This window comes from Dipodomys spectabilis, unplaced genomic scaffold, assembly GCF_019054845.1.
Source record: "Dipodomys spectabilis isolate Male_0828 unplaced genomic scaffold, ASM1905484v1 ptg000771l, whole genome shotgun sequence".
NCBI classification, from domain to species: domain Eukaryota; kingdom Metazoa; phylum Chordata; class Mammalia; order Rodentia; family Heteromyidae; genus Dipodomys; species Dipodomys spectabilis.
The window spans coordinates 53,622-124,123 of NW_024871448.1; the positions used below are offsets into that span (position 1 = coordinate 53,622).

At 45.8% G+C, this 70,502-nt stretch overlaps 2 protein-coding genes across 11 annotated transcripts; one reads left to right on the top strand and one right to left on the bottom strand.

Moving 5' to 3' along the window:
- Positions 1-7,939: 7,939 nt before the first annotated feature.
- On the bottom strand, positions 7,940-19,668 carry LOC122102203 (zinc finger protein 717-like). 5 transcript variants are annotated; one of them, XM_042672783.1, is made up of 6 exons: positions 19,610-19,668; positions 16,744-16,802; positions 13,293-13,419; positions 12,787-12,876; positions 11,248-11,337; positions 7,940-9,938 (listed from the first exon to the last, which is right to left on the bottom strand). In XM_042672783.1, exons 2-6 carry the CDS (start codon positions 16,798-16,800, stop codon positions 8,518-8,520), a joined length of 1,785 nt encoding a protein of 594 aa, XP_042528717.1. In that variant the 5' UTR covers positions 16,801-16,802; positions 19,610-19,668; the 3' UTR covers positions 7,940-8,517. The 5 variants fall into 5 exon arrangements, with proteins under 5 accessions (XP_042528717.1, XP_042528714.1, XP_042528715.1 ...); XM_042672780.1 differs by having other exon boundaries at positions 12,787-12,879; XM_042672781.1 differs by lacking the exon at positions 19,610-19,668 and adding an exon at positions 17,956-17,974 and having other exon boundaries at positions 12,787-12,879.
- A 3,807-nt stretch (positions 19,669-23,475) lies between these two features.
- On the top strand, positions 23,476-60,326 carry Pigg (phosphatidylinositol glycan anchor biosynthesis class G). 6 transcript variants are annotated; one of them, XM_042672768.1, is made up of 13 exons: positions 23,476-23,656; positions 24,507-24,712; positions 26,183-26,392; positions 27,496-27,684; positions 28,424-28,565; positions 42,960-43,172; positions 46,088-46,305; positions 47,025-47,306; positions 49,637-50,091; positions 50,542-50,733; positions 54,818-55,127; positions 57,984-58,147; positions 59,798-60,326. In XM_042672768.1, the coding sequence occupies exons 1-13, from the start codon at positions 23,506-23,508 to the stop codon at positions 60,036-60,038; spliced, it is 2,973 nt and encodes a 990-aa protein (XP_042528702.1). In that variant the 5' UTR covers positions 23,476-23,505; the 3' UTR covers positions 60,039-60,326. The 6 variants fall into 6 exon arrangements, with proteins under 6 accessions (XP_042528702.1, XP_042528703.1, XP_042528704.1 ...); XM_042672769.1 differs by having other exon boundaries at positions 24,573-24,712; XM_042672770.1 differs by lacking the exon at positions 47,025-47,306.
- The last annotated feature ends 10,176 nt before the right edge of the window (positions 60,327-70,502 follow it).

The following is a 70,502-nucleotide window of genomic DNA, read 5'->3' on the forward strand; positions in this document are numbered from 1 at the left end:
ACACTAACTGAAACTCCAGCCCTAAGTAATACCCTAATACATGCCCTAACCATAACACATACCCTACCCATGTACCCTAACACATCATCTAAACCTATATCCTAATTAGTTCCCTAGAACATACTCAAAACCATGCAGGTACCCTTACAAGCACTCTAACCCCAAATGTAATCTAATATATTCCCTAACACATGTGTTAACATTAACAAAACCATAAACCTTATACCCTAAAACACGTCCTAAACCTAACACATACCCATCACATATCTTAACATGAACCATTAACATTAGCACATATCTTGATATGTAGCCTAACTATGAACACATACTCTAAATGATACATGTGCCTAACATGTACTCCAAATGTAAGGCATAATGGTAGCCTAGAACTTGCCATGACCATAACATGTATCCTGACATGTTCTCTAACATATATACATACCCTATCTCTGACCCATACTAACCCCCTAATTTGTAACCTAACCATAACCCATACCTTGACATGTTCCATAACTAACACATATCTTAACATGTACCTTAAAATGTGCTCTAACCTTAAAATATAATTTCAACATTAACATGTATCCTAACAAGCACCCTAACAGTACTCAAAAACACCTTACATGTACCCCCAAATGCACCCTAACAAATACTCTAACATGCTTTAACCCTAACAGGTACCTTAACGCTATCATTTCCTACACTACCATGTACTCTAAATCATAGCAATACCCTTACATGCCCTGTAACATGTACCCCAAACCTACCCCAATGCATGCCCTAACATGTATGCCAAAACCTAACACCCTAACATGCACCTTAAACCCAAACACTATCTTAATGTGTTCCCTAACATGTACCCCACCATATACCCTAACTCTGACCCACACTCACATCCTAGCATGTGCCCTAACCCAACTCATACCCTAATATGTACCCCAAGCTACTCACCAATCTTATGTCTCACTCTAAACCATCTACAAACCCCAATCCATACATAACTGCACACCTAACACTTTCTGCAATCCTACCCTAACAAGTTCCCTAATCCTCACCTGTTCCATAATCAACTTTGAAGACTACTCCATATCCATACCATATCCATAACCCCAACCCATCCCACAGAGTTCTTCCTCACACATTCCCTAACCCGAAACCTTTCCTGGACCCTTATTCTAACATTTCCTCAAGTGCATCCCCAACATCACCCTTTGTCTACCATATTCCCTACACCCTTTCCTGACCTTAAGCCTGATCTATTCCCATAATCCAAATGCTAGCCCTAACCTCACCAGATCAATAACCTTAACCTATAATCCTAACACTGACAATGACCCTGACTCTGACCCTAACCCACAACCCTAACCCATACCCTAGCACATGCTCCAACATGTACCCTATCAGTTATCCTACTACATACCTTTACTCTAAAACCCTAAACTGTAACACATACCCTAATAAGTACCCTAACAAATATAGTAAACAGTGTCACATTCTATCAAGTACCCTAACAAGTACTGTAAACCATACAGGTACATTTACATACACCCTATCATCTACCTCGAATTCACCTTACCACATACCCTAACACTTGCCCTTAACCATGGAGGACACTGGGTGCAATGAGGGCTGCTTCTCACCAGAGGGCGCTCTAGGTATGCACACTGTCCTCCTCACACCCAGGGGGTGCAGTGACCACTGCTTCCCACCAGAGGGCGCTCTAGGTGTGTGCACTATCCTCCTCAGGACCCCGGGGCCTCCCACAAGCTCCACCCCTGGCCCGCTCACTTCTCCTTTGGCACACCCCTCTAGGCTTGCATACTGTCCTCCTCCTCTCAAGACCTGGGGTACATTAAGGGCTGATTCCCACCAGAGGGTGCACTAGGCAGGTGAGCTCTTGCTGCTCTCCTCAGGACCCAAGGTGCAGTGAGAGCTGATTCCCACCAGAGGCTGCTCTAGGTGTGTGTATTGTCCTCTTCTCAGGACCAGGGGTGCAATGAGGGCTGTTTCCCACCAGAGGGTGCTCTAGGCATGCTCACCGTCATCCTTTCCTCAAGACCAAGGGGTGCAGTGAGTGCTGATTCCCACCAGATAGTGCTCTAGGGGTGTGTGTGCGCTGTCCTCTTCTTCTCAGGTCCAGGAGTTGCAGTGACCACTTATTCCCACCAGATGGTGTTCTAGCTGTGTACACGATCCTCCTCTTCTCAGGTCCAGGGGATGCAGTGACCAATGCTTCCCACCAGATGGTGCTCTAGCTGTGTACATGATCCTCCTCATCTCCGGACCAGAGGGGGTGCATTGACCACTGCTTGCCACCAGATGGTGCTCTAGGTATGCACACTGTCCTCAGGACCCTTGGCGTCCCACAAGCCCCACCCCTGGACCACTCTCTTCCTGCTCCTGCCCCACCCCTGCAGAGCTCCACTCCTCCTAGCCTGTAGCTGCAGCTACCTCTGCCCAGGACACTGTAAAACTTGAAGCCCTGATGAAGTGTCCCAAAGCCTCAGTGCCAAAGACAGACTAGCCTCTGTTTGGTCCTGCTGCAAACTGTAGTGTCCGAACCCCAGAGCAGTCTTGATCCAGTGTTATGGGGAAAAGAGCCCACCGCTCAGCCTCACGTAAAAAAAATGGCTTTATTGAGGAAGTGGAGAGCTAACCGGCCAGGGACACAGCACAGACTCAGGAGCTGAAACTGCAACCCCGAACAACCACAAGCTAGGGTTTTTGAAGGCAACATCCATGTGGTCCAGCCTGGCCATGCACAGGTGGCCAACGGGATTGTAACACTACATAAGGGTTGCATGTTTATGTCCGTGGCCAGTGGGTTACAGTCCCACTTCTAAGAACTTTTGGAACTAACCTATCCTTCTGGCTTGAATTTGCGGGCAAATTTGGGGTCCCCACACAAAGCAGGTGAATATTCTTACTCTCGGGGTTTGTATATTCTGGAAACATGATGTCATATGCCACTGCATCCTTGAAGCTGGGGGCTGTTACAAAGACAGCTACAGGAGCTTTATTACAGAGATAGCTGCAGGAGGATACACAATGTGCACACCGAGGCATCGGCTCCCTTGAAGCAGGAGGCAATCGATCACGGGGTGGGATGCACAACGTTGCACGGCAGGCACTGCTCTAATTGGGAAGGCTATGACATAGGGCGTAAGTCCGTGTGAAATATGTTTTAAGGTCTCCCTTCATGGCCTCTCTTTGTTTTTAGTAAAGGGTCAACTTCTCTGCTTAGTTTTCCTCACTCAGTCTGGGACCTTAACAGTCTAGGAGACCCTTCGCCCTACACCAGCTCTCACTGAATTCTCAGTGTCAGCTCAAGCCAGCAGTCAGGGCCAGCAGTGATCTGCTGGGTGCCCAGGAAGGAGATGGGCCCCAGAGGAGCCACGGGTCAACAGGGAGTAGAGGCTGCCAGCAGAGGCAGGAACATTGTAATGGATTGTGTTCCCAAAGTTCATAGATGGACGCTCTCATCACCCACTACCTATGATTGTGACCTTATATGGAAATGGGCTCTTGGCAGGTGATCAACTTCAGTTCTTGTTAGGGTCATCCCTAACCCACTATTATTGTGCCCCTAAAAGGGAGAAATTGGGTCCCAGAAATGCACACAGGGATGATACTCTGTAGAGACTTCACTCTGCTCTCACAGCTTTAGAAACTGAGAGAAGACCATGCCTTGTACCTCCTGGGGGGAATGTGGCCCAGAAGACACTGATTCCATGCCACTGGACTTCAAAACCACCCAGTCTGTAATGGTGTGTCAGAGCAAACCTAGGGAAATAACACAAATATTCTGCTCTTTCCACATTATTTTTTGTTGGTTGTGGGGCCTGAACTCTGGGTCTGAGTGCTGAGCTCTTCGGCTCAAGGCTAGCATTCTACCACTTAAGCCACAGTGCTACTTCCAGCCTTTTCTGCTTATGTGGTGCTGAGAAATGGAACCCAGAACCTCATGCATGCATGAGCCACCTTCCCAGCCCTCCATACTCTTTTCTCCTCCTCTCCCCTGGAGATCCCCCTGGAGGTATCTAGGGATATGTTTGCTTGCTTCCCTCGGGAGCTAGTGACACTCAAACGGCCATATTACCCAGCAGTTCTGGGTACAGGCAGCCCTGAAATCTGTTCCTGGATTGGTTTACCATTTCAGGATAGGAGGAGTCTGTGTGGAGGGCCCTCCTCAGCTCTGGACCCCAGTTAACAATGAGCTACACTATAAGGCCACACAAAGGGCAGCCATCCTCCAGAGCTTTACCCTATCGTGGATGAGTCCTATGAGCTCTGGCAGAGAGTAGGCAGCCAGGGGACCTGACGTGGATGTATGTGCCCCAAGGTGCTTGGTTCTTTTTTTTTTTGTCAGTCATGGGGCTTGAACTCTGGGCTTGGGCGCTGTCCCTCAGCTCTTCAACTCTAGGCTGGCACTCTACTGCTTGAGCTACAGCGCCACTTCTGGTTTTCTGGTGGTTTACTGGAGACAAGAGCCTCACGGTCTTTCTTGCCCGGGCTGGCTTTGAACCACGATCCTCAGATCTCAGCCTCCTGAGTAGCTAGAATTACAGGCGTGAGCCACCAGTGCCCGGGTTAGGTGCTTGGTTCTTACAGGGACTCTTACCTGATGAGAACAGGATAGGGTCCTGCCAGGTAGTGACTTCCTTAAGGAAGGATGATGGAGGGACTGCACCCAGTCAGAAGCCCCTGGCGTTATTTGTCCAGGTTGTACAAAGCCATCAGTCATGAATGGTTCTCAACCAGGGAGGTTTGCTCCCCAGTTGATACTGGCAATTTAGGTAGACATGGCTGCTCTTCAGGCCTGGCCAGGCATTGCTGACACCTAGCGGTCAGAGTTGGGAATGCAGGTAAACATCCTGCCTCCACCAGCACAATCTAGGACAGCACATAATGGCCTCATAAACCGTGTGAATTTTGTAACCACCAATGTGTGATAAACTGAGTTAAATCTACATATTGTGGTGTGTCACTTCTACTAGCTATCTTAACTTTCCAGTCTCATATCTCTCTACTATTCTCAGTCTACTTTAATAATCTTGAACACATTTTACTATCTCTTGCATTGCAATTATTATTCTTACATTGACAGCCTGTGAAGCTGCTGTGGGTTTGGCATTATTACTATTATTGTTGCTGTTGTTATTGTTATTATTATTATTGTTGCCGGTCCTGGGGCTTGAACTCAGGGTCTGGACTCTGTCCCTGAGCCTCTCTGTGCTCAAGGCTAGAGCTCTATCACTTGAACCTCAGTGCCACTTCCAGCTTTTTCTGTTTATATATACTGAGGACCCAAATGCAGGGCTTCATGCATGCTACACAAGCACTCTACCATTAAGGCACATTCCCAGCCCTGGCAATATATATATATATGATTAAGTGATTACATAAATTTTACAACTTTCACTTAAAGTCACAAACACATTTTAACCTTCACAAGGCAAATTGTCATTATCATGGTCTATAAAGTTTGTGAATTCTATAAGCTTTGACAATACAACTATTTCTTCCACATCGGGTAATATGTACCTTTCCTTTTGCTTAGTGTAAGCTGTTCCCTCTTTCCCTCTCATTCCCTCCCTCCCACCACTGCCCTTGAGTTGCTTAGTTCATTTTCATTAGTGTCCAGTGCAGCTGATGGGCCCCTCTGTTGTATATTTTCCCGTTTCCCTCTGATTCTATGTCCCTCCTAGCTTCCCTCAGATGTACACACACACACACACACACACACATCTATCTATCTATATCTATCTATCTAGAAATAGATATAGATATACCATATATGAAGTCAAGAACATGGAGTCATTTAGAAATGATATGACAAATTAAGTAGAGGTCCTTTGTTTCTTGAGTTCTGTTTACTTTGTCATATCTCCTTGCATTTTGAATTTAATTTGCACATATCAGGGAGACCATGTGCCATTTGTCATTCTGATCTTGGCTTACCTCACTCAAAATGATTTGTTCTAGAGCTGGGAAAGTGGCTCAGTGGTAGAGTGCTTGCCTTGCATGCATGAGGGCCTGGGTTCGATCCCTCAGCACCACATAAGAAAAAAGAAAAAAGCCGGAAGTGGCGCTGTGGCTCAAGTGGTAGAGAGCTGGCCTTGAGCTGAAGAGCTGAGGGACAGCACCCAGGCCCAGAGTTCAGGCCTCACGACCGGGTCCTGAGGAGGACAGTGTGCACACCGAGCACGGCCTCTGAGAGGAGTCAGTGCTCAAGGAACCCTCAGACCCCACCCAGCTTCCCAGCTGCACCCTGGTCCCACAGAGGCCCGCAGGCCCCGCCCCACCCCACATGCCCCACCATGTGCCGAGGGGCGACCCAGCAGCGCAGGCAGCCCAGCAACCTGTGTGCAGGGGCGAGGGGAGGGGTACTAGAGTCAGGAGGAGGGGTCAGGTGGAGGGGTCGGGTGGGGGGTTCAAGAGGGGTCAGGTAGCCAAGCGCCGGTGGCTCACGTCTATAATCCTAGCTACTCAGGAGGCTGAGATCTGAGGATCACAGTTCAAAGCCAGCCGGGGCAGGAAAGACTGTGAGACTCTTATCAATAAACCACTCAGAAAACTGGAAGTGGCGCTGGGGCTCAAGTGGTAGAGTGCCAGCCTTGAGCTGAAGAGCTGAGGGACAGTGCCCAGGCCAAGTTCAAGCCCCACGACTGGCAAAAAAAAAAAAATAGAGGGCTCGGGTGGAGGAGGTCAAGTGGAAGGACAAGGTGGAGGAGGAATCAGGGGGAGGAGGGTTCAGATGGAGGGGTCAGATGGAGGAGAGATCAGGTGGAGGAGGTTAGGTGGAGGATGTCAGGTGGAGGAATCAGGTGGAGGAGGGGTCAGATGGAGGAGGGGTCAGGTGGAGGAGAGATCAGGTGGACGAGGTTAGGTAGAGGAGGGTTCAGGTGGAGGAGGTCAGGTAGAGGGGGTCAGGTGGAAGGGTCAGGTAGAGGAGAGTTCAGGTAGAGGGGGTCAGGTGGAGAGGTCAGGAGATGGGGGTCAGATGGACAGGGGATGGTAGAAGGGGGCAGGGTCCCCTCCTCTGAGCCCAGGGGTGTTTAGGGACAGGGACGAGTGGCCGTGGTACGATCAGAACTTGAGGGCAAGGGACCGGGCAGGGGCCGAGATCAAAGGCAGCGGCAGAGATGCCTCCTAGACCGAGGGGACAGGGTCTCCTAAACCTGGGGTCAGGGTCTCCTGGGGGACAGGGTCTGTCCCCTGGTTAGTATAACCCAAACTGTCCCCAGAACACCAAATGCAGCCTGGAATACAAAATCACCAACAGAAACACACTATTGTTGCCAACTGCTTTACATGCACAGTAACATTTAACCCTTCTATTTGTCTATATTATCAATTTTGATTGTTTACTGTTCATCATACATTCGGTATATAACGTAAGTTCTACTGATACCTATAAAAATATACTTTACTCTCAATGTTTGATGAGCTGTCCTTCCTGACGAAAGCATCCCCAAACGTGTTTTTCCTAAGGTGGTCTGTTATTGTTACATAAAAAGGTGATGACACAAATTCCACTCCTCTGTATGTTCTCTACTAACCAAGAAATGATAACATTCCTCCGACCACCCACATTCAAAAACTAACCTGGCCAGACACTGGTGGCTCACATCTGTAATCTCAGCTTCTCAGGAGGCTAAGATCTGAGGATTGCAGTTCAAAGCCAGCCTGGACAAGAAAGTCTATAATACACTCTTATCTCCAATTAACCCCAAAAAGCCAAAAGCAGAGCTGTGGCTTGAGTGGTAGTGTGCTACCCTTGAACAAAAATGCTACGGACAGCACCCAGGCCCTGACTTCAAGCCCAAGGACCAGTACCCACATGGACACACGTGTGCACGAGTGCACACACACACACACACAAGCTGGCAACAGTAGGCTATTTTGATTATAGTACACAGATCACACATACAATGACTTAATAGAAGTAACTTTATTTCTCATTAAAGTGCAAAGGGAGATTTTAGGATGGCACTGGTGAAATCTATGCTCTCATTCCCTTGATTCAAATCCTGACAGTCTTCTCCCATATGTAGTTCCCAAAACCACCTTGGGGATTATCTGACTCCAGTCCCTAAGGGTTAGAGCCATTATTTCTGAGAAAGGTTTACAAAATAAACTATTGACTACAATTATAAAGGACAGACATCCACAACTTCACTCTCCTAACCAGAGAATCAGGTGGTCATCTATTGTCAGGCCTGGAAGTAATGTCTATTACTTGTGTCCAAATCCTTTAGATAATGTTCAGTTATATATTGTCCCATTTGAGATAATGAGACTGAGAAATGTGGATTTCAGTGTGTGGCCAAGAGAAGAGAATGGTTTTAGAGAACACACAGCTCATCTCTTCCATGCAGGATTTCCCTGTATAAACTGGGTTTGATGAGAAGAAATTTTCTAAGTTTTCCTACAGAGGGTTTTTCTCCTGTGTGATTCCCCTGATGCTTGCTAAAATTTGACTTATGGTTGAAAGACTTCCTACATTATTTATATTTACAGGGTTTCTGCTTTATGTTGCGTTCTCTGATGCCTGCTGAGGTGTGACTTCTGGCAAAAGGTTTTCCTACATTTATCACATTCATAGGGTTTCTCTCCTGTGTGTGTTCTCTGATGCACAGTAAGGACTGACTTCTGGTAGAAAGATTTCCTACATTTGTTACATTCATAAGGTTTCTCTCCTGTGTGTGTTCTCTGATGTACAGTAAGGTCTGATTTCTGGTAGAAAGACTTCCCACATTCATTACACTCATAGGGTTTTTCTCCTGTATGTGTTCTCTGATGTACAGTAAGTTTTGATTTCTGATAAAAAGTTTTTCTACACTCATTACATTCATAGGGTTTCTCTCCTGTGTGTGTTCTCTGATGCACAGTGAGGTCTGACTTCTTATAGAAGGATTTCCTACAATCATTACATTCATGTGGTTTCTCTCCTGTGTGAGTTCTCTGATGTAAAATAAGATCTGACTTCTGGTTGAAAGACTTTGCACATTTGTTACATTCATAAGGTTTCTCTCCTGTGTGAGTTCGCTGATGCCTGCTGAGATTTGACTTCTGGTTGAAAGATTTTCTACATTCATTACATTCATAGGGTTTCTCTCCTGTGTGAGTTCTCTGATGCACAGTTAGATCTGATTTGCGATAAAAAGATTTGCTACATTCGTTACATTCATGAGGTTTTTCACCTTTGAGAGTTTGAGGTTGTACAGTGAGATTTGACTTATGACAGAGAGATTGTACACACTTGTTACACTTGTAGGGCTTCTCCTGTAGATGCTTTCTCTGATGTTTTCTAAAGTATGGTTTCTTAAAGGATTTCTCGCATTCATTCTCTTCGGTGTGGATGTTCTGATATGTTTTTAGTGTAGGTTTTATGTAGAATCTTTTCCCACATGCAGCACATTCTAATGTTTTCCTCCCTACATGAGTTATTTCTTGGACAATGAGAGCAGGCTTGTCATAGTCTTCCCTATATTCATTGTACTTATAGTATGGCTCTCCCAAACAAACCCTCTTCTGTATAAAGAATATGGTCTCTGAGTTTAATACCTTACGTTCTCCACCATATTCAAGATCCTGCTGACCATTTGGACTCTCATGAGGCTGACTAAGATGCTTAGACTGTCTAAGGCATTGTTCGACTACACGAGAGGCGCCAGGCTTCTCTCCAGCATGCATCTCATCAGGCTCACTATGGAGAAGCACGTTCTGATGAACAATAAACTCCTCAGTCCTCATCCCTAAGTAGTTCCCATTATTCATTATCAATTCTGACTTAGGGTTTGAGCTCAAATTAAAAGTTCTTCCTAATCTAACTCTTTCCTCCACTGTGTTGCTGCTGGTGATTACAACTTGCCACAGATGTCTGTCTGGACTGCCCTGGCACATCTCAATCTGGTCATCTACTTGCTGGACATCTGAAATGATTAACAAAAAGGAAAAAAAAAACATAAATGATATCCAAGCATTTTTTAAGGAATAATCATGTAAACGTAAAGACATTTCCTCCCATCCTACTTGCTAAAAATTTTAAAATAGCAATACTAGGGATTGATTTATTAAAACTATATGTGTTTCTCCCTAATGAGTTAATTAACAAGGTAATATTTTACATGTAAAATCGTTTTTCCTCTGCCTCAAGATTTTTTTTTCCTCTTTTAGTGTCAAGGGAAATATTCAGTCAAAATACTCATTTACTAACTATAGCTTTAAGCTAAGTACTTACCATCTGCTATTTGTTTTCCTTGAGTTGTTTTAATTTGTTTTGTTTTCTGAACAATTATGAATAATTTATGCTGCTTGTCTTCTCAACCTATAGCTTGGAAAATATGAATATTTTCTAGGATCTAAGACCATAAGGGTATATAATAAGGTCCTTTGCCTGTTAAGTAAACAGTAAGAATTTATAATATTTGTTTATATGTTTATATATTTGTTCAGTTCTCATTTCTCCCTCAGAACGACTATAAGGCATCCATGGGTATTTTCTTTTTTTTTTGGTCAGTCATGGGACTTAACTCTGGGCCTGGGCACTGTCCCTCAGCTCTTCAGCTCAAGGCTAGAATTCTACTACTTGAGCCACAGCACCACTTCTGGCTTGCTCTGCTCATGTGGTGCTGAGGAATCGAACCCAGGGCCTCATGCATGCAAGGCAAGCACTCTACCACTGAGCCACCTTCCCAGCACTCTATGGGTATTTTCAAGTTGCTACTTTTACATTGTAGACAGAATATCTTTCAAATTACTATTCTAACACTTCTACCTCTCAGAACCACAGCAAACAAAGGAGACACCAGCCCACCACCCTGAGTGGCCATCCTCTCTTGTCTAAAAGCTTTGGTTCTGAATGCCAGGCTTTGTGGCAGCTACTTTTGAGAAGCCTTTTTTCTGGATTATCTGGGCCCAACATCCCTCCTCAGTTCCCAGTACATGCATGTTCCTAGGTTCCACAGAAAATAAGGCCTCCTGAACATTTCTCATTTTTTTATTTTAGAATGATTTCCACAAAGAGAAAAGGAAAAATGCCAACTTTAACTCTACTCCCACACAGAATTCAAAATGCCTCCATATGAATTCTTGGTTCACTTGGCCTTGAGACCAAGGACATCTTAGTCCTGCTACTCTCAGGAATTGGAGGAATGAGACATTGCTAAGAATAGCTCAACATGGCCATACTAGCAGGGATCTGCTCTTTTCAACATCCCTGTCCAGGATGCACTGACTCACCTGGGAAATTCTGGTCTGGGGCTTCTCCCACTTGTGGCTCTGCCACATGCTCCAGTTTGACAATCATTTCAGGTTTATGAACACAGTATCCTGTTAATGGGAACAGTGCAGAAGTTTTACCTGTGCTGGATTCTCTGTGGTGTGAGGATCTCAGACATTCTGGTATACACGGCTGCTCCTAAACCTATTTTCTCATTTCTCATCAGCTCATGGAAGACCTTCTCTATAAATACCAGCTTTTGATTTTAAATACCAGCTTTAAACTACTGTTTTCCAAAGTCATATATCCAATTGTAATGTATTGTATATATCCACCTATATATTGTATGTCAAATTTGGAAAAGCATCACCTTAAAATTAAGCTATCCTTAGGTAAATAATAATCTCCCTAAAACTTATTGCCCTTATTACCACTCTAGTGTAACACCAGATTTTTTCTCTGTCTCATCCAGGAAAAATGGATCTTATCTCACAAATAGACATATTTGGTTTTCTTTCTCAAAATAATGTAACTTCTTTAAAAGAAAATACATTCACTTGACTTATGTTGTTATCCACACAGCCACAAAAGCACCATCACCTGTGCACTACCCAACTAACAAGCTCTGAAAGAATTCATGAAATTTTAATAAATACCTGGTCTTTAAGAATGGAAGGAAAAGGGCTGGGAAGGTGGCTCAGTGGTAGAGCGCTTGCCTTGCATGCCTGAGGCCCTGGGTTCGATTCCTCAGCACCACATAAGCAAAAAAAGAAAAAAGCTGGAAGTGGCGCTGTGGCCCAAGTGGTAGAGCACTAGCCTTGAGCTGAAGAGCTGAGGGACAGCGCCCAGACCCAGAGTTCAGGCCCCACGACCGGACCCAAAAAAAAAAGAATGGAAGGAAACAGGCAACTGGCACTGGTGGCTCATACCTGTAATCCTAGCTACTCAGGAAGCTTACATCTGAGAATAACAGCTCAAAGCCAACCAGGTGGGAAAGTATTCAAGATTCTTATCTCAAATTAACAACCCTTCCCCTCTCCAAAAACAAAAACAAAAACAGAAGTGCAGCTGTGATTCGAGTAGTAAAGCACTAGTCTTGAACATAAAAGTTCAGGGACCAGGGCTAGGAATGTGGCTTAGTGGTAAGATGCTTTTCTAACATGTCTGAAGCCCTGGGTTTGATTCCTCAGTACCACATAAACTGAAAAGGCTGGAAGTGGCCCTGTGGCTCATGGTAGAGTGCCAGCCTTGAGCACAGAGAGGCTAAGCGACAGTGCCCAGGCCCCGAGTTCAAGCTCCAGGACTGGCACAAAAAAAAAAAAAAAAAGAAGAAGAAGAAAGTCTAAGAGTCAGAAAGTAATTGGAGTCTTAGTCTTTAAGAAAAATGGGGAAGGTAGATTTACCCAAGAGCAACCATGGAGACTGAATACTGCAGATGTCCAATGCATGAGAGCAGCTGTCCCAAGCTGCAGAAGCTGGGAACACTGCCAAAAACAGCTCAACATACGCACACAGGCTCCGTTCTTCCAAATCTCCCTACTTAGAATGGACTGACTCACCGGCAAAGCTCTGGCCTAAGGGTTCTCCTACCCATGGCTCTGCTCCTTGCTCCAGCTTAAGAATCGCCTCAGGTTTGGGAACACAGTGCCCTGCTAATGAGAAATAGTATAGCATTTTGGCCAAACTACTGACTTGACTCCTTGAAGAAGGATATCAGGATGTTTTCAAGAGTTGTGAAACCAGCCATGCAATGGTGAATCACGCCTGTAATCCTAGCTACTCAGGAGGCTGAGATCTGAGGATTGTGGTTCAAAGCCAGCCCAGGCAGGAAAGTCTGTGAGACTCTCGTCTCTAATAAACCACCAGAATACCACTGGTAGAACACTAACCTTGAGCTAAAGAGATGTAGAATAGCACCCAGGCCCAAAGTTCAAGTCCCATGACCAACAACAAAAAAAGGGAGTTTTGCAACCATTTAAACTTTTTGTTATATTCCATGGGCTGGAATCTTATATCTAAATATTATTGAACCTGACAAGTGTGAGTTAATGTGACTTTTGCTCACCCAAGGACACCAGGCTGCTGTAGGTCTCCAGCATCACATCCCTGTAAAGGGTCCTTTGAGCATCGTCCAGGTCCTGCCATTCCTCCCAGCTGAAGTCAACAGCCACATCCTCAAATGACACCAATCTCTGCAAAGGGATATTTCAAACATTAGCCCTCAGTCAAGAGAACACCAGGGCTGGGAAAGTGGCTCAGTGGTAACAGCACTCACCTTGAGCTGAAGAGCTGAGGGACAGTACCCAAGCCCAGAGTTCAGGCCCCGCAACCGACAAAATAAAAAAATAAAAGAGAACACCAAGTCTGGGATTTCATTTTTCTGTATGTGTGCTTAGGTCTTACATAAGATGGTTGGAGCTTGCTCTCTTATCTATACAATGGAAGAAATAAAAATCAAGGTAGAAAGATCTGCCTCTGTAGTAATTTGTCAATTACTAAAGTTTCCCTTATAGATCAGTAAATGTCTTTGATGCTAGCAACAGGGACATGAGAAAAATTCATTTCTAAGCTGGGTGCTGGTGCTGTGATCCTAGATAGGCAGGAGGCTGAGTTCTGGGAATCACAGGTTGAAGCCAGCTCAGGAAAGAAAATCCATGAAACTCTTATCTCCAATCTACCATGTAAAGCTAGAAGAGGAGGTGTGGACCAAGTGGTAGAGATCCAGCCTTGAGTGAAAAAGCCAAGCAAGAGCATGGGGCCAGAGTAAAAGCTCCAATTCTGGCAGTAAAATTTTTTTTTAAAATTTAAGTTATCTTCTAAGGAGCTAAGGATACGGCATAACATTAACTACAAATTGGCGTCTGGAAATAGCATATTGGACTTGTTTAGATATAAGTTCACTAAGAATCAGGGAAACGGGGCTGGGAAGGTGGCTTAGTAAGAGTGCTTGCCTAGCACACATGAAAGGTGGGTTCAATTCCTCAGCACCACATCAACAGAAAAGGCCAGAAGTGGCACAGTGACTCAAGTGGTAGAGCTAGCCCTAAGCACAGAGAGGCACAGGGACAGAGTCTAGACCCTGAGTTCAAGCCCCGGGACTGGCAAAAACAAAAAAACAACTGAAAAGCCCATTTAAATCTTCTACATAAAAGTGTTCTCATGAACAGCAAGCCCACTCAGGAAATCACAAAGATTACATGTTACAAGAGATCTAGTGCTGGATGAGAACTGTGCATTGCCCTCATTTTCTCCTTGATTGGGACACCAGGGCTGGTGGTAAGAGCCTATAAGGATGTCATACGTTTGACATGCATAGTGGCAAGAAGCATTAACCACACCTCCTATGCCACGGCACGGGTAAATCAAGAACAACAGGAACGAGGTAGGCTATCCTTGACAATCGCGCTCCCACCTATTACTCTTCCTCCACCATCAAGGGTGCTGCTTTAACTGAACTGATAACAGCTACGAAAGTAAGGAACAAATCATGCATCTCAAAGAACTTGCAAAAAAAATATCCAACAAAATAAAGGACCTATCCAGGTGGCTTACTCCCTGGCACATGCCTATCTTGGGTTCCTTAACTGCAATTTTTGCTCATACTAATTGTGCCTTGCCTGCTCAGGTGCATGCAGAACATCGTCATGGCGAAGATGAAACCTATCACCAATCAGTCTGTCAATCAGATGCTCCTAGGAGGGCACCTGGTCCAGTGTTCCTGGCTGGCTACTTTGGCCCCTCTCAGCAGGAAACAGCTCTGGTACCTTCTCCCATACGCCCAACCTGTTGCCCCCACTCAATCATTAAACCAAACAGTTGGGAATGTTAGTCCAATAAGCTTCCTTCCCATAGCTTAGCACATTCCCCCCTCCACAGCTTGTCATGCTCCCTTCCTAGGCAGCACTAGGCCCATTTAGTAAAGGCAGTAAATAATCAGCCTCCAACCCCCTTTACCTTGGGATGGCACTTCTCTGGGGCAGCTACCACCGTAGAAGGCAACAAGAGCCTCTTAAAGTGACCTTCAGATCTGGGCAGTTGCACAGGACCCTTATCTACTACTTGGGCAGCAGCCATGAATCCTAGTCTGCATGATGAAGCCCCTGGTCCTCACACCCACACCAGAGTCTCTGCCTCCCAGCCCCTTCTAGCCTCAGTAAGTTATAGAGGTCACCTCAGACAATAGCCAGCAGATCTTCTCACTCTTCTCTTGCTGGCCCCTTTACTAGCAATAAACCTTTTCTTTATTCTTTGTACCTGGATGTCTGTGTAGTTTTCTGGCAAAGTCTAAAATACTCCAACTCTACATGCCACATTAGCAGAGCAACAAAAGCACAATCCAGGTGAGTGATAAGGAATGATCTGGCACATATCAGACTTAACTTAGTTCCCACAATAAAAATGTGATGTGTTCATTGTTGTAAGTTCCTAAAGATTAAAATATGTTTGTAGGCCCCCTAATACTTCCTCCAAAAATAATAAAGAACTTCTAGCATTACCCACCTCCTACAATATAGCACATAGACAAGAGGGGAATAATCTACTTCTTGACTAGATTTGCATTCATGGAATGATATAAGGGAAATGGAGAGAGGCTTAAGAGACAGTCAGAGACAAGAAAAGCAATGTGAAATATGGTCACTGACAGCAGGATACAGAAAAGTAAGAATAAGAAACAGCTAAGTAATTCCAAAAAACAAGGAAGACGATAAAAGAAGTTGGAACAAAGTTTGGTACTAATCTGTTATGCAGAGGGCACAGAGGAGTTTTTGAGCTCACTACAAATGAAGAATGGCCACCCACCCCTCCATCCCCCTGCCTGACAGTACCAGAAAGGCTGACTCCCCATTACACAAAGAGGAAATGTATGTAGTGACAAAAGAAAACAACCTTCAATTCAGTTCTCTGTCAGAGAAAGTAGTCTACAAATTCAGACTGAAGATACTTTAAGATAAAGGTAATTCATTAATGGGGGCTGGGAAGGTGGCTTAGTGGTAGAGTGCTTGCCTAGCATGCATGAAGCCCTGGGTTCAATTCCTCAGTACCACATAAACAGAAAAAGCTGGAAGTGGTGCTGTGGTTCAAGTGGTAGAGTGCTAGCCTTGAGCACATTCCCAGACCACAAACTATCTTTTATTTATTTATTCATTTACTCATTTTGGTCAGTTGTAGGGCTTGAACTCTGGGCCTGGCACTGTCCCTGAGCTCTTCAGCTCAAGGTGAGCGCTCTACCACTTTGAGCCACAGCACCACTTCAGATTTTCTGGTGGTTAATTGGAGATAAGAGTCTCACAGACTTTGCTGTTGGTGCTGGCTTTCAACCGGGATCCTCAGATTTCAGCCTCCTGAGTAGCAAGGATTACAGGTGTGAGCCACCAGTGTCTGGCTCATCTTTATTTTATTTATAAACATTTCCTTAAGGCTGAATCTTAATTTTCAATTTTTCCATTTTAATTCTTAGTTCCACTAAAATTCATAAAATACAATGTAGAACAAACAACAATAATAACACAACTCACCAGAGATCCATTTGATTTTTGTTGTTGTTGGCAATGTATAGACAATTCTGGAAGCATATCTGGGAAAGAAGGCAAATGAAGTACAGTCAGGAAAGAACAAGTGTGGGTTTGTCACAGATTTTCCGGCTCAAAACACTACATATGAACTGGAAAAAAACAAAAGACTTCCTATGGGAGAAGAACCTTTTATGTCTTAAGTAGAGGCACAGTCCCTATGAGAGATGTATCAACAGTCCATCTGTTTGGATTACTATTACCTACAAGAACTGAAAAAACTGAGTAATTTAAATAATATTATGTCTTCATGAAAATTAGCATTACAGAAATACACTTAGGAGTTTATAAATTAATTTCCTATTAATGCAAGAATATTACATGGGATTCTATTGAGTTTTTCCAATACCTCTTTGCCCTGAGTTCAAGCTCTGGGACCCACATCAGAAACAGAGGAGGGGGAGGGGGAGAAAAAGAAGAGGGGGAGGGGAAAAGAGGAAAAGGCAATGTGGACAGGTTAATTTTAATTTTTTCTGTATCACAATAAGTTTTTTTTTTTAGTTTACAAAAACAAAATTAATTTATTATAGGCTGTGTCCCAATGCTTGAGATCAGAAATGTGGCAGATGGGAGGGGGGATTGGAATATTTTCACAGACACCACCAGCTAATATCTCCAAAAAAATTTAAATTTCTTTTTTTTGTTTTTTATTGTAAAAATACTGTACAGAGGGGTTATAGTTACATGAGTAAGGTAATGAGTACATTTCCTTCCAAGCACTATTATTTCCTCCTTTTTTCCCCCCAATTTCTATAAGTTTCAGATTTCAGAAGTTACTAGAAATAAAATCTCTGTATGTATAAGAGAGCATGTACTATATTTTATTAAGAATGAAACAAGTATATACAACCTTTCAGACTTCAAGAAATGTAAAATAGACTCATTGTACCACAGAATGTCATTTTTCAAGAGCTGGTTAATAAAGTGGCACACATCCATGTTAATAATATTTTGAAGTCACAAGGAAGTGCTGAGGATAAAACAACGACCTGCCTGTTTCATGTAAGGTATTTTAAAGCAATGTTTGTGCTACATTGGCTGCTATTTCCAAAATGAAATCCGTAAGTGAAAAAAAAAAAAAAAGCTTCTTTGAGTAGATAGTGGCAAAATGGCTAACACTAGCTAACAGGTCTGCGAATCATGCGGCCTGACCCAGACCTCTTCAGCGGGTTTGTGCTGCTGTTGCCAGTTTCAGGAGGAACCTCCAGGCTGGAAGGGCACCAGTGTCTCTCCGTGCCGCGTTTGAGCACCCGCATCCTGGAAATGATACCGGGCAGAGAAGGGGGCGGGAAGGGGGTGGGCTGGGACGTGGCCCTGACGGCCACCCCTGCACCCAACCCCAGCTTCCCGCTGAGGCTGGTCCAGTGCTCGGGAGTCTGGAGGACGCAGGGCCCCGTGAGCCTTGTGCTCTGAAACGTGGGGTCGCTATCAGCGTAAGGCAAGGGAGGCTGACTGGCTCTTTCCCTTCCTGAGTCCCTAAGGAAGGAGATCCCCGGTCCACGCCGCCCTCCTTCAAACTCTGCCATGCTTCCTGAACTCCAAAGCGGGGAGGGCCAGCATCCGGAGTCACAAGGCCCCGTGGAGCTATCGACGCAGGTGCAGAAGGGCCCAGAAACGAGCCCAGGAGGGACGACGCGCGGGGCCCTCCAGCACAGCTGCCCGGAGCCCAGCCCCGGCCAGGAGCCCAGCCCGGGCCAGCGCGCGCACCTGCCCGCGGGAGGGGGGGGGGGAGGATCACGCACCTGCTCGCGGGGGGGTGCACCTGCCTGAGGGGGGGAACACGTACCTGCCCACGGGGGGGGGGGGTGGGGGGGGGGTGCACCTGCCCGCAGGAGGGGAAGACGCGCGCACCTGCCTGCGGGGTGGGGGGGGGGAAACACGAACCTGCTTGTGGGGAGCGCACCTGCCCGCGGGAGGGGGGATGCGCGCACCTGCGGGGGGGGGGGAGCACCTGTCCGCGGAGGGGGGAGGGACGCACCTGCTTGCTGGGAGGGCAGCGCACCTGCCCACGGGGTGGAGGGGAACACGCACCTGCCCGCGGGGTGGAGGGGAACACGCACCTGCCCGCGGGGTGGAGGGGAACACGCACCTGCCCGCGGGGTGGAGGGGAGCACGCACCTGCCCGCGGGGTGGGGGGGTGGGAGCACGCACCTGCCCGCGGGGTGGGGGGGGTGGGAGCACGCACCTGCCCGCGGGGAGGGGGAGCACGCACCTGCCCGCGGGGGGGGGGGGGGTTCTGCGTGCACTTGCCCGCGGAGGGGGGGGGGGGCGCTCACCTGCCCGCGGGGGGGGGGGGTTCCGCGTGCACTTGCCCGCGGGGGGGGGGGCGCACACCTGCCCGCGGGGGGTGGGGTTCCGCGTGCACTTGCCCGCGGGGGGGGGGGGCGCACACCTGCCCGCGGGGGGTGGGGTTCAGCGTGCACTTGCCCGCGGGGGGGGGGGGGGCGCACACCTGCCCGCGGGGGGGTGGGGTTCCGCGTGCACTTGCCCGCGGTGCGCGCTCACCTGCCCTGCCCGCCGGGCTCCGCGGCGCGGGACGGGCCCGCTCCCTCCCCCGGTCCCGGCAGGCACTCGCGGGGCGGGCCTCCCCGCCCCGAGGGTGGACGGTCGCCCGGCGCTCGGCATACGGGGTCCCGGCGGCACCGACTCCGACAAAGCAACCGTGAACCCCAGCCCGGGACCAGAGGGAGCCACGCGGTTCGCGCCTGCACACCGGCTCCGCGGCCGGCGACGCACTCGCCTCCCGGCTTCCAAGGCCTGCGGAGGCAGGGCGGGAGCCTTGGCCTCCACCAACCCCGAACGCAGGTCCTACCTCAGAGCCCCGCGGCCGGAGCCCCCGATCCAGAATTTGAGGACGGGGAAGCGCACGCGCAGAAGGAACCCGGAAGACCCTCCCACGGGTGGGTGCTCGACGGAAGACTACATTTCCCACAGTGCGCTGCGCCGCCCGCCCGCTGCTGGGGAGCCGGCGGGCAGGTGGGGAGGGCCGCCTGGCTTTCCTCCTGAGACACTCAGCTGGAAAACTCCAGTGTGGACCAGCACTGGGTGGTGATGCTCCTCAGCCAGGAAACGGCCGGACTGGACGGCCACTGCTCCTGCCGGTGGGGGCCGCCTACCGACCCGGGCGAGGCCGGGAGGGCGCGCGGCGCCCACCCCACGCGGCGCCGGCCGCGGTCCCAGCCCAACCTCTCGGCGGGACCGACCCAGACTAGTGGGCGGGAGGCACTCAGTGACACCCAGGCTGTCTCGGGACTCAGACTGAATCTTACGAGGTGACTTAGTAGCAGCGAAAAGAAATGTAACCGGCGTGGCTGCTCGAGGTATGGGGACCCAGGGGCAGCCCCGAGTGACGGGGAGGGGGGGCATGGGTCAGTGAAGTATTTAGAACTTCCTGAGGTTATACAAGCCAAGCATATACAGGGCCAGAACATAGGGTCGCCAGCAAAATGTAGGTGCTAAGCTCATTTCTCAGAATCGGCCGCCCACACTCAACACCCTGTTCTTTTTCTAGGGGGTTCCACAGGTTCACCTAGCAGTGGCTGACAGGGCTCTAAGTGCCTCATTTCACTTCAACATGAAGCGTGCAACCTCCAGGGTGTCATAAAAGTAACAATCAAAATGACTTTGAGATTCCACCTTTGCCATAGTCAGAATGGCTATCATGAAGGAAAAAATCAAATATCTGCAAGGGTGTAGCGGGAAAATTGAAGCTTTATAGTCCCACTGTCGTTGGGAATATGAATTAGCCCAGCCACGATGTAAGTTCTTCAAAAAACTAACAATGGAGCTTCAACATAACAGTGACATGCCACTACTGGGCCTATATCTGAAGGCAGGTGAGTCAGCATACAATACAGACACCTGTGCACTGGCTTATTATACAATAGCTGTGTCATGGAAACATCTTACATGCCCATCAAGTGATACGGAGATGAAGGTAATTTGGTGCATATATATACACACACAATAGAATATTCAAATAAAAACAAAATTATGTATTCTGCAGGAAACTGCAACAGTAGACCATCATATCAGTGAAACAGACCAGACTTAGAAAAATGATTATCACATATTTTCTTTCTCACATATCTGGAATCTAGACTAAATATATAAAATAGAAATCAGGGAAGGAAGAAAAGTTCCTGGGGATGTGAATATGATTAAACTACTTTGTATGCATGTATGGAAATACCACAGTAAAACCACTTTATGCAAGTAATATTATTGTTAAAATTATATAAGTGTAGGGGGTTGGGAAGGTGGCTCAGTAGTGGAGTGCTTACCTTGAATGCATGAGGCCCTGGATTCTAGTCCTCAGCACCACATAAGCAGAAAAAGCCAGAAATGGCATTGTGGCATAAGTGGTAGAGCACTAGCCTTGAACTGACGAGCTGAGGGACAACACCCAGGCCCAGAGTTCAGGCCCCACAACCAACAAAAATAAAAATTAAAAAATTATAAGTTTAAACTAACTATATAATGTTTAGACTCACAATAATAAAAAGAAGAATATTTAGAGATTAAAAATCAATGAAGGAGGTAAGATTTCTCTCCACCAAAAAGTGTGAGATGTTACAGAAAATGAAGCATGGTAAACAACAACCAAAAATTCAAAAACTCAGCTTAAAGCAAATACAGAAGACTGATCTTCGCCCATCAACTTCCCTTAAGATTAAAGAACCAAAGTTGTTTTAGGAGAAAATGAGGCAGGACAGACTAGGGAAAATAAGGCCTGGTGAATAGCAGCCAAGAATTTAGAAATAGTGTACTTAGAAACATAGACGCTCCTCTTCTTTATTTTAACCCTTGTACTCCTTCATAAGCTTTAGTATTAGCACAAGGAAAAAGAAAAGAGCAAGAGGAGCTTTCTCTATCTGACCTTGCCTGCTGGCCCCAATTAGTATGCTCTAAAAACTGAAGGAAATATATAATTTTAAAAAGACATGTATTTTAAGTGTCAGTGGCTCACACCTGTAATTACCTACTCAGGAAACTGGGATATGAGTACTGTGGTTCAAAGTCACCCCAGGCAGCAAAGTCCGTGAGACTCTTATCTCCAATAAACTACTCAGAAAAGGCCAGAAGTGGGGCTGTGGCTCAAGTGGTAGAGAGCTCAGGGACAGTGCCCAGGTCCAGAGTTCAAGACCCACAATCTACCGGAAAAAAAAAAAGCAAACAAAAAGAAATATAGTCTGGAGAAACAAATACTTGGAAAAAATGGCTCCAATTGGCACAAATAAACACTTTGTGGCAGGGTGTATTCATCTCAAGGATAAACATGTTTATGGCATAAAGGGGTTGCCCAAACATAATTGTCATGTACAGGTCAGCCTTGGAGACTTTGAGCACACGTGGTAAAAGTTTGACATGAACAGTGATTAAGAACAAAGGTAAATACTATTCTTTGCATAACTTTAAGTCAGACGCTATCATATAAACACCCCTAATGTCAAAGAGCCCAGGGTCTCTCCCTTCAAGAACCCACGCTGTTAGTGTGCTACCTTTTTGCTTGTCTGTTTCATGTCTGCTTGCCTGCTTACTCAATGAAGCTCTGCAGTTTTCTTACCATTATGACTTGTCCAGAAAATTCTTACTTTGTAATCGAAGTCAAGGATCCTAAGTGGACAGTTCCTACTTTTACAACCTTCCCACCTGGATGCAGTAACCACTCCATGTTCATTTCAGCATTATCTACAATGGTCAAGGCATGGAAACATGCTAGGGCGCTCTCTCTCTCTCACACACACACACACCATATCACTATAACAAGGATCTCTTGCGTTTACAACATAGATGCTAAGCACAACAGGTTGGGCACCTAAAGACAAAAACAAAATGATCTCACTTATGTAGCATCATCTAAAGCAGTCAAGACTCAGGAAGGTAGGAGAATGCTCGGCCAGGCAGGCCTGCGGGCAGCGGCCCTGCCTCCAGCGGACGCCAGGAGGCCAGGCACCGCTGTCAGTCAGCCCCCGGAGTCCAAAGCGCCGGCCTCCCCAAGGGAGGGGAGCTGTGCCCCAGGACTAGAAATTCTCTTTCCAGGCACAGCTCCGAGCTCGTGGAGTCTGGCGGAAAGGGGAAAGCGGGGGAGAAAGGGTGCGGGGACCCCAGCTTGGGGCCGCCCCCCCTCCGGCGTGCGGGACAGGGGTGGGGGACGGGCAGGACAGCAGAGGGGGCGCGGACTCCGGCATAGGGGACAGCCCGGGTGGGTCGGGGCCCCGGCGTGGGGGGGCGCAGCCCGGGTGGGTCGGGGCCCCGGCGTGGGGGTCGCAGCCCGGGTGGGGGGGGCGCAGCCCGGGTGGGGGGGTCACAGCCCGGGTGGGTCGGGGCCCCGGCGTGGGGGTCGCAGCCCGGGTGGGTCGCAGCCCGGGTGGGGGGGGGCGCAGCCCGGGTGGGTCGGGGCCCCGGCGTGGGGGGGCGCAGCCCGGGTGGGTCGCAGCCCGGGTGGGGGGGGCGCAGCCCGGGTGGGGGGGTCACAGCCCGGGTGGGTCGGGGCCCCGGCGTGGGGGGGCGCAGCCCGGGTGGGTCGGGGCCCCGGCGTGGGAGGCGGTGCCAGGCCGGAGCGCACTCCTGGAGCAGGCGCCGGAAGTGAGCCCGCCGGAAGCCGGCGGCGGAAGGCCGGCCGCGCCGCGCTAGCGCGTTTCCGGCGGCCCGCGCCACTCCGGAAGGTGTGCGCAGGCGCGCGGCCGCCGCGCCCTCGGAGCCGAGATGCGGGTGGGCTCCGGCGCCTTCGCCGCCTGCTGCGTGGCGGTGGAGGTGGTGGGACTCGCGCTCTTCCTCCGGGGGTTCTTCCCGGCGCCGGTTCGCTCCTCCAGGGCCGAGCGCGGACTCGAGCCGCCGGCGCCCGAGCCCGCGGCCGGTATGCACCCCTCCCCGCCGCCCGCCGCCCGGGCCTCGCTCCGCCTGGCCCCGACGGGCTCCGCTCTGGTCTCCGCCCCAGAAGCGAGGCCGGTCCCGCACCCGTAGGCCCCACTGCGCCCGGCCCCCTCCGCCGGGCCTTTGGCCCCGCCACAGGCCTCGTCCCTTACGTCTTCTGTAACCCCTCCGTTTACTTTGTTATTTTTTTGTCGGTCGTGGGGCTTGAACTCGGGGCCTGGGCGCTGTCCCTCAGCTCTTCAGCCTTGAGGCGAGCGCTCCACCATTGAGCTACAGTTCCACTTCCGGTTTTCTGGAGGTTCATTGGAGATAAGAGTCTCACGGGGTTTCCTGCCGGGGCTGGCTTTGAGCCGCGATCCTCAGATCTCAGCCTCCTGAGCAGCTGGGATGACAGGCGTGCGCCACCGGCACCGGCTACGCCCCTCCTCTTTCATCCCCAGTGGTTAAGGCCATTCTGCCTTAGAACCTTCCTGGCTCTCACCCCACACGTGAGATAAAGTCTCTGGACAAAGGCCACCGAATGGCCATGTAAACACCCTGTAAGCCAGTCCACCCCCTACCTGCAAAGCCATGTTTTAAGTTCAGGACCCTTTTGTAAGGACTTCCCTATACCAGAACTCCTCACCACACCAAGGGCAGTTCACTACATGTTATTGGGGGTTATCTAAGCCTACTCATTGCAAATACTCTTTTCCTTTACCAGCCCTGCCTTATCAAGAACAGGCTGGCTTTTGGATGGGATACATAGATGTGACCACATATGTGCTAGAGAAACAGAAGATTATGAAAGTGCTTGTTTAAATTTTAATTGTACCGTTTTCGAACACTTTTAGGTACCAGTTCCAACTGGACCAAACTACCACCACCTCTCTTCAGTAAAGCTGTTATTATGCTTATAGATGCTCTGAGAGATGATTTTGTGTTTGGGTCAAAGGGTGTGAAGTACATGCCTTACACAACTTACCTCATGGAGAAAGGGGCATCTCACAGTTTTGTGGCTAAAGCAGAGCCACCCACAGTTACTATGCCTCGAATCAAGGTAAATTTCACGTGATGTTTTATAAGCTATAGTCTGGCTCTTCTACTTTTACCTCTGGAATTTAGTTTGGCACTGCCATTTTACTGGATCAGTACAATGCTAAAGTTACCACAGACAAGATGGAGCTGAAATCCATGACTTGTGCACCTTGTTAAACAGCCAGAGCTCTTCAGCTAAAGACTAGCGCTCTACCACTTGCGCTACAGCACAAGCTTTTTCTGCTTGTGTGGTGCTGAGGAATCGAACCCAGGGCCTCATGCTTACAAGGCAAGCGCTCTACCACTGAGCCATCTTCCCAGCCCTTTGGTAATGTTCTTTAGTCATCTGTAGGTTAGTTCCAACCCTGGAAGGAAATATGGTTGTCCAGTCTAGTATCCTGACATTATGCATAAGAAAATAAATGTAGGTAAGTTAAATGGCGTGCCCAAAGCTATGGAATGCTAATGATGAAACCAGTATGATCTGGCCTCTAGGAGTTCAGTCTGGTGAGGGTGTTTTTGAAATTAATGGTTCTTTGCCAAAGAATTATGAGTAAATGAAAAAGTGACTGCTCTGTGGATTGGCTTAAGAAGTACTTATTGAAGGAGGAGGCTACAAGGCTTGATAAGAAATGTACTCATTATCTTGCCCATGTAATTGTAACCCCTCTGTACAGTATTTTCACACACAAAAAAAAAAAAATCCAAAAAAAAAAAGAAGTACTTATTGAGTCCGTACTGTGTGCTCATATTGCAATGGATGCGTATTTGGAGGAAAATGGTATTTCTGCCTTACTGGGGATTTATTCTCCAATGAGGTATATAACCATTAAAGACAAGTGAGCAAACAAGTAAATTCGCAGTTCTTGTGTGATCACTGCATGACTGAAAAACAGAACGCTGATACTCAATGTTGGGTGTGGAATCAGTTCAGATTGGGGACAGTAGAGCCTTTCTGAGGGACTTACAGGCACTCACAGACTGGCAGCATAAGTAAAAGTGTTGGGGCAGAAATGAGCAGAAACAAATGATTTTCCTCCTGCTGGACTGTTAAAGGCTGGAGTGTGGTAGACTTCAGGAATTTGCTCATCCCATGGAACAGATTTGAATCAATAGGAACCCAATGGAGTCTGAATATACAGGTTCATGTTTTCAACACATATCACACAGCCATTTAACTCTGTTACTAACCCATAGTTTCTATGGCACTGCCTTTGTCTTAACTGTCCCTGTCTCCTCCTTTACTCTCTTACTCTCTGAAGTGATGAGCCATGTTAGTTCAGTTAAGTCTTCATTATTGAATTTGCTGAGTTTTGCAAAATCTGTCTCCTTTCTCCATTCTCACGCTAGTTGGTGTCCTGGCATTGGTTTATCCTCCAGTACTGGTCAGGCCCTAGTTCTGTGCCTGCCTGTTTCAGCTGCCAAATGATCTTCCTGCTTCCCATATTGCATTGTTTGATCCATGTTCTAACATGAATGTTTCTTCCTGCAGGCGTTGATGACGGGGAGCCTCCCTGGTTTTGTTGATGTCATCAGGAACCTCAATTCTCCTGCGTTGCTAGAAGACAATGTGATAAGACAGGCAAAAGCTGCTGGGAAGAGAATAATCTTTTATGGAGATGAAACATGGGTTAAATTATTCCCAAAGCACTTTATGGAATACGATGGTACAACCTCATTCTTTGTGTCAGATTACACTGAGGTCAGTCTTCAAAATAGAGAAATATGTTACCCTGAGTAGAGCCTAGCACTGCCATTTCCTGCTGAGAAGCAATGCTGTTATTTGTGTGTCATTAATTTATAGAATAGTATAGAGAGACTATAGAAGTTATTTATACACATAATCGCTTACAAATGGAGTCATTAACCTTGATGCATGTGTGAGTGGAGATCTGCAGGTCCCACAGTGCAAAGCATATTGGCACTCACTGAGGTCACAAGAGATTCAGGAAGGGCACTACAACAGAGTAGCTGTGACAGTGAGGTCTGCAGCTGAGCAGGATGCTGGCCCTGTGGAAAGATGCTTAACTGATGGTGTCTCCATGACATTCTTTTCAGATATAAAAGAATTTATGAGTGTTGTTTCTTGCCTCAAAGAATACTTTTTGTAGGACTGCTGGTTAGCCTAACTCTGGCCACTGTGCTGTCCTTTGCCCTTTATTACCTGACAGAAACTTAGGCCTGTTTAAGTTGCTCATTTAGTTAAGCCCAGTAGTGATTTCACAGAAAAGAACTTCTTGTCAGAACAGCCCTTACTTATTTTAATTATATATGTGTAATGTCTACAAAATAGAGACATTTGAAAAAATAACCAAAAAACCCCACAAAATACTAGGCATAAAAGCTTAATCTAAGCCACACAATGGTGGCTCACACCTGTAATCTTAGCTACTGAGGAAGCTAAGACCTGAAAGATTGTGGTTGAAAGCTAGGCTGGGGAAGAAAAGTCTGCATGTCCAGTTAGCCAGCAGAACAGTGGACTGGAGGTATGGCTCCAGTACCAGAACACCAACCATGAGCAAAAAAGCTGAGTGAAACATGAGACCCTAAGTTCAGTCCCCTGTACCAGCAGGGGGAAATTGCATAATCTTAACACTATAATGTTCATTTATTTATTGATTTTTAGTAACAGGATTTTTGCTGTTTGTTTTCCTTGTTTGCTTTGGTTTGGCTGTTTCGTATTTTCAGTTCCTGTGAGTCCTGTTATCTAAGATAAACTCCTAGATTTGGCTGTTGCTCTTTCTTGGGAGTAAAGAGCTAGAGAAAATTGGACATGCTATCTATATGTACTTTTCTTCTGCCAAGGTGGATAATAATGTCACAAGGCATTTGGATAGAGTATTAAAAAGAGGAGACTGGGACATCTTAATCCTCCACTACCTGGGACTAGACCATATTGGCCACATTTCTGGGCCCAACAGCCCCCTGATTGGACACAAGCTTAGCGAAATGGACAGCATCCTGATGAAGATTCACACCTCACTACTCTCAAAGGTGAGGCTCACTGGGATGTGTTGCATTGTGACAAGAGTTTCATGTTGTCGATATTTCCTAAGAGGACAGGAACTGCCTGAACGAGCACCACTTCTGCTATCAGTCTGCCAGCCATGCTTCAGCTACAGGTGTTGCCACATGGACTCCCTCCATTTTCCATGCAGCCCCGGGGGTACCTTGTAGATTACTGTTCTTAGGCAAACAGTCTCTCCTAGAGTTTATGTTCTTACCAGAAGAGGCAAATAAAAACACAGTAAGCAAGAACTCAAGTATACCGAAAAGCTGTTGGTGCCACAGAAAAACATGGGCAGGAGGAAGCAACACCTCTGTTCCAAAGAGGCCATATTTAGAGCAGTCTTCTTGGAGGACATGTACAGTGTGAACAGACTCGAAGCAGCAAGGGTCAGGTGGAGCCCACCTGGTACAACAGGTCAGCGGAGGTCTGGGCAGAGAAGCCTTGTAGATAACTCAAGTCCCTATCTGAGTACTGTTTTATTCTCAAATAATCCTGCAAGATAGATTCCTATAGTATGTCCATCAACAGATGAGAAAGATGAGCCTAGAAGACTTGGGCTCAAACTCTCATAGCCTAGAAGTGATAAATCCCCTGTTCTCAGAGGCCAGAACATAGCCCTGCTGTGTCTGAACTATGCACAATTCTTTTTTCACCTGTGATAGGGTCTGATCTTAAGATGATGTGCACACTAGTATAGCCAACAGGTTCTCCTTTGCCTTCCAGGAGAGAGAGACTCTGTCACCTAACTTACTGGTTCTCTGTGGTGACCACGGCATGTCTGAGACAGGGAGCCATGGGGCCTCTTCCACAGAAGAAGTCAGCACACCGCTGCTCTTAATCAGCTCTGCATTTGAGAGAAGACCTGGTAAGAATTGGGAATCACTGGCTTTTCAAAACTTAATGTTTTTTAAAACCATGCTGCAGAAGCTGTTTGAGTTTGAAATATTTTGGGCAATGTGAAAATGAAAATTACAGAGAAAAATAAATCAGGATTTGCAGCTTCTTCCCTTACCTTCTTTTTTTGTCTTCAGTGGTTGCTGTAGGTTTTTGTTGTTGCTGTTGTTGTTGTTATTTGGTTTGTTGGGGGTGGGGGGGGTTGGCCAGTCCTGGGACTTGAACCCAGGGCCTGGGCACTGTCCCTGAGCCTCTCTGTGCTCACGGATAGCACTCTACCACTTGAGCTTCTGTGCTACCTCTGGCTTTTTCTGTTTATGTGATACTGAGGAATTGAACCCAGGGCATCATGCATGTTAGGCAAGCACTCTACCACTAAGCCACTTTCCCAGCCCAGGGTTTATTTTGTGTGTTGTTTTTTTGGGGGGGGTCCGGTCATGGGGCCTGAACTCTGGGCCTGGGCGCTGTCCCTCAGCTCTTCAGCTCAAGGCTAGCGCTCTACCACTTGAGCCACAGCGCCACTTCCGGCTTTTTTCTTTTTGCTTATGTGGTGCTGAGGAACTGAACCCAGGGCCTCAGGCATGCAAGGCAAGTGCTCTACCACTGAGCCACCTTCCCAGCCCCCCAGCCCAGGTTTTAGTCAGTTTGTTTTGTTTTTGGTATCAGTTGCATAAGGGAGGCTTTGTTGTGATACTTCCCTACAGACATACAAAATCCCTTGATCAAACTCACCCACTATGTGACTCCCTGTCCCATTCCCCCCACCTACACAATTTCAGCAGGTCCAGGTTTTTATACATGCATAAAAAAATACTTCAACCATATCTCCCTTATTTACCCTTTAGGTTGGCCCTCCCCTTCCTGCTGGTGCCTCCTCCCTCCTCACAACAGATCCTGCTATACTTAAATGTTTTCCATTTTTTAGTGACAATTAATGGTACAAAAGCGTTTCACAGCAATACTTCACACACACACACACACACACACACACACACGCTCTGTCCTCATTCTTCCTATTCTTGCTATTCTACAATAGCTTTCAGTGAGATTCCTCATGCCACCTAAATATAGATGGCATAGATGTATTCCAGTATTATTTGGCTTCCATCATTCTCTTTCCAGCTCCTCTTTCTCCTCATCCACTCAAACAATCCCACAGTTACAATCATGGGGTATATGTGATGAGTAGGATGTATCTTTTAGCTCTAGATTCCACAGATGAGTGAACTCATGTCATATTTGGTTTTCTGAGCTTATATTATCTCCCTCAACATGATAATCTCTAGCAGTACAAATGCTTTTTTGAAGGAATTTCATTTTTGGTATTTTACTGTCTGAGTATCTGGAATTAGTAAAAGAAAATCTCCAGTAGCTTACAAACATCAGAACTGCATATGTAAACTGAAGAAAATAAACACTAGCTTTTCTCAAGTCCCCACTATTCAAATCCATATATTGAATAGCAACATCAGCAAGAGTCAGGGATTAAACAAAGCAAGGTTTACTAATACACTATTCATCAGAGCTCAGCACAACCCATACTTGACTCATTGGCCCATCATCCCTACGTAGCTGCCTGCCTCTGGTCCTTTTGGCTCCTTGTGGGTCTGGGCCTCTGCCTCCTTCCTGTTGACGTGCCAACGGCTCACATGCTACACCAGAAATCAGCCTGTTCTAACAGTTGTCTGTTTTGGTTTTTTAAAGAATCCTTGTCTTCTCATTATGCCCATTTTATGAGCCAGGACTATACTCTTTAGTGTATTCAGAGTTGGGTGACCATTGTCATAGTCAGTTTTTTTTTTTTTTAAATTTTATTTTATTGTAAAGCTACTATACAGAGGGTTACAGTTACATGAGTGAGGTAATGAGTACACTTCCTCTTGAACATGGTTACCCCCTCCATTGTTTTCCCCCTACCATCCCCTCCCTCCCTCCCTTCCCTGAGGTTCTTTTTTTTTGATTGTGATTAAATGATTACATAATTTCAAAGTCACAAGTTCATTCTAACTTCCCTGGAGCAAATTGTCTACCACAGTCTGTAATATATAACAGTGTTCACATGTTATATACCATGTTTGTGATCAGCAGCATGGGGATATTTAGTAGTGGTTCAACCAGATGAGCGGGAGTTCTTTGTTTCTTAAGTCCTGTTAGTTTTGTCGTATCACCTAACCTTTTGGATTTAGCATCCACTTATCAGGGAGACCATGTACCGTTTGTCTCTTCGTTCTTGGCTTACCTCGCTCAACATGATTCCTTCTAGCTCCATCCATTTCCCTGCAAATGCCATTATTTTGTCATTTCTAATGGCTGCATAATATTCCATTGTGTATAGATACCACAATTTTTGGATCCATTCATCTGTGGTGGGGCATCTAGGTTGTTTCCATATCCTAGCTATTGCGAACAGTGCTGCAATAAACATGGAGGTACACGTGTCCTTGTATATTGGTTCCTGTTGTTCAGGGTAGATGCCTAGAAGTGGTATGACTGGGTCGTAAGGGAGGTCAATCTTTAGCTTTCTAAGGACCCTCCAGACTGCTTTCCAAAGTGGTTGTATAAGTGTACATTCCCACCAGCAGTGTAATAGGGTTCCTCTTTCTCCACATCCCCTCCAGCATTTGTCGTTGGCTGATTTGTGGATGTGGGACATTCTGACTGGGGTAAGGTGGTATCTCAGGGTTGTCTTTATTTGCATTTCCTTCACCACCAGGGATGATGAACATTTCCTCATGTGTTTCTTTGCCATTTTTATTTCTTCATTTGAGAAGTCCCTCTTTAGTTCCCTTGCCCGTTTAGTAATTGGTTTGTTAGGTTTGGGAGGGATTAGTTTCTTGAGTTCCCTGTATATACAGGATGTTAACCCCTTGTCTGATATATTGCTGGTAAATATTTTTTCCCAATTAGTTGGTTGTCTTTCTAGCTTAGTTGCGATAGATTTAGCTGTGCAGAAGCTTTTTATTTTAAGGTAGTCCCATTTGTCGAGTCTCTCTCCAACTTGTTGTGACCCTGGGACTCTGTTCAGGAAGTTCCTTCCTGTGCCTATTAGTTCAAGTGTCTCTCCTACTCTGTCCTGCAGTAGTTTCAAAGATTCAGGTTTAATGTTAAGGTCTTTAATCCATTTTGAGTTGATGTTGGTGCATGGTGATAGGCTGGGGTCCACTTTTAGTTTTCTGCATGTGGCTGCCCAGTTTTCCCAGCACCAGCGGTTGAAGAGGCTGTGTTTCTTCCATTGTATGTCTTTGGCTCCTTTGTCGAATATCAGCTGGCTGTAGGCCTGTGGATTTATATCTGGATCTTCTATTCTGTTCCATTGGTCTTCGGGTCTGTTTTTGTGCCAGTACCATGCTGTCTTTGTTATTATAGCTCTGTAGTAGAGTTTGAAGTTCGGCATGGATAGCCCTCCCATATTGTCTTTATCCCCTAGAATTGTTTTGGCTATTCTAGGTCTTTTGTTGTTCCATATAAATTTTTGGACTGTTTTCTGTATTTCAGTGATGTACGTCATTGGGATTTTAATAGGAATTGCATTGAATTTGTATATTAGTTTTGGAAGTATCACCATCTTTACTATATTAAGTCGGCCTATCCAGGAGCATGGGAGGTCTTTCCATTTCCTAGTGTCTTCTGCAATTTCTTTCTTTAACTTTTTATAGTTCTCATTAAATAGTTCTTTTACATCTTTGGTTAGGTTAATTCCTAAATATTTTATTTTTTGGGAGGTTATTGTGAATGGGGTTGCTCCCTTTATTTCCCTCTCTTCCTGTGCGTTATCAGTGTATAGGAAGGCAACTGATTTTTGTGGGTTTATTTTGTATCCTGCTATTTTGCCGAAGTGACTTATGATTTCTAAAAGTTTGGGGATGGAGTTTTTGGGATCGTGGAGGTATAGTATCATGTCATCTGCAAAAAGGGATAGTTTAACTTCTTCTTTCCCTATGCGGATCCCTTTAATGTCTTTTTCTTGCCTTATTGCCCTGGCTAAGGGTTCTAGGACTATGTTGAAGAGGAGTGGAGACAGTGGGCATCCTTGCCTTGTTCCTGTTTTTAGGAGGATTGGTTGTAGCTTTTCCCCATTAAGTATAATATTGGCTATTGGTCTGTCATAAATGGCTTTTATTGTTTTTAGAAATGTTCCTTCTATTCCTATTTTCTCCAGAGCTTTTAGCATGAATGAATGTTGAATTTTATCAAAGGCCTTTTCTGCATCTGTGGCGATAATCATGTGATTCTTGACCTTGGCTCTGTTGATATGCTGGATTACATTTATTGACTTACGTATGTTAAACCATCCCTGTGTCTCTGGGATGAAGCCTACCTGATCATAGTGTATTATTTTTTTTATGTGTTTCTGGATTCTGTTAGCTAGAATCTTGTTAAGGATCTTTGCATCTGTGTTCATCAAGGAAATTGGCCTGTAATTCTCCTTTTTGGTTGGGTCTTTGCCTGGTTTGGGGATGAGTGTGATATTGGCTTCGTAGAATGAGTTTGGGATAGCTCCCTCCTTCTCTGTTTCTCTGAAGAGCTTGAGGAGTATGGGTATTAGTTCTTCTTTAAAGGTCTTATAGAATTCTGCTGTGAATCCATCTGGTCCTGGGCTTTTTTTTGTTGGAAGACTTTTGATAGCTTCCTGTATCTCATTATAGGATATTGGCTTATTTAATTGGTTAACTTCTTCTTTGCTCAGTGTGGGTAACTTGTATTTCTCTAAGAATGCATCCATTTCTGCCAGATTTTCTTCCTTTAGAGAGTATAGCTTTTGAAAGTAGTCTGTTAGAATTGTTTGGATATCTTGGGTACGTGTTGTGATGTTTCCCGTGGCATCCCTAATCCTATTAATATGGGTTTCCTCTCTTCTTTTTTTAATTAATCTTGCCAACGGGCCATCAATTTTGTTTATTTTTTCAAAGAACCAGCTTTTTGTTTGGTTTATTTTGGTTATGGTTTTCTGATTTTCTAATTGGTTAATCTCTGCTCTCAATTTGGTTATCTGGCTTCGTCTAGTAGCTTTAGGTCCCATTTTTTCTTGTTTTTCTAGCTGTTTTAGTTGCAACATGAGATTATTTACTTGGTCTGTCTCCATTCTCTTGATGTGGGCACTGAGGGCAATAAATTTGCCCCTCAGGACTGCTTTTGCTGTGTCCCACAAGTTTCTTTGTGAGGTGTTTTCATTTTCATTGAGTTGTAGGAAATGCTTTATTTCTTCTCTGATCTCTTCTGTTACCCAGGCCTTGTTAAGGAGTGTGCTGTTCAATTTCCATGTATTAGAGAAATTTCTGCGGTATGCTTTGTTATTGAAAGCTAGCTTGATTCCACTGTGGTCAGATAGGATACAGGGGATTATGTCGATCCCTTTGTATTTGCTTAAGTTCCTTGCATGAACTATGATATGGTCTATTTTGGAGAAAGTTCCATGAGCTGCTGAGAAGAATGTGTACTGTGTTGTTTTAGGGTGAAATACTCGGTAGATGTCAGTTAATTCCGCTTGAAGTATGGCCTCACTTAATTCGGTAGCTTCTTTGCCAATCCTCTGGTTGGTAGACCTGTCCTTTGGTGAGAGTGGCGTGTTAAAGTCTCCTAGTATTATCGTATTGGGATCTATTTTATTCTGTAAGTTTGAGAGCATTTGTTTGACATATCTGGGTGCCCCGATATTTGGGGCATATAAGTTGATGATGGTTATATCCTCCTCTTGGATTGTTCCCTTTATTAATATGTAGTGTCCGTCCTTGTCTTTCTGTACTGATTTTAATGAAAAGTTTATTTTGTCAGATATCAGGATAGCTACACCTGCTTTCTTATTGGGGGAATTTGATTGGTAGATCCTTTTCCACCCCTTCACTCTGAGTTTGTTTGTATGTTTGGCTGAGAGGTGGGTCTCCTGAAGGCAACAGATGGATGGGTCTTGTTTTCTGATCCAGTCCTCAGTTCGTTTTCTTTTAATTGGCGAATTCAGCCCATTTATATTAAGAGAAAGTATAGAGAGATGCATTGTTGTCCCTGCCATTCCGTTTTCCTAAGTTTTTCTTCTTTCCTTTCCTCCTGTGCTTGCTCAGTTAGACTTTGAGTAATGCCTGTTTGGGGCAGGTCCCAGTTCCTGGTTGCTTTCTTCAGGTTGTGTCCCCCCTCTTAGAATTCTTTGTAATGCCGGCTTAATGTTTATGTATTCATTTAGTTTTTCTTTGCTATTAAAAGTTTTCAGTTCTCCATCGAATGTGAATGCTAGCTTTGCCGGGTATATCAGTCTGGGTTGGCAGTTATTGGCTCTCAGGGCTCGTATGGTGCTTTCCCAGGCTTTTCTTGCATTCTTTGTTTGTGTGGAGAGATCTGTAGTGATTCTAATTTTTTTCCCGTTGTTGTATAGCTCCTTCTTCATTTTTGCTGCATGCAGGATTGTTTCCTTATTATTCAGATCCATCATTTTTACTATAATGTGTCTAGAAGTGTTTCTCCTGGGATCTTGCTTGTTGGGTGTTCAATAAGCTTTTGTGATGTAGTTAAGATGGTCGTTTTTGAGGTGGGGAAAATTTTCATTGACTATCTTGTTAAATAGGTGTTGCATTCCCTTGCTCTGGAATTCCTCACCTTCGTCCACTCCGATTATGCGAAGGTTAAATTTTTTAGCATTATCTGCTTGCTCTTGAATTTCCCTTTGGTTTAATTTGAGTGATTTTTCCATATCTGTCACTTTTTGGTCCAGTTGGTGTATTCTGTCTTCTGTATCTGACACTCTACCTTCCATTTCATTCACTCTGTTGACCGTGGCTTCTATTGTGGTTTGCATGGTGGAAATGGATCCCTTTATGGATTCAATGTTGGTTCTCAGAGTACTGATCTCACCTCTCAATGAGGTGAGATCATTATGCATTACCTCTAATTTGGCGTTTATCTCACTTCTTACTGAGGTTTGTGCAGCTTCTATTTTTGCATCCAACTTTTGTTTGATATCCTGTATATCTTTTGATAGTTCATCCTTGTGCTCTTTCAATTTCTGATCCATTTCTCGCTTTATTTCTTGAGTCATTGCCTCCAGCAACCCTTGGATGTAGCTTTTGTCTTCCATTCCTGCTTTGCTCCCACTGGGGCTCTCCCCAGCGTGGCTGCTGGCTTTTGAGGTGAGCTTGCTGTCCTGGGTAGTGGTAAACCTTGTGATTTTTCTCTGTGATTTTCGCATGGGGGTTCAGGAGACTGCTCTTCAATCTTGTTTTGGTGTGTCTGTCTTTGTTTGGTTGCTGATTCTGTATTGGTAGAGAGAGTCTGTGCCTGATCTGGATTTTGTTGGGAGCCTATTTCCAGCTGCTATTCTGACTTACTTAGGATTCTCAGCTCTCTGCTGTAGATTGCTGGCAATTCCCGCCTTTGGAAGGGTTGAGCAGCCTAGACTGCTTGTGTTTGCTCCTGCGGGTGCTCTTGGGAAGATCAGATGCTCTGGATGCACTCTCCCAAATACTGGAGTCTGCTATGGGCTCCTGATTTGTTTTTGTTTGTTTGTTTTGGGCTGGTTGTGGGCTTGAACTCTAGGTTTGGGTGCTGTCCCTCAGCTCTTCAGCTCAAGGCTGGCACCCTACCATTTGAGCCACAGCCCCACTTCTGACCCTTTTTGCTTTGTTCAGGCGCCGGTCCCCGGGCCTGGTTCCGGCCCCAGCCTGGAGCGCGCTCGTTAGGCCTGTGCTAATGTGTATACCACCTAGGTTATGCAGCCTGGAGGACACAGTTCAAATTTCTTCTACTGTTGGTAGTCTTGACCCAGGGGCGCTGTTCCTGGCTTGGGCATTTAAGCTCCCTTCCAGGGGCGCTCTTGCTCTGGCCTGGCCAGCAGAGTGTGCTCCACCGGCTGGTGGAGCTCTCGAACAGTTCCCAGTTTTAGTGGGTCCTGTGGTCCAGGTGTTGGGGTAGGGAGTCTAGGTCAGGGTCTGGGGATTCCCTCCAGCTCTGGTCTCCCTTGATGGATTCACTGTCCCCTGTGGGGTACTCATCCAGTAGGTCGTCAGTTGTTGTTGCAATCCGAGTTCAGTTGGGGTGGTTGCGGGCTGGGTTGGGTGGCCCCTGCCTGGTCGTTGCGATCGCGATTGGGCGGGTGGTCTGCGGGCAGGTCCCTTCGTCGCGCTGCTGGTGCTGGGCGGCTTTGGCGGTATGGAGCCTCTCCGCTCCGGTGGAGAGTGAGGGGTGGGGGTGGGATCCTCGTGGAGACTCCCGGCTGGTAGGTTTCTCTGTTCCTGGCCATCCGCTGTTCTGCAATCCGGTACCTGGTGATCTGCAAGCAGCCCCCTGTGTCTCTGTGGCTCCGGCAGCCCCCGCCGGGCCGGCTGGCCGGCGGCTTGGCGCACTGCCGCGCGGCCAGTAAAGGTTGGGGGAGGGGTCTTCGCTCTTCTCTGTTCTGAATTTCTTCTTTTCCTCTCTTTCTTTTTTTGTTATTTTCCACCTCTGGTTTTTCTCTGAGTGTTCGTCTTTTTGTTGTTGTCGGTCTCTTGGGGAGATTAAGTGTTGGAACTCGAACTCTCTTTTTGGTTGGAGAGAGCTGTGGCGTTTCCCTACTGCCCCGTCGCCATCTTGTCTGTCATAGTCAGTTTTAGGACATTTTCATCACCTCAAAAAGGAACTTGTTAGCCTTCCCATTCTCCACCTCTAGGCATTTGCCAGTCTGCCTTCTGTGTCTGTAGATGATATTTCATGTAAGTGGAATTTATAGCACACTGGCCTATGTCTGGTACTTTTCAGTTATGATCATGTATTTCCAGGTTCATCCAAGCTACAGCATGTCAATCCTTCATTACTTTTATTGTTTTGTTTTGTTTTGTTTTTTGGGGGGTCTGGTCATGGGGCGTGAATGCTGGGCCTGGGCGCTGTCCCTCAGCTCTTCAGCTCAAGGCTAGCACTCTACCACTTGAGCCACAGCACCACTTCCGGCTTATTTCTTTTTGCTTATGTGGTGCTGAGGAATCAAACCCAGGGACTCTGGCATGCAAGGCATGCGCTCTACCACTGAGCCACCTTCCAGGCCCATTACTTTTATTGTTAAATTATGTTTTATTGTATGAATGTACCACATCATTTACCATTCATTGATGGAGGGTCAAATAGATTGCTTTAACTGTGAACATTTCTGTCCTGTGACAATTTGTGTTTTCTTCTGGTGTAATTTTCTCATTCCAGTACAGCTCTGCCCTCACCTCTACCTGTTAGGATTAAATATGTTGCATTTCTATGGGTTATAGGCTGGCAACATAATTAAATACACATGGCTATTGTTTTTTACTCGAGAGCGGAACAGGAAAGAGGGGCTTTGCACTGTCTTTTAAATAGGTACTGTAATGGTGCTCTTTGACTTTTTGGAAGACCCACATTATTGTCTGGAGTCACTTGTTTCAACCAGAAAACCTTGTTTCGTGTTTCTTATAAGGCAAGTTTGCTAGCAACAAATTGTTTTCTTAAAATCAGATGATGTCCTTTTTCCATCTTCTCCATTGAAATAGTTTCACTGGATATATGATATCTAGTTGACAACCACTTATACTCTACCAAAGGCTCTGCCTTTGGCCTCTGGGTTCTAATGAGAAGTTACCAGTATGTAATTGTGGCTCCTGTCTCTTGGTCTTTTTTCAGTTTCACTACAGTGTCTTTTTTTTTTTCTACAACTTGAAGTTTTAGCCTTTTGTAGATACTTTGTTCATCCAATTTGGGACCTTTACCCTCTGTTTTTCTGCTCATCTTTAACTGTGAGTGCCGTTAATAACTTTTTCACTTCCATTATTTCTTTTTAGTTCTTTCCTGATAGTTTCTTACTCTATTGAAATGCTATTATCTTGCCTCCTTTGCTTAACACATGATTTGATCAGTTCTTTGACACATTTGCTGGGCTACTTTGAAGTCTTTGTCTATTAAATCTGCTGTTTGGATTCTTTCGCAGTAGGTGCTTTGTTTCATATTTGTCACACCATTTCTTTGAAAACCTCCAGATTTTTGATGAAAACAGAATTTTTATTTAGTTATTTATTTTTTTTGGGTCCGGTCGTGGGGCCTGAACTCGGCCTGGGCGCTGTCCCTCAGCTCTTCAGCTCAAGGCTAGCGTTCTACCACTTGAGCCACAGCGCCACTTCCGGCTTTTTTCTTTTTGCTTATGTGGTGCTGAGGAATCAAACCCAGGGCTTCAGGCATGCAAGGCAAGCGCTCTACCACTGAGCCACCTTCCCAGGCCTGAAAACAGAATTTTTTAAGTGATAAAGTGCAGCAAATCTGGACAATAGTCCCTCCTCATCCAGGACTTTTTATTTCTCTATTGACTTGAAGACTGTTGCAGGAAATTCTCTTTTCCTGCAGTGCTGCTGCACGGGCCCAGCCTGAGCATGCACACAGTCTTCAGGGAAGGCCTTGCAAGCTACTGCTTCTGTTCTCTCACCCCACTGTGAAAAATCCACTAATTGCTAGCTGATTGTTCTCTTGTTTGTGAAAAGAAAACAGGAGCATGGGAAGGTAAGAGATGCTTGTGCCTCCTCTTCAGCAGGCAGACATCACTAACAGTTCAGCTATAGGATAGGAGATGCCTGTGTGCCTGGCTTCTACTGCCCTGTGAAGTTTGTCCTGGAGGACAAACATGGTTATTCACAGGCCAAAAAAAAGGGTTTTGTGTGTGTGTGTGTGTCTGTGTGTGTGTGTGTGTGTCTGTGTGTCTGTGTCTGTGTCTGTGTGTCTGTGTGTACCAGTCCTGGACTCTGTACTCAAGGCTAGTAGTGCTCCACCATTTGAACCATAGCTCCACTTCTATTTCTTTTGGTAGCTAATTGGAAATAAGAGTCTCACAGACTTTCCTGCCCATGCTGGCTTAGATTCAGATCTCAGCCTGAGTAGCTAGGATTACAGATGTGAGCCTCTATACCAGCTAAAATTGGCATTCATTATTTTGGAGGTGTGTATTTTTGTTATTGTGAAGGTGATGAACAGAGAGGTTACAGGTACATAAGTTTAACTTTTTTTTTTTTTTGCCAGTCCTGGGGCTTGAACTCAGGGCTTTGGCGCTGTCCCTGAGCTTCTTTTGCTCAAGTCTACCACTCTACCACTTGAGCCACAGCTCCACTTCTGGCCTTTTCTGTTTATGTGGTACTGAGGAATTGAACCCAGGGCTTCATGCATCCGAGGCAAGCACTCTACCACTAAGCCACATTCCCAGCCCCAGTTTAACATTTCTGTTTGAACAATGTCAGTTCTTTCCTCATTTTCTCCCAGTTAAAATTGACATTCTTAAAACATCAAATGTTCTCAAAGAACATTAGTGTTTTTACCAAGATTTAGTAGATTGTCTTGAATAAAAGTTTTTCCTTTGTTTATGTCCTTCAGCAATTCCCAGACTATAAATGGTAGTTATTGGATTTTTTTGGTTTTGGGGTTTTTTTTGTTTGTTTTTGATGCTGAGCCTGGGGTTTGAACTCAGAGCCTGCGCACTGTCCTTGAGCTTGTTGTGCGCATGTCTAGTATTCTACCACTTTGAATCACAGTGCCATTTCCAATAGTTAACTGGAGGTAAGAGTCTCCGGGGCTTTCCTGCAACGGCTGGTATTGAACTGCAATTATCATATCTCAGCCTCCTGAGTAACTAGGGTTATAGGCATGAGCCACCATCACCCAGCTAGATTTTATTTGTTTTTTTGTTGTTGTTATAAAGGTGATGTACACTGGGGTTACAGTTACATAGTCAGGTATGAGTACATTTCTTTTTGGACTGTGTCACTCCTTTGTAGTAGGAAGACCCCTACTCAGGCAGGCAAGCCCACCTAGTCGTCCGGAGTGACAGAGCCCACCGCAACAAAGTTGATATTAAAGAAGCAACTTTATTGAGAAGGTTCCTACACTGACCGGCCAGGGCCGCAGCACAGGCTCGGGAGCTGATACTGTGACCCCGAGCGGCCCACGTGCTTAGGTTTTTAAAGGCAAAAGTCACAAGGTGAAACCTGGTCACGTAGGCGACCAATGAGATTTTCACACACCCAAAAGATTGCACAGTCATACCAGACCACACGCAGGAGGCCAGTGAGGTTACACTTTGTCACATAATGGCTGTTTGAACCAGCCTATCACTTTTGGTTTAAATGACTCGCAAATTCAATGGTAAAGCGGAGCTTAAGGTAAACATACACAAAGGAGTTTAGTGGAGTTTAACATAAGCATGTGAAAAAGGTAGAGTTTATAGTAAACTTGGGATGTCTGCCAGCATGCCAGCCAGCATGCCAGCATGAGCCGGATTACTGGCTACCTGTTTAATCAGTCAGTCTTTAACAAAACAATGAAGGTGGGTTAAATTAAGGGGAGGGGGACCTAGAGGCATTCTTTTCATTCCAAGAACTGGGCTGGTTGGAGCCAACGTTTTTTGTTTTTTTTTTTTTCTAAAATCCCTAAAACAAAAACAAAACCTGTAAAGAAGCTGTCCCAGCTCGAGTCTCCTCTCAGGGCCTAGTTCACCTTGCTCTTTGTTTTTCCCTCCCATCTCCTCCAACAAGTTGTACAATTCATTTTCAACATAGTGTCTTGTGAGTACTGCTGCTACATTTGTTCAACCTTGGTCACTCGATTAGGATTTTTTTTGTTTCGTTGGTTGTGGAGCTTGAACTCTGGGCCTGGGCACTGTCCCTCAGCTCTTCAGCTCAAGGCTAGTGCTCTACCACTTGAGCCACAGCACCACTTCTAGTTTTCTGGTGGTTTATTGGAGATAAGAGTCTCATGGACTTTCCTGCCCGGGCTGGCTTTGAACCGTGATCCTCATATCTCAGTTTCCTGAGTAGCTAGGATTACAGGTATGAACCACCAGTGCCCAGCAGATTGTGTGTGTGTGTGTGTGTGTGTGTGTGTGTGTGTGTGTGTGTGTGTGTGTGTTGTTCTTTTTTTTTTTTTTTTAATGCCAGTCCTGGGACTTGAACTCATGGCCTGGGTACTGTCCCTGAGCTTCTTTTGCTCAAGGTTACCATTCTACTACTTTAGCTGTAGTGCCATTCGGGCTTTTTCTGTTTATGTAGAACCGAGGAATCAAACCTAGTGCTTCATGCTAGGCAAGCACTGTACCACTAAGCCACATTCCCAGCCTTGTGTGTTGTTCTTCTGGGTTTATTTGTTTGAGTTTGTTTGTATTTTAAAACTGGGTCTCACATTGTAGGCAGTCCAGCCTTAAACTTCTCTTTCTCCCACGGCAGCCTCCTAGTTTTATCTGTTGTCTGTTGAGATGTCCTCTGTCTTCCTGTGAATCTCCTCTTAACACACCTGGGGGGAATAGATATGCCTGGGTTCAGGCTAATTGAATGCTTGGGTTCAAGCTAATCTAGTTTGGTTTGTTATGGTTTGATCTGGTCTGGGCTAAGCACAGCTATGTCTTATTTTTGTTTTGTTTTGTTTTGTTTTTTTGTCAGTCATGGTGCCTGAACTCTGGGTCTGGGCGCTGTCCCTCAGCTCTTCAGCTCAAGGCTAGCGCTCTACCACTTGAGCCACAGCACCACTTCCGGCTTTTTTCTTTTTGCTTATGTGGTGCTGAGGAATTGAACCCAGGGCCTCATGCATGCAAGGCAAGCACTCTACCACTGAGCCACCTTCCCAGCCCAGCCTTCTTCCTTCTTGGGGTTTGACCAGCTTCTCCAAGGTAGCCAGGAGTAGTGTTTGAGAACCACTATCTCAAAAGGAGGTGTGTATACTAATCTTGGACCTTTAGGGTTAGGTCCAAGATTCTTAAGATGATCTTGAGTTTGTGTTGACACTTCTAGCTCACATTCATGACTATAAAATCAACTCTAGATCTCATTGCTATACTTACTTCCTCCTAAGCCTGTAGATTTGGTAGAGTTAGTGCATCACACATGAGATGCTTGTATTATCACACAGTAGACATGCAGCAGTATCAGACTTGTCCCTCTTATGCCTGCACCCACTCAGCTGAGTATAGCAGGAGAAGCAACTGAGAGATCCTGGGCCAGGTTTCTCAGGTTTACGTGAATGCTAGAAAGGAGAGCTTAGCACGTTCTGAGTCCAGAAGATCCACCCTCATTTTTGTTCAGAGTTAACAATAGGTATCATCGCAGTGACCATCCCTAGGCTTCTGTTGGGCTACTTGCCACCTCCATGCCTGACCTTTCTCAGCAATCACTCTGTTCATAATCATTTGCCTTACTTGCCCTCCGTACACTATAAGCCACTGAAAGGAATGGGACACTCACCAAATCTGTCGACACTACGAAGTTAATATATTGTTTCTGTGTGAATCTACCTCACATGGTTTGAAGAGATGGGTATTTTGACCTGTATTAGCTATAGAGGCTCATTTTAAGAATAACTACCATCTCCTACCTTCTAGAAGCCTTTTTTTTTTTTTTGTAAAATATCTTCTTTTTTCTAGGGGAGATCCGACACACAAAGCACGTCCAGCAGACCGACTTGGCTGCAACACTAGCAACAGGACTTGGCTTGCCAATTCCCAAAGACAGTGTAGGAAGCCTTTTATTTCCAGTTGTAGAAGGAAAACCAATGAGAGAACAGCTGAGATTTTTACACTTAAACACAGTACAGCTTAGCAAGCTGTTGCAAGAGAATGTACCATCCTATGAGAAAGGTAAGCCAATGAATCCAGCTTGTATTAGAATTGCGTGTCTCATTGTAGTTCACATTTTCTGGATGTGTTCTGTGGTATGCAGTTTGTCATGGTACTGTATTGCAGTCATTATTCTTCAGTTTTATATATATATTGTGTTTCTGGTTTCTTACACCCTTAACTGTCACCATTAGCAATACCACAGATGCAGTTAACTACATGAAATCTTTCATAAGCGTATGCTGTCAATAAGTACTCTTCTTTAGGACCCAGGGACTATTAAAAGCATTGGAAATAAAATCATCAAGAGGTACAGTATCTCTGTCTGAGATCCTCCAGAGGGAAAAGAAAAAAAAACAGTAATAGATGCCAAATGGTAAGAAAGACCCTAGGAAATTATCAGACAGAAAAGAGAGGAGATTGCAGGTAGATTGGGTGTGTTGCAGGCTGAGAGTCAAAGAGACACAGGGCCTTGCAGAGTGGCTAGGGGAAGGCACAGGAAATAGTAGAGATGTATAGGGGCCTTCTAATTGCCAGAGGGGTTTTCAGTTTTGTCCCAGGTGAAGTGTAGGGGACACTGCAGAGTTTTCTGCATTCTCAAAGGCTCTCTCAGATTCCCTTGGAGAGTTCTTCCCTATGCTGTAACAGGAGACTGGTTGGCCTAGTGCTCTGGTGAGGGCCCTGTACACCAGAGGAGCCCCAAAATAATTGTATTGTGGATATGTTTGAAATAGCAAAACAGGATTTGCTGGCACACCAGAGTCTAAGTCATAGGAAGACCTGCAGCCTAAGGAACAATTCTGGAGTTTCAGCCAAACAGTGAAAGAGTAGATGACCATGCACTAAGGTAGGTAAGACCAGAACAGGAGCAGAAGAAGGTTTTCAGGGCAAGGCAAGGTAGTAGCCTGACAAGGACTCAGGAGACCATGCAGAAAAAAAAAAATTCAATAAGGAGGGAGTAAAGAGCTGTGCTGAATACTAGCAAAATAAAGTGAGAAACTGAGAACTCACTGAGAGAGCTCTCTGCTGAGTCTGGCAATGTGTGGTTATTAGTGACTATAGGAGCAGCTCACACAGAGTGTCAGGAGGAAGCCCAGTTGGGAGATGGAGGGCCAAGAGCAGATATTTTATCTTTTAGCTAGCAATACTGTTAGGTGTTTATCTGCTAATAAGAATATTCCCTTGTGGGGAGTGTGCCTCCTTGTGAGCCTCTGTAGGTCATTCAGACTGTGGACTCCATATACCAATTAAACACATTTGCCCTGAATCTAAAGGAAGCACTACTTGCTTAAGGCAACATTTAATCGGATGCAGCAGGCTGTGGGAGATAGGCTGGGAGCATGTGTGGTAAGGGACGAGCGGACTTGGTGCTTAGCCAAGGACCCAGATGAAGCCTGGCCAGTGCATACTTCAGTCTAGACTAGGCACAGATGTTACTTTCGCTTTTTTTTTTTTTTTTTTTTTTTGGGGTGGGGGGGAGGGTCCAGTTGTGGGGCCTGTACTCTGGGCCTGGGCGCTGTCCCTCAGCTCTTCAGCTCAAGGCTAGTGCTCTACCACTTGAGCCACAGCGCCACTTCTGGCTTTTTTCTTTTTGCTGATGTGGTGCTGAGGAATCGAACCCAGGGCCTCATGCATGCAAGGCAAGCGCTCTACCGCTGAGCCACCTTCCCAGCCCCTCGCTTTTTTTCTTTTTCAAAAGTAACTTGTATGGCCTTGATAGTTTTTGTACATTCATTGTTATTCATATGTTCTGTTATTAACAAATCACCAACCAAAAATGATTTTAACGCATAGATGCTTTGCTTACTTCAAAAATGCGGCCTTATAGCTGGGCACCAGTGGCTCACGCCTGTCATCCTAGCTACTCAGGAGGTTGAGAGCTGAGGATTGCAGTTCAAAGCCAAAGTCCATGAGACTCTTATCTCCATTTAACCACCACAAAAAAATGGAAGTGGTGCTGTGGCTCAAGTGGTAGAGCACTCGTCTTGAGCTGAAGAGCTCAGGGACAGTGTCCAGGCCGGAGTTCAAGCCCCACAGCCAACACAAACAAACAAAAATATGGCCTTAGAAGAAATCAAGGACTGATAAGGGAAGGAGGAAAAGAGCCTGCTGGGATGAGGAAACTTTCATAGGGTCTGCACGCTATACACCATTCAGACACAGTGTACATCTACTTCCCATCCCACAAGGCCTACACACCTCTACAACATTCAGCCAGGTCTTGCCATGTGGCTTTCAGTTGTGCCAGGAGCAGCTTTTTCTCACTCCAAGACTGATCTTCATGACTGGATGCATGCTCTCCCAGTTCTTTGCCTGGTTAATTCTGTATCTTAGCCCATCCTTGCCCTCTCTACCCACTCCCAATCAGTTCCTTCTCATTACCGAGACTCTCTCATTGTATTCCAATCTACTTTTCCTTCATGGTGTTCTTCACAGTATGTGAAGAACTCATATGTCCATAAGTATCGACTATTTATTTTTGTGAATACTACTGGATCCAAGCCCAAACAGGTAGGAGTTCTTCCTGTTACTCAATATTGTGTTTCTTGCCTAAGACAGAGTATAGACAAGCCATTTTTTTTTTGCTTTTATAATTTACAAGAAGAAAAAGTAGAAAGAGATCAAGAATAGGGAGGAGAAGGTAAGACTAGGACAGGGAAGTAGGTAGAAAGGGAGTCTGTGCTGAGCAGTGGACAGATATATCTGTTTACATTGTATGTGCTGAATAACCAGGCCTTGGCAGTGGTGGTGCTAGGGTTGGCTGGATGTCCTTCAACTATACCTTATATCTAATGTAGGCAGCAACTTCCCTGAAGAAAAATACTGCCTGCATAAGGTATAAGTTGTAAAATCTTGTGCTAGGAATAACTGAATATTCAGAGATTATAATTATGCATACCCATGATGTATATGTGTAATTTTTTTTGTCCTGGTAGATCCTGGATTTGAGCAGTTTAAAATGGCAGAAAAGCTACATGGAAACTGGGTCAAGTTGCACTTGGAAGAAAACAATTCAGATGTTCTGCTTGGCCTGGGCACCAAGGTGCTCAGGCAGTACCTGGGTGCACTGAAGACCTTGAGTCTGTCCCTGAGCACACAAGTGGCCCAGTATGACATCTACTCGATGGTAGTGGGGACAGTTGTGGTTTTGGAGGTATGGATGTTTGTGTAATAATGGCTTAGGTATTAAATTGATTTGGTAACTCAGTCAAAACATAGTACTTTTAAATATATACAGTATTAGCATTACTGCCAGGCCTGGTATCCTATAACCCCAGCACTTGGGAGCTAAACCAGAAGACTGTTAGTTGGAGGCCAGCCTGGGTTCCACAAAAAACCCAGTCTCAAAAAAAAAAATAGGTGTTGCTATACACAGAAAATATGAATTTTCTTAACTGTCCCATTGTGTTTCTTAGCTTATGACAAATCATAAAGTACTCTCAGGTATTACTGCACACATAAAATAGCCTCTGCCTTTTTTTTTTTTTTTTGGGTCAGTCATGGGGCTTGAACTCTAGGCTTGAGCGCTGTCCCTCAGCTCTTCAGCTCAAGGTGAGCGCTCTACTGCTTGAGCCACAGTGCCACTTCCAGTTTTCTAATGGTTTATTGGAGATGAGAGTCTCATGGACTTTCCTGTCCGCGCTGGCTTTGAACCATGCTCCTCAGATCTCCTGAGTGGCTAGGATTACAGGCATCAGCCACCAACTCCTGGCTTAAGCTCTGCCTTTTTGGCAGGCAACTAGAAGGAATCTTTCCTTGGGTCGTTTTTCCTATCCTTTGTGTATACAGAAAGGAGCTGCTCATTTTAGGTGGTTTCACTTGGTGTGGCCATCCACAGACACTGTTGGTGACTGGTTTTTGTTTTTATTCTAGGTCCTTACCCTGCTTCTCCTCAGCACCCCACAGGTGCTGCACAGAAGAACTGAGCTGGATGTCGCTCTGTCATCTCCTGTGTTTTCTCTGCTCTTTTATCTGATATTCCTGGTTCTTTCAGCCATTCACGTCGTAGTTTGCACCTCAGCTGAGAACTCGTGTTACCTCTGCAGTCTCCCCTGGCTGGCAGCAGTAGGAGTGATAGTGCTAGTTTCCATGCTGCTCTGTGCAATCGTGTCTGCTCTTGCCAGGACTGTCCTTGATGGTGCTCTGCTGAGGAAGGTATGGCTGGCTCTGTGTGGGATATTTTTCTTACGTTGTCTCATCTTTTGTCTGTCAGACATGAGTTGAAACATCAGTCAGCAGTGCTGCCAGCTTCCTGGAAGGCCACATACCAAAGAAGTTATGTAACAACTTCAGCAGCCTGTGCCTTTCTCTGCCCATCTTGGCCTCTGGTGTTCTGATGTGTGGTCAGGTCACACAAGTGTGTCTCAGTTGGAAAGCTGGTTCTTGGAGTGGAGGTGATGGTGGAGCTGCAGGTCATGGGGGATGAGGAGCACAGGCTCCTTAGCCTAATGAGCTGCAGCCGAGGACAGCTACGGGCTAAATACTCAGGAGATTCCAAGGGAGTTTTGATGTTCTTTTCCTCTGTTCTGCCGCACAAAATGCAATTTTCTTTTCAAGACACATGTTTTCCTTTGGAAGTCTCCATCTCTGACCTGGCACCTTCATTCACTACCAGGTGGTGCTGGCTGGGCAGTAAAAAAGGGATGGGCTAGGAATGTGGCTTAGTGGTAGCGTGCATGAAGCCCTGGGTTCAATTCCTCAATACCATCTACACAGAAAAAGCTGGAAGTGACGCTGTGGCCCAAGTGGTAGAGCACTAGCCTTCAGCAAAAGAAACTCAGCGACAGCCCCCAGACTCTGAGTTCAAGCCCCAGGACTGGCAAAAGAAAAAAAAAAGAGAGGGGTTGGGAAGTTGGCTCAGTGGTAGACCGCTTGCCTTGCATGCCAGAGGCCCTGGGTTCAATTCCTCAGCACCACATAAGCAAAAAGAAAAAAGCCGGAAGTGGTGCTGTGGCTCAAGTGGTAGAGCGCTAGCCTTGAGCTGAAGAGCTGAGGGACAGCGCTCAGGCCCAGAGTTCAGGCCCCACGACCGGACCCAAAAAAAAATAAAAAAAGAGAGGGAGAAAGAGAGAGATAGGTAGTCACAGTAAAAAGAGTTCTGGTCCACAATGCCCAGAGCCTTTATTGGGGAACCCTGTACAGTGATGCCAACACTCATCCACGCAGCACCTGTGCTCCTACTCATGGTAGGACCTGCAGAGGCCCTCTGCTGGGAGTTCAGGTCTTAGCACTCCCTGTGGCCATAGTGCCAAGAAGTTTCTTGGTCCTCATTTGTATCTCTAGGGCCTACCCAAGATCATGCTGTTTCTGGGTGCCTTGCTGCACACAATAAATAGTTAATAGAAAAATAGACAACAGCAATCTCATCTTGAACAGTTTTTAAGTTAATAGTTCACCATTGTCTCTGTGAGTAAGCACCTTAAGGGAGAAAGAATTTATTTTAGTTCAGTGTTTCAGAAGTGTTAAGTCCATTGTCAGTTGGTTGTATCCCTCTGAGCCTGTGGCAAGGCAGAAACATCATAGTGGCTGGAAAGGCTTCTCAACGGAACTCTGTTCTACTCATGGTAGCAAGGAAACAGAAAGACCCAGGGACAAGATATACTCTTCAAGGCATAAGCCTAGTGACTCTCTAGCTAGGCCCTATCTACTAATAGCCCATTCAGTTTTGAACACATGTATGGATTGATCCATTAGTGGAGAGTATAGTGCCAGCTGAGCACCAGTGGCTCATACTTGTGATCCTAGGTACTGAGCAGGCTGAGGTCTGAGGATCACAGTTCGAGGTCTGCCCAGGCAAACTCAAGACCCGTATCTCCAACTAACCACCAAAAAGCCAGAATGGAGCTATAACTCAAGTGGTAGAGTGCTAGCCTTGAGAACAACACCAACAAAAAACAAAAAGCTCAGGGACAGCACCCAGACCTTGAATTCAAGACCCAAGACTGGTTAGTGCCATCTTGATCCACTTACCTGTCAGTATTACCATAAGCTGGTAACTAGAACTTCATGTGTGTTTTGGTGGGACATTCCATATTCAAGCCATAACACAGTTTAAGGGATGGTGGACTGTGGTGCCACCTGTGTTGTTTCAACAGAAGTGACCATTGTAGTGGATACCGAACATTTCAAGGGAAAAGGAACTGTCATGGAAAGGGGCATGAAAGCTGGTCTAGTTCTTGGGCTCCACCACTGACCTAAGGGCCTAACCACTTTCATTCTCTGCTTCTGAGTTCTCAACTTGCAGTCCAAGGTAAGGGCCACTGACAGATACTATCTCCATGGCCCCTGGCTGGCAGAAGGGCATCTTGACTCCCCCAGTCTGTGCTGTGTGAAGAAGAACCATGTCCCCAAGGCAGGAGGCTCTTCAGAGTAGGCAGTGGACACTGGGCATGAGGAACAGCACATATCTGTCTTTGGACGTTAGCACATATAGGGAGATGTGTGTCATTTTCAGGTTGTTTCCCATACAGTATTTCCTCTTACAGAATGTAGCTCACCCCAGCTCTGGATGGTCAGAGGTAGACCACCTTCTTCTGCTGGGCACAGTGGGGCATGTCCTGAGTCTCGGAGCCAGCAGCTTCGTGGAAGAGGAGCACCAGACCTGGTACTTCCTTGTCAACACCTTGTGTCTGGCTCTGAGCCAGGAAACGTGTCGGAGCTACTTTCTGGGGGACAGCTGCGAGCCTCCGCGTGCCTTCCACGTGGAGCAACAGCCTGAGGGTGCCATTGTCACGCTGCGGGAGAGCACGGGTGATGAGGGTGCTGAGCCTGTCAGGGAGGGCGAGGGGCCCTCCCAGCCCCAAACACAGAGAGGCCACAAGCAGTGGGCAGTGCTGGCAAGCCCCTGGCTGGTGCTGATCTGCTGCCGGTTGCTGCGGTCCCTGAACCAGACAGGTGTGCAGGGGGCCCACCGGCCTGATTTTGGCCACTGGCTCACCAGGTAAGCACAAGCCTTGGACCAGGGGCTGGACTCTCCTGATTGAATGGTTTTCTTTCTCTACATTTAGTTCTGGTTTTCATATTAAGAATAGGATAGTATTTGAGATCTGAAGAAATAGAAAAGCAAATCACAGCTCATGAGTCAGTGTAGAAAGGTGAACTGTGTCGAGGCTAGCCAAGCAAGCTGATCTGTGTGTGAGAAAACAGCACAGGCCAGGTTGCAGATGAGGGCTACCGGGGCAGGACTGGCTGCACCGCGCTGCCTCGCTTCTGAATACATCCATGAGTAAGAAGTTAGACTTGATCCCCATGGTCTTACTTAAGACATTTTCAGAACTTTTGTGTGAATTTTAATCTACATTTCTTTTGTGCTTTCTAGAAAAATCAGTATAGATTCATACATCACTAATTCCTTTTTGTCATCATTGTGGTATTGTCCATCTTGTTTCAGCTCTGAACACAAAGTGCAGCTCTCAGGCCTGGCTGCCCTCTCCCTGCTTGCAATCTTCATGTTGGTCCAAAGGGGGTGTTCCACTGTGTCTAAAGCAGCCCTGGCGCTTGGGCTGTTGGGCGTCTTCTGCTACAGGTCCGCCATAGGGAATGTGCTATTCCCATGGCAACCAGACAACAAAAGCATTACAAAGTAAGTACACTGGAGATATGAGGGTCTGTTTACTGTAGATCAGTTTTAGTCTTATATGTACTAAAAAATGCCATTCCTTCTCCCTCCCCACAAAAAACTACCTTATACCAATCTTTAGAATAACCGAGTTTGGTATTTATGAATGGTGATTTCATTAGCAGTTATGATAAGCCTGATTAAGAAAACCTTAATGAACCACTTTGTTAGTATTCTCTTAGAAGAGAAAAAAATATAAGGTCTTTGAAATTTAGTTTTTAAATTAATAAGTAAAACTTAAGGGATTTTGTAGGACAAAGAGTGAGGAATGAATGCATGCATGCATGCGTGATACCTGACTTAACTGCAACAGCAGTTCCCAGGACTTGGTTTTGATCAGTTGTGGTATGGCTGCAGAAGTAAGGGTGATGATGTTGAGTAGATACTCCCCAGCAGTTGGGAAAGAAGCAGAACATCTCCATAATTTACCAAGAGCATATGCTTTGACAGTCAGGAAAGCTTAATCATGAGACTGAAGACCAGTTTTCTGTTTGCTAATAATATGGTGAAATGCTGGGAGTAGCTAGGCAGAGGGCAGGGTGCAAAATGTGTCTGAATCTTTCAATATTGTCCATTCTCTTCTCAAATATATCTCAAGAATACAAGCAAGCAATGCAGGATTGAGACAGAAGCATGCTCATTGAGGCATCTTTTTTTTTTTTTTTGGTAGAAAAAGTAAAGAATGGGCTGGGAATGTGGCTTAGTGGTAGAGTGCTTGCCTAGCGTGCATGAAGCCCTGGGTTCGATGCCTCAGTACCACATAAGCAGAAAAAGCATGAAGTGGTGCTGTGCTTCATGTAGTATAGTGCTAGCCTTGAGCAAAAGAAGCTCAGGGACAGTGCCCAGGCCCTTGAGTTCAAGCCTCAGGACTGGGAAAGAAAGAAAGAGAGAGAGGGAGGGAGGGAGGAAGGGAGGGAGGGAAGAACAATGCAGCAATAGAGATGTGGCACTTGCAGTTCAGTTGAAGCTCCACCATAGCATCTCACTGCCATTAGTGAGTTTTCAGAGAACTGAGGAGGACATTTGTGAACAATAAGCTTTAGGGTTGTTGGATGACTCCAGCTTGCTGAGTGTGTTTTGCTTTTCATACTGATGTGAAAGACTAAAGAGATAAAATAGTGGTGATTATAACCCAAGATTTTAGGTGGGTTGTGGCTTTATTTGTGTGCATGCGCGTACACCCATGTATATGTGTATGTGTATGCCAGGCCTACGGCTTGGATTCAGGGCCTGTGTGCTCTCTCTGAGCTCCTTTGCTCAAAGCTAGCACTCTATACCACTTGAGCCACAACTCCATTTCTTGTTTTGGGAGTCCTTAATTGGAGATAAGAGTCTCATGGGGATTGGGAATGTGGCTTTGTGGTAGAGTGCTTGCATGAAGTCCTGAATTCAATTCCTCAGTACCACATAAACAGAAAGAGCTGGAAGGGGCACTGTGGCTGTTGTAGAGTGCTAGCCTTGAACAAAAGAAGAAGCTCAGGGACAGTGCTTAGGGCCTGAGTTCAAGCCCCAGGGAGGGGGTGGGGAATCCTGCTTGGGCTGGCTCCAAACTGTGATCCTCAGATCTCAGCCTCCAGAGTAGCTAGGATTATAAATATGAGCACCCAGTACCTTTTTTAAAAACCAGTACTTATTTCTGTACCTTACAATTATCTAGAATTAACCAATGCCGCTTTTCTAGTCAAACAAAAGGTCTAAGTGACAACCAAGAGCTGTGGCTAGGCCATGTAGCTGGTAACTGGGGTTATACAAGGAAGCACCTGCTGACAGGGGTAGAGAGTTAGGGGTTGAAGTGTCACCCAGTGCCTGCCTTGGGTAATAGCAATGTGGTGGATGCCAGGGGAACAAGAAGAAGGGGGAGCGGATGTTCAGGGACTCATCGAAAGGCTTTTTGATTTTTTTGTGTGTATGTGCTGGTCCTGGGGCTTGAATTCAAAGCCTGGCACTGTCCTTTACCTTTCTTTTCTGTGCAGGGCTTGTGCTCTATCACCTGAACCACAGTCATACGTATGGCTTTTTGTTAATTAGAGATGAGTCTCACAGACTTTCCTGCCTGGGCTGGCTTTGAACCTTGATCATCACATCTCAGCCTCCTGAGTAGCTAAGATTTTAGATATGAGCTACCAGTGCCCAGCAAGATGTTGGCTTTGAGGCATAAGCCAAGGTAGTTGTCCTAGCTTGATCTTATATATGATGGTATCTCAAAGGACAGTGTGCAAATAAGTTCCTCATTATCTCCCAGACTTGACTTCAGTGTCACCCATCTAGACTATGACCATCTTACCTTGCCTTCCCTTCTTTTCCTGCAACATGCCCTTTGTTCAATTCAAAAAAAATAGCCCAGTGCCTTTTTCTTCAATGCAGTAAAATTCTCCACTTTCCAAGCAATCTCACCCAAAATATGTCCTTGTTCCAGATCCAACAGACTCCAGATGTGCTCCAATTCTGGATCCATCCATCCTGGTTCTGGACCCGTCCTGGTTCCAGATCTACCTAGTTCTGGATCTTCTTTGCTTCTAGGTTCAGTTAGCATTCTCAGACCCTTTGCCTTCCACACCTCCTTTCTTTTCCTTTGAGAAGCCTATTTGTGGCTGGCACTGAGTACTGGGAACTTATTGGAGATGTCTGCTGATGCTGTCCCTCTGTTCTCCATCCACTGACCCTAGCAGCATCTCCTGGTACAGAGCCTCATGTCTTTTCTTCCTTGAAATGTCTTCCCTGGCTCCAACCTTTGCTGGCTTCTGCATGACTGGAATCATGTGGTCCTTCCTTTGCTTTCACATTAGGGCACATGGCCCAGGGTGCTAGGTACCTGACCCCAGCTTCTCATCTAGGCCACACTGCATCCCATGTGGTACATACACCCACATTGTGTTAATTAAACTGTTCATACTGAAGAAAGGAATGTTTTTTTCTGTCAGTCATGGGGCTTGAACTCTGGGCCTGGGCGCTGTCCCTCACCTCTTCAGCTCAAGGCTAGTGCTCTACCACTTGAGCCACAAGCTACTTCCAGCTTTTTCTGTTTATGTAGTGCTGAGGAATCAAACCCAAGGCCTCATGCATGAGAGGCAAGCACTCTACCACTGAGCCACCTTCTCAGCCCCCAGGAATTTTTTTAATGAAAGTATATACCTACGAAAATACGATACAGGAAAATTCATTTTTTGAAACAGATACGTTATTATATTGATATTTCATTTAAAGTTTACTTAACATTATTTTAGATGACCATCTTTTGTAGTATATTTTAAATATTCATTTATGAATCTGCTAAAAGTATGTTTTAGGAATATATGTTTTATAAGATAAAGTTCTTGAGCATATATCCTAAATTGTACACTTCACAGACTCAATTGAAGAACTAAAGTACTTATAATAGTACTTAGTTTTTACTGAATATTTGCTGTATAGCAAACACTTTATGTGTATTCTTCCTAGGATAATCATGTAAGGTGTAGAGTTCACCTTTTGTTCTTTTCACAGATACATTGTCAGAGATGTTAAGTTTTCCTAAACAATAAAACTAGTGAACCAAAGAGCCCAGAGTGAACAGTTTGGCCCACTGCATGTTGTCCATGTGTACACACATAAGTAGTCACACCCTTTAAAAAATCTGCTTCACTGCGAACGTGCTTGGTTAGCACAGTCAGCATTTTGCACCTACAGAAGTTTCAGACATTTGGGTTTTATACTAGCATAATTGTTTTTATGTTAGTTATGCAAAGCAGGTAGGTGATTTCCCTGGCATACTGTCAGGCTCGGGTCCTGTAACTAGGTGATATTTTGTCTGCATCAGCAAGGTTTCTTCAAAGACAGCTCCATCAGGGAAGTGCACTCAAGGACACACCTGTTGTCCTGGCAGGGTGCTCCTCCAAGGCACAGGTGAAGAGTTGGCATGCCCCCTTCTGTGATGCTAGCTGTCTACAGGAGGGCACTGTGGCTCATTTAGTCCCTTCCTAATTAAATACACTCTTTAAATGGGAAAATTATGTATTTCTATTTTTCTAGATGGTGCATATGAATCTAACTTGTTTTGCTTTTTTTTTAGGGGTATTATTGAAGCTCGTTTTGTTTATGTCTTTGTCCTTGGCATTCTGTTCACGGGTACCAAAGACTTGCTTAAGTCTCAAGTCATTGCTGCAGACTTCAAAATCAAGACTATAGGCTTATGGGAGATATATAGTGGATTAGTTCTTCTGGCAGCTTTGCTCTTGAGGCCACATAATCTTCCGGTGTTAGCATTTAGTCTCTTGATTCAGACTCTAATGACTAAGTTCATCTGGAAGCCCCTGAAACACGATGCAGCCGAGGTCACTGTTATGCATTATTGGTTCGGTCAAGCATTCTTCTACTTCCAGGTAGGTTTTCATTATTATCATGGGTAGAAGACTGTTAACTTTTCAAGTCATTTACCTTGTAGTATTTCTCTGAGACAATTTTATGTTAGAAAGTTGAATTTGCTCAGTGAAAGAATTGTCAGTAAGCATGAATTATGCTTAAATCTCATGTGTCTCTTATACCTTTGTGCCATTCTCTATGCTGTCTCCACTGTCTGATGTCCCTGTGTGGCTGTTAGTTCCCCAGGGCCTAAAGGACTGCCACTCTTCTCTCTAGTGTTTAAAAACTCATTGAAAACAGCCTGGAAACCTGGAAACTCACTTATGGTGGATATGAGGGTATCTCAGCACCGGTGGTAGGTCTGGGAGTAACCTAGTTCTTCCCACTATCCCCAGAGAGAATGAAACTCTCCATAGAACCCCTCAGCTGGACTCTCTGCCGAGTATCTACCAACTTTGGGAGTGCGTATCCATGTGTACCAGCTTCTCCACCTGTCCGGTCCTGCGTTCTTTTGTGGCTACAGTGAAGAGAGTAGCCTTTTCACTGTTAGGTTTCTGTGAGCCTAGTCTTGCCCTTGGAACAGCTGTAATTATGTGGCTTACCTTGTCTGTGCTTCTGATCCCAAAGCCAAATGGTGGTAGGTGAAATTCAAGAAACATGTAAGTCCTGCTGGCTGATGGTGGCTCTTGCCTGTAATCCTAGCTGCTCAGGAGACTAACATCTGAGGATTGCAGTTTGAAGCCAGCCACGGCAGGAAAGTCTGTGGGACTCTTTATCGCCACCAAATTACCAAAAGAAGCCAGAAGTAGAGCTCTGGCTCAAGTACCACAGTGCTAGTGTTGAACAAAAGAAGTTCAGGGACAGTGCCTAGGCCCTGAGTTCAAGCCCCAGCACCAGCACAAAAGAAAAAAAGAAATATCTAAGTCCTTGAATAGCATGACCAGACTGATGTAGCCCTGGGCTCAGCCTGTTGAGGCTCCCCTGGCCTTCCCCACTGTATCTGTGGAAGGTAGAATCACACAAGCATCATTAGGATGTAAGTGGCTACCAGCCTGAACTCTGGGACCCAGCACTTTCCACCAGATGGTCTTTGACAAGTGCTTGCTATGCTTTAGTTTTCTTTTTGTAAACTGGGGATGGTATATAGCCCTTCTCCTGGGCTGTGGTAGGGTCAGAAGCCTGGCTCAGCCTGACCCTGCCACTAAGCTATTTTGACACTTACAGAGTTTGCTTTGCCACAAGGAACGGTCCCATTTCCACAGTGTTTAAAGTGCGGATCAGTGTGTGGTCATACTTGCATTACTGTGCACCTGCAGGCAATGGCGGGTCACTGTAGTAGGCACCCATCTATGTGCCAGGGATCAGACAGACACCAACTCAGCAAAGACTTGGGTCTCATGCAAATGAGCTGTGAGTCTCTCTTTCTGGGAACCATTTACACAAGGTTTGGCTGAGCTCTGCAAGCTCAGCAGTCAACCCCATTTCACCCCATTCTCTCTCCCCCAAGCCTTCAGCTCCCAAAGGCCCCTTTCCTCAGGTTGAGTCCCTTCCCCTTCACTGTCCCTCCCTGAGGGAAGATCTGTAGCCTTGCTGCCACTGGGTTCTGCCTTCAGTGCTGAATTTCCTCAACAACATGGAGATTGGGCATGGACGCTCCACTCTGATTGCTGGCCTCCTCGTGCACTAAGTCTCTGGTCTGTACAGTGATAGTGTACCATGTTAGTACGGTTGAAGATGATGTTAGTGTGACTGTGCATCACATGTTACCCACTGCTAGCCACGTGGTCCCCTCTTTACTGGTCTATATTATTTGGGGGCTGCCATCAAGCTCCAGGAGCCACATCTACTTCCATCCGCACCAGGCCCCTATCCCTGCACCTTGCCCTCCCTTACTCTGATGGCCCCTCTACCATCTCACCAGAAGGTCCTGAGAGCAGAATCCTGAGCATAGCCATTTCAGGGTAATGCTAGGGTAAGCCTAAGGCAAAGGTGAATGTGAATTCAAGGATGCGAGAGAGAGAGAGAGAGAGAGGCTTATAGAGAGGAGGCATTGTAGATGTCATATCTTCCTGACCCCATAGGTACCCCTGGAACCAGATATCTGCCACAGGGAGGGGCAGCAAGGAATAGGGTTGACTACTGTGGGGCTTGCAGAGCTCAGCCAAGCCTGTGTAAATGGTTCCCAGAAAGGCCTGTGCTGAGCCTGGGGTAGCCTCAAGTGCCATCAGAGTGTCAGAGTGTAAGTGGCCCATAAGCATCAGAGTAAAGTTTGCATGTGCAGCTGACAAACCAGAATCAGTGGACTGAATCTGCAAAGATCATTTTCTCCAATCCAAAATACCACCACACAGCACAGGTAATCGGTGTGGCATCAACCTTTCTCTCACACATGCATTTCACTGGCCAGGTTTGGTTGTGACCAATCAGTCTCTCAATATCAGTAGAAAGTCAGTCCTCAGTGAGCAGTTGCCAAACTATGAGAGACTGACCATCTTCAACCATGTAACTCACAGCAGCATCCATGGGACTTGCTATATGGCCAGCCATTGTCCATTCCCCTTGTCTAGACCATACGGCAGTGTCTCCCGGAGCCCTCTGAACCATACTCAGGCAGAGGTCCTCAAGGAAAGATGGCTGCACTTTTGACGTGAGAGAGGGTTTTGGCCTGAAAGTGTGAGATGCCCACAGTCAGTCATCAGACTGGCAGAGGGGTGCTTTTCTGCAAGCCATTCTCTTACCTTCTTTGCCTAGAGAGACACAGCAGTCAGGTAGGTGATTGATCCAGGGCTAACTCAGTGACAGGATGGGTTCACAATATCACAGTCATCCGGCTCTTGTGAGTGCTTTACACTAATATAGTGGCTCCTGTATTCCAGGGTAATTCTAACAACATCGCCACCATTGACGTCTCAGCAGGCTTCGTGGGCTTAGACACCTACATGGAAGTTCCAGCCACGTTCCTGACCGTGTTTGGGACATATGTGGGACCTGTGCTATGGGCCAGCCACTTAGCACACTTCCTGAGCTCAGCGACAAGCAGGTGACACATCTTTGTCTTTTACCACAAATCTGATGGCAGGGTGACTGATTTAAAGAGTACCTTTACAGGCACTGATGGTTCACGCCTGTAATCCTAGCCACTCAGGGAGCTGAGATCTGAGGATCACAGCTCAAAGCCAGCCCAGGCAGGAAAGTCCAATTACCCACCAGAAAACTGGAAGTGGAGTTGTGTCTCAAAATGGTAAAGTTCTAGTCTTGAGCAAGAGACCTCAAGGACAGCATCCAGATCGTAAGTTCAAGCTCTACAACTGATTTAAAAATAAATAAATGAATGAATGAAAAGTACCTTATTATAGAGTATCTGAACTCCAAAGATCACTGCTTGTCTTTTCCTTATGTAAGAAGCATGGTTTAGGGCTGGTATGTAGCTCAGTGGCAAAGCGCTTGCCCACCAAAATATGGCTCAAAGGTGTAAGTCTCATCTGAGGGGTTTTTTGTACCAGATTCAGGACCAAGTTCAAACCACACAAGAAGAACTGTCCAGCTGAAGTTTTTCTGTGATTAGGGTTAGGAAAAGTAGAGGCATGATCGCAGAGAAGAGGGGGTCAGCATAGTTTTTCCCCTCGGTACGAGAATATAAAAGATACTCATGTTTGGCTTCCAGAAACCCTAGTGGAGATACAGGGACAGGCCCTAAAAGGAGCTGTTGGCCATGCAGGTTCTGCGTCACTGTGAGCCGCTGGGGCTGCCATCTATCTGCAGGAGGCTGACAGCTGAGTGCAGAGATGAGGTGTCAGACGTTCAGGAACACGTGAGCGTCATCCCCTGACATCGTCGGTCTTGGGCCTGAAGACGCTTCCCAGGACCCGGTTTGCTCATGAGCTCACCTCCCTCGGGACCCTCAACAGACCCTCAGATGTGCCTCAACAGATAGAGCTTTCCAGGCCTACCCAGCTTGCGTCAGTGCTCCTTACCTAGGCTTCTGCAGCATCCCACTGTCTATTCATCGCCTCTTTACTATTGGTTTAGGTCTTGTTCCTCCACGAAAGAGGTGTCTTCAGCAGGGACTGTACCAGTTCTGTTCTCCAGGCAGCTCTCATGTTACCAATTAGTTGACAGCATTATTTGGTGTTTTGCTAATTAAAGAGTATTCCTGTAATTTATTCATTTATTTTTGCCAGTCCTGGGGCTTGAACTCAGGGCCTGGGCACTGTCCCTGAGCTTCTTTTGCTTAGGCCTAGTGCTCTACCACTTGAGCCACTTCTGGCTTTTTCTGTGTATATGGTACTAAGGAATTGAACCCAGGGCTTCCTCATGGTAGGCAAGCACCCTACCACTAAGCCACATTCCCAGCCCTATTCCTCTATTTTAGAATATTTTTTCTTCTTTTTTTTTTTTTATTTGTAGAACTGGGGATTAAACCCAGGATCTCACACATGCTAGGCAAGTGCTCTGCCACAGAGCGGCTTTTCCCAGCCCTTTTTAGAAAATGACAGGGTCTCACTGAGTTTCCCAAAGTAGGCTTAAATTTCCTGTTTTCCTCCCTTTAGCCAGGTTTACAGGTGTCTGCTGCCCCACCCAACTTCTGTGATACAGAAGCCATAGTACCATAATCATTTTCAAAGTAAAAGTACTGGCAACACGTATGTTTGTTGTATGTACTGATGCATGTTTTCTGCTTTATTCACAGTGGCTCAGCACTACGTTGTGCATGCTTCTGCTATGCACTGATTTGTTCTGTTCCAGTTGCCACATATATCATTCTTGTGACATCCCTGCGCTACCACTTATTCATATGGAGTGTCTTTTCTCCAAAGCTTCTCTATGAGGGGATGCATCTGCTCATTACAGCTGCTCTCTGTGCTCTGTTCACGGCCATGGACCAGACGGGCCACACAAGGATGTACATGAAGACAGACACCCGTAGCTGATGTGTTTTTACAGTTCCTGTTTGGGTCATGGATTTGAGTATTGAAAAATCTGCCCCTGGGTTGCAAACATGGCTCAGTTGGTAGAGCCCTAGCCAGTGAGCAAGAATGTCTGGTAAGGAGTTCAAGTCCCAGTCTATGACCTGAAAAGAAGAGAAAGAAAAGTCTGCCATGTCAAGTTCTGGAAGGAAAAAAAAAAAGTGAAGCCTATGAAGTTGATGAAGAGATTCAGTTGCACTGGAATTTAAATTAAATAGTAAGCGGTTTAATAAAAGATTACTTTAAAATATACTTTATCATATTTTCTGTGTTGCCAATCATTCCAGAAACTTCTGGACTTTTAATTTCCTCTGGATAAGTTATGAATCTGTGTGTTTAAGATTCTGGCCTTTGTACTGGTATGTATGACTCTCCCAAGAGGCCAGGAGCCTGTGGAGGAAGCACATCTACTACCAGGATCTATATCTCCTAGAGCTCAGCCCCTACATAGCACTGAGAGCCCAAGGCACTTCAGTTTAACATGGATTTTGTCTAGAAATACTGATGGCATTTGAAATGAAAGTTAAAAAGCATTTTTTTAAAAGCATTCATTTAGCCAGTTCCTGGTGGCTCACACCTGTAATGCTAGCTACTCAGTAGGCTGAGATCTGAAGATCATGGTTCAGATCCTGCCCAGGCAGAAAATTCCTTGAGACTCTTACTTCCACTTAACCAGCAAAAAATTGGATGTGGCCAGATGCCAGTGGCTCCAGCTTATAATCCTAGAAACTCAGGAGGTTGAGATCCTAGGATTGTGGTTTGAAGCCAGACCAGGCAGGAACGTCTGTGAGAATGTTATCTAATTAATTACCAAAAAGCCGGAAGTAGGGCTGGGAAGGTGGCTCAGTGGTAGAGTGCTTGCCTTGCATGCATGAGGCCCTGGGTTCGATTCCTCAGCACCACATAAGCAGAAAAAGCCAGCAGCGTCACTCTGGCTCGAGCTCTAGCCTTGAGCTGAAGACCTGAAGGACAGACAGCGCCCAGGCCCAGAGTTCAGGCCCCATGACCAGCAAAAAAAAAAAAAAGCCGGAAGTAGAGCTGTGGCTCAGGTGGTAAGAGCCTTGTGGAAAAATTTTAAAAAAAAAAAAAAAGGTCAGGGACCATGCCTAGGCCCTGAATTCAAGCTCCAGGACTAGCATACACACACACACAGGAAGAAGAAGAAGAAAAGAATCTGGAGACCTGGCTCCCACCTACAATCCTTGCTACTCAGGAGGCTGAGATCTGAGGATCATGGTTCAAATCCAGCCCAGGCAGGAAAGTAAGTCCATGAAACTCTTATCTCCAACTAACCACCAGAAAACTGGAAGTGGTGCTGTGGCTCAAGTGGAAGAGCACTTGCCTGGAGCTGAAGAGCTGAGGGACAATGCCCAGGCCCAGTAATCTGGGCTTGGGATGTCGTTCAAATGATAGAATGCTTGAGATCCTGAATTCAGTTCTCAATACCACCAAAAAATAAAAAGTTGCCAGGTATGGTACTCACATCTACAATCCTAGCGCTCAAGAGTCAGGCAGGTGTGTAAGATGGAAATAACACCTGGGCCTACCACAGGACTGGTCTAAGGATTAAGGAAGAGGTTCCTAAACCATGTACATAAACCTCAAAACCGCTTTTTCTAGCTCTTTTCTAGCTCTCCCACCTCTTTCCCAGCTCTCTCTCTTTCCCAGCTCTTTCCCAGCTCTCTTTCCCAGGTCTTTCCCAGCCGCATGGAGGACCAACATGGCCTGGTGCCGGCCAGAACGATGAATAAGCCTACCCCTTACCTGAATACCACGTGCATAGTGTGGTTTTTACTCAGCTACCTCTTTTTAAAAACCTAACATAAATGGTGCCATGACTCGGATAAAGGGCTTAAAGTCAGGATAGGTGGGATTCCTCTCCGGTTTTTTTTCCTCTTTTTTCTCTTTCTGTTTGTTTTTCCCTTTTTGCTCTGAGGAATACCCACAGTTCTGACAGCCTTTTGCGAACCCATCTGTCTGCTGCGGACACAGCGCATCGATACCATTGCTGCCTTCACATCCACGTCCACACCACTTCTCTACTCTGGTGAGTGAAACTACTCTCTACGGCTCTCTGTTGCCCAGTCTCTGTCCAGACGTGGCGCCATGCCAGAGAGCTCCTACGGCCGTTAGCTGAAAGGCCGGTCACCTCCAAAGCTGAGGACGCTTGGTTTTGGGGGTTTGGCCATTTCTAGAGGGCTCTGGGGGAAGTTGGGGCGCCGCTTCTGCCTGGTTAGCTCTCCTTCACTCACCAGACTGACTCTCCTACACATTTAATGGGGTGCTGTGAGTCACGCCTGAGCCATGAAACCCTCCTGCGCGCCCTGGAAAGCCAGAGAGCCTAATTTTATGCCATTCTCAGATGTACACAGTTTTTGCTACTGCAATGGTAAATAGTCAGAAGTCTGTTTACTTTCAGGCTCTCTTTGATCTCTCTGCCATTCATGTCCAACTTTCCCTCTCTCCCTTTCTCTTTTCTACAACATTTTGGCTTGTGCCCTGAAGAGTGCGACGCAGGCTGGGTCCCGGGGACCCTCTTCTAGGTTCCCTCTCAAAGGCTAGCCAATGTAGGCTTATCTATTTGTTCAGGGTTTCTTTGCATTCTTTCAGAAATTCACCATCTTGAGTTTGCCATCTTGGCCACATGGTGAGTTAAGGGTTTGGCCCCATCTGACTCTTAACCTTCCACTAAGTTTACTACTCCATCTATTCTAAGGTGCCTTGCTAACAAGTTGCTCTTTTCACAGTCCCTGGTAAGTGAGGCCCAACAATCTGATGTGCTTTGCTTTGTTAGCAAAGATGTCTACACATTGTTGTCAAAAATTTTAGGTTTTGAGTTTTGCCTTTTTTACTTTGTGTTGTGTATTCTACTACTGACTACATGGTGCTAAAATTCTCATCACATCTAACAAGTTTTGTCATTGCAGAATATTTGTTGGTCAATTCTTGATAAGGACCAGGTAAGCTCTATTCTATTTGATCTCCTTGTTGCTTTCATTGGAAATAATAAAGGGCTGTTTTGGCAAAGATTGCAGTTCAAAGCCAGCCCAGGCTGAAAAATCCCTAAGACTCCATCTCCCAACTAATCTGCAAAAAGCCAGGCTGGAAGCATGGCTCAAGACTCTTATCTTGAACCAGCAAACACTGCAAGTGGTACTATAACTCAAAGTGGTTCAGTGCTGGCCTTAAGCAGAAGTACTCAGGGACAGTGCCCAGGCCTTGAGTTCAATCCTCTTTGAATACCAACTTGGACAAGCCATCCCAGCAACGAGCACCTAGGCTCAGCCAGTCTGGGGAACAAGGGAACATGGAGAGGAGTAAGAGGAGATGATGTCACATCAGCTACTTTGTGCCTGCCCTTTCAAAATTAACCAGAGGGCTGGGAAGGTGGCTCAGCGGTAGAGCGCTTGCCTTGCATGCCTGAGGCCCTGGGTTCAATTCCTCAGCACCACATAAGCAAAAAGCCGGAAGTGGCGCTGTGGCTCAAGTGGTAGAGCACTTGCCTTGAGCTGAAGAGCTGAGGGACAGCGCCCAGGCCCAGAGTTCAGGCCCCACGACCGGACCCAAAAAATTAACCAGAGCTGGGAGGTCAGTAGAAGAAGCCTGCCCATCCAATGTCTATACCTGTCTACCTATTAACTGAACAAGAATTTATATTCTTGCCTTTGTCACCTGACTTCTCTACCTAATTGCCAGATGTCAGAAGTAGCTAGGGACATTTCTACCAACATTTTCAGCCCCAAGTCTTTCCTCTTGCCATTTATTTGCTCTCTAGTATTTTTTTCAGCCCCTCAATGCCTCATGAGACTTCTCCAGACTTCAAGAGACTTGCCTCCTCTAGAATTCATCTAAGGACCCATGCCACCAAAGGACAGCTGCTGCTTGCTGCCTTCTCTGGGAGAGGACCAAATCCCAGCCTTTTACCCCTATTGTCGATGTCCCTTGTCAGCAGGAAGTAGCCAGAGAGAATCCGAGCCCTATTTCATGATTATTAAAAGGCTGGAATGTAAGGTCTGCTCCTGGATGGTGAGCAGACTCCACCCTCCTCGAAGCAAAGTCTCCACCTAGTACCTGCGTTATCTAGACAACTGGCACACCTGGAAGAGGTCACATCTGCATCTGCTGAGGTCACATCTGAGTTTGATGTGGCCCCACCTCTCTCCACCCATACCCTAGATAAGGCTTAGCCCAGGTCCAGACGCTCTTTTTCTAGCTCTTTCCCACCTCTTTCCCAGCTCTCTTTCCCAGCTCTTTCCCAGGTCTTTCCCAGCCATGTGGAATGCCAACATGGCCTGGTACCAGCCAGAACGATGAATAAATCTACCCCTTACTTGAAAAAAAAAAAAAAAAAAAAAACCTCAAAACCTCTGGCTGTTATTCTCTATCAATCAAAAATCCTCCCAAGGGCTGAAAAGGTGGCTCGGTGGTAAAGCACATGCCTTGCATGCCTGAAGCCCTGGGTTCGATTCCTCAGCACCACATAAGCAAAAAGAAAAAAGCCGGAAGTGGCGCTGTGGCTCAAGTGGTAGAGCACTAGCCTTGAGCTGAAGAGCTGAGGGACAGTGCCCAGGCCCAGAGTTCAGGCCCCATGACCGGACCCAAAAAAAAACAACAACAACAACAAAAATCCCTCCCAAGATCACAAAGATAGCCGTTAATACTTTGGACAGGTACCAGAAGCTCTACTATTCTGGTTTTTTTTTTTTTATCCTCTGACCATGTGAGTGTTACAGAATGTTTTTGTTGTGTTTTCAACCCCGTACTGACCAAGGCTTGAACTCAGGGCACTCGTTGCACTGTCTTGCTGCCAGATGAGCCTCACCACTAACCATTCTGCTTGTGATGCTGGAGATAGAGGCCCAAGGACTCTTCTGCCTGGGATGGCTCCATCATGAGCTTCCAAGACTCAGCCTCCTGAATAGCTAGCATTATAGGTATAAGCCACCAGCACCAGCCAGATACTCAGTTTTGACAACACAAAAACTTGACAAATGCTACTTCTTCCCCTGCCCTTCCTTTTTAATATATCATCTCAGGAAATGGAGGCCTGGCTCTCATTGCAGAGTACTAGCTTTGAGCAAAAAAAAAAAAAAAAAGCCAAATGAGCATGAAGTCCTGAGTTTCAGTCCCAGTACCAGCAAAAAAAAAGGAAAAAAAAAAGATACACTCTCACTGTGTTAGCCAGGCTAGCTCAATCTGACCATCCTTCTGTCTCAGTTTTTCCAGAGCTGGGATTACAAGTGTGTGCCTGGCTTCAAATGGTAGTTCTTACAGGTAAATTAGACAAGAAGAAAAGAGTGCATGTAAAACTACTGATGTGAATCAGAACCTTCTTATTCACGGTTTAAACAATGTCTGGAATATGTCATAACTCCAGCCTATTCTTGAACCAGTAGACTTGTACCCACATCATTTTCCTATAGCTTCCTGAGGTATCATTGGTGGAAAGCCTATTCTTGAACCAGTAGACTTGTACCCACATCATTTTCCTATAACTTCCTGAGGTATCATTGGTGGAAAGCCTATTCTTGAACCAGTAGACTTGTACCCACATCGTTTTCCTATAACTTCCTGAGGTATCATTGGTGGAAAGCCAAGGAAAGGGGACATAGAATTCACCGTACTATTTTTGAAACTTTTTTTGAGTCTTAAACTATTTTAAAACAAAAAGCTCTAATTTTACAAATTACTGGTTAGTTGTAACTGCCTGTGAACTTCCCTGCCCCTCTGAGCTCAGACCCACTGCCGTGCCTTACACCTGAATGGTCTTTACCTGGATGTAACTGAATTATCCACATCTCCTTGCAGGATGGTGCCGAGTTATACCGATCTACAAATGCTGAGATAGTAAACACCCATCTCATCTGAAAAGTCCTATGTTCAAATGGCAAATCCAAGTTTGCAAAAACATGAAATCTCAAAGTTAATCGCCACCATCACATCACGAATGGCTTTTCCCCCTAAACTGATGGTCTTGCTTTCTTTTCAAGGAAAGGTCAGCCAAATGCTCAAATCCAAATTTCTAGTGTGTCACTTTTTTTTTTTCCAGGAAAAGTAGTGCTGCATGTATGGCAGGGCTGGTTCAGCCAAACACCTTTTCACTTGTCCATTCCTAGCCTACTCATTTAAAAGACATGCTCAAGGGCTGGGATGGTGGCTCAGTGGTAGAGCGCATGCTTTGCATGCCAGAGGCCCTGGGTTCGATTCCTCAGTACCACATAAGCAAAAAGAAAAAAGCCAGAAGTGGTGCTGTGGCTCAAGTGGTAGAGCGCTCACCTTGAGCTGAAGAGCTGAGGGACAGTGCTCAGGCCCAGAGTTCAGGCCCCATGACCGGACCCAAAAAAACAAACAAACAAACAAAAAAACATAATGGCCTGATAAACACAGAAGAAGGATGGGGAACTATATTTCAGCCAGACAAAAATCAGAATAAAGGTGTGAGTAAGCAAAAAAATAAAAAAAATAAAAGACATGCTCAAGCCAGGTGCCGGTGGCTCACGCCTGTAATCCTAACTACTCAGGAGGCTGAGATCTGAGGATTGAGGTTCAAAGCCAGCCCAAGCAGGACAATCTGTGAGACTCATTCCCAATAAACCACAAGAAAATCAGAAGTGGTGCTGTTGCTCAAGTGGTAGAGCACTTGCCTTGAGCTGAAGAGCTGAGGGATAGCGCCCACAGACAGAGTTCAAGCACCACAACTGACCAAAAAAGAAAAAAAAAAAGACATGCTTGCAGGTCAAAACCTATTAAAATAACTCACTGTCACCATTGCTGTAAGGATGTCCCGAGGGAATCGTGTAAGACATTGCTGCTGTGTATGGCAGCAGCCATACACAGCCACAAGGCCAGGCTTTGGTCAGCACTTTGCCCACTGCTGCCTTTGCAACTCTTCTGATTCAGGAAAATACTGTAATCTGAAGGAATTAGGAAATGGGACTCAAAAAATTTTAAAGTGTCAGCATACAAAAACAACAATCAGCATTCAGTGAATACAAATAAGGACATCTCTGGAAAGGAGAATGTATGGGAAGGACACATGCCCAAGGATCATGCTAGAATGCTTCTGCTCCCAACCCAAAGTATGCTTTCCTGACATTAACAGAACAAAATTAAAGTGAAATCAAACAAAATTCCATAGTTCATAAATGTGTTTTTGTTTTAAGAAAAAGACTATAAGGAAGGTCCAGCCTAAAATAATTCTGTTCTCTGAAATTTAGCTACTTTCCTATTTCAGTCACTCTTTCCTGACTCACAACTGTAAAAGGTCGCTGAGTTTTCATACATTCTCCTTCTGTCCCAATTAACCAGATTTGCTATGGAATTACCATCATTTGTGACACATCTGCAGTTTACACAACTAGGCAGTTTTGATCTCTTAAGAAATGGCCCACTTACTTACCCTTGGTTTTTCCACAATGGCTATATAATTTAAACTCCTATTTTCTTTTTAAAGGAAGGAAGGGAGGGAAAGGAAGGAAGGAGAGAAAGGGAAAAAAAGAAAGAGACAAGGAAAAAAGACAGGCATTAGGTCGAGATTTCATTGAATCTGTAGCTCACATTGGGTAGGGTGGTTATTAGTTACTATGAGGTGGATCCGTCATTGAGGGCGAGCAAGCTATGAGAAGAGGTTCATTTTCACATGCCACAGGAGTTGGTTAGTTATAAGAAGTTAGTTATTCCATGAGGGGCTCCTGGTACAGAAAGCACAACCCTCTCTTGTTCTCTTAACCTTGCCTTCTGCCATGAGATGGAACATCTCACATCAAGTGCTGGTGCCTTGATTTTGTACTTCCAGTCTCTAAAACAATCAGTACTCATGCTCCGATATTCTCTTCAAGCCACAGAAAACTGATTAAGAAGCAAAGTGCCAGTGGCTCACAATTGTAATCCTAGCTATTCAGGAGGCTGATATCTGAGGATTGCAGTTCAATATTAGGCAGAGCAGGAAAGTTCATAAGAACTTTATCTGCAATTAACCACCTAAAAGCCAGAATGGAGATGTGGCTCCAGTGATAAAGCATCCAAACTTGAGTGAAAAAAAACTAAGGGACAGTGCCCAGGCCCTGAGTTCAAGCTCAGGAAAGAAAAAAGAAGAAAGAGAGAGAGAGGAAGGAAGGAAAGAAAAAGGAAGGAAGGAAAGAAGGAAGGAAGGGGGAGGAAGGGAAAGAAAGAGGGAAGGAGAAAAAGAGAAAAAAAAGAAAGAACACAAAAGGAAAATATATTAAGACAAGTGGTATCTAGAGCATGTATAATAAACCTCTAAACATCAACCAGAAAGTAAAAATACAATTATTTTGAAAGCAAGGGCTAAAGGATGCAAAAGACCAAATACACAGTAAAGACACTACCCTAACAATTGTAGAAATGCAGGAAACCAATCTACCATTTCAAAGCAACCACCAAGGATGTGAGGGCGATCTGGCTGCGACATCTGTCACCCCACTGATCGCCAGGGTTGATTCGGCTGCTCTGGCTGGCTAGGCGGGTGTCCCCTTCCTCCCTCACTGCTCCACGTGCGTCCCTCCCGAAGCTGTGCGCTCGGTCGAAGAGGACGACCATCCCCGACAGAGGAGGACCGGTCTTCGGTCACGGATATACGAGTAGCTGCGCTGCACTCCCCTGCTAGAACCTCCAAACAAGCTCTCAAAGTCCACCAAAATGACAGAATTGCTGAGACCAAAGATACCCACTGCTGAGAGGAAGGGAGACTCTGCTGCCAAATGCACCTTGCTGGTGACTATTTTGGAAGCTCCACTGTGCACAGTGAACCTGAAGTGGCTGGTAGAAAAAAAAATAAGACTTAACCTTTTCCTGGGGCTGGAGCCCAGAAGACTTGCCTTGTGAGCAAGATGGCTATTGAGTGTTTTCTGCTGACAGCAAGTATAACAGGGGACTTCCCATGGTAAGGCCGAAAGGGGTCAACCAGGTTTTTAATAACCCATGCTTAACAGAATTCACTCACTCTGCAAGACCACTATTAATCTCTCCCAAGTGTAAGGTGCTCCTGATAACCTCATTATCCTGCATTAACCTGAAGGTCACAACACTAAGGACTTAGCACAGGAGCTGTTGAGGGCCACTCAAACCACATCCAAACCATAGCCATTATCTACTATGCTCTCTTATATCTCACTTATTATTATTAATAATACCATTATTATTATTAGTCGTGGGACTTGAACTCTGGGCCTGGGTGCTGTCTGTCAGCATTTCAGAGTGATCACACAGCAGACAAGTGGACACCGATCAGAGAGGAGCCAGTTTTGCTCTTTTGTAACAACCCATTCTCCCGGGAACTATTTCTTCAAGGCCAGGGTCAATCCCTTCCAAGGGCAGTGAGGACTAACTTTCCAATATGTGAGCTTCTAGGTGCCACACACAAACTATATCAAAAACCAGATCAGCAGGTAAAAGGATTTTCATTGCAACACATTATAATAGTGAAAAAGGAACTACAAACAAACTGTAAACTATAAACAAACTATAAACAAACTGTGGCTTATACAATGAAACAAAATACAATAATCACGAGTGAATCTAAAAAATATAATGTTTGAGTACACAAAGCATAGTTATTAAAATTAAATGCAATATGAGTTCATTTATGTAACGTTTTTAAAACATACAAGTGAATGCAGTATTTTGTATGTGGACATTCCAGTTAAACACAGCCCAAACCTGTGTCTGGAGCTCACTCAGCACTAACTTCAGGTGAGGGTGACCTGCAGAGCCAGTGGAAAGGGGAGGGAGACCTCATCCGTAAATTTAGAAACAAAATCGGAGCCAACTTTGTAGATGAAATTTTAATTTTAATTTTAAAATTGCTTGTGCTGGGCTGGGAAGTTGGCTCAGTGGTAGAGCGCTTGCCTTGCATGCCTGAGGCCCTGGGTTTGATTCCTCAGCACCACATAAGCAAAAAGAAAAAAAACGGAAGTGGTGCTGTGGCTCAAGTGGTAGAGCGCTAGCCTTGAGCTCAAGAGCTGAGGGACAGCGCCCAGGCCCAGAGTTCAGGCCCACGGCCGGACTCCCCCCCCCCAAAAAAAATTGCTTGTGCTGTAATGACAGTGCAAAGGGCATGTGTGTGCTCATGGCATCAAGATAGAAGAAGCAGTTAAGACAAGGTTGCTGTGGGTGGACTGGCCTCCAGACCTGGAAGAGTTCTCAACATGCTGGTCCGCACTGCGGCGTGCTCTGATGGAGAGCATGACCACACTCCCAGAGCAGTTTGAAACAACGGCTGTGAAATCTCTTCACCCTGCAGTTCCCCAAGAGAGGCTTGAATTAGGCTTGAATTAGGGGGAGGTGGGTACCAATGGATATGCCAGGCATCTGGCTGTGCCTCATCTTGATGACAGCTGCTGGTGAAGACTGAATGGGATCCATTAGCAGAGTGCTGAGTGGAAGGGTTTGGTGGCAGGTGTGTTCAGG

Excerpts from the sequence above, each read along its gene's own strand:
- LOC122102203 (XM_042672780.1), bottom strand. The coding sequence starts at position 16,800 with ATGCTTCCAGAATTGTCTATACATTGCCAACAACAACAAAAATCAAAT. Across the intron at positions 11,338-12,786 it reads CTTAGGCCAGAGCTTTGCCG|GATACTGTGTTCATAAACCT; the intron begins GTGAGTCAGTCC and ends TCCCATTAACAG. Across the intron at positions 9,939-11,247 it reads CCCAGACCAGAATTTCCCAG|ATGTCCAGCAAGTAGATGAC; the intron begins GTGAGTCAGTGC and ends TAATCATTTCAG.
- Pigg (XM_042672768.1), top strand. The coding sequence starts at position 23,506 with ATGCGGGTGGGCTCCGGCGCCTTCGCCGCCTGCTGCGTGGCGGTGGAG. Across the intron at positions 23,657-24,506 it reads GGCGCCCGAGCCCGCGGCCG|GTACCAGTTCCAACTGGACC; the intron begins GTATGCACCCCT and ends GAACACTTTTAG. Across the intron at positions 26,393-27,495 it reads TTGTGTCAGATTACACTGAG|GTGGATAATAATGTCACAAG; the intron begins GTCAGTCTTCAA and ends TCTTCTGCCAAG.